We start from the raw sequence: 72,089 nt of genomic DNA on the forward strand, positions 1-72,089 counted from the left end.
TGGGTACCATATTACTACATATTCTTTAGGATCCCACCTTTGGGTACCATATTACTACATATTCTTTAGGATCCCACCTTTGGGTACCATATTACTACATATTCTTTAGGATCCCACCTTTGGGTACCATATTACTACATATTCTTTAGGATCCCACCTTTGGGTACCATATTACTACATATTCTTTAGGATCCCACCTTTGGGTACCATATTACTACATATTCTTTAGGATCCCACCTTTGGGTACCATATTACTACATATTCTTTAGGATCCCACCTTTGGGTACCATATTACTACATATTCTTTAGGATCCCACCTTTGGGTACCATATTACTACATATTCTTTAGGATCCCACCTTTGGGTACCATATTACTACATATTCTTTAGGATCCCACCTTTGGGTACCATATTACTACCTATTCTTTAGGATCCCACCTTTGGGTACCATATTACTACATATTCTTTAGGATCCCACCTTTGGGTACCATATTACTACATATTCTTTAGGATCCCACCTTTGGGTACCATACCCGTCGGCGACGCCCTCTAGTTTTTGCAGTTTTCTGCAGGTTCGTTTCATCGTCCGTACGTACTAAAACGCACGTAACTTTTGAACCGTTTACCCGTTTGACCTCCCGTTTCTTCCTACATGCTTGTAAATTCACATTATATCATATGAACTTAAAATCTTACCTCCGGATTACGGAAATCCTTAACTTACATACATTCGACTTAACTATTTTCTAACTATTTGACCCGTTAAGGGTATTCGCGCATTAATTGGTCTATGACTGACCAAACCATCATCCCCACTTCCATACTTGTCCAAAACATTACTCTAATCGAATAACTTGCTTCTAAACCACTTTTAAGTTCGTTTACCCCAAAATACCCATCATGGGCATTTTGGTCAACCTTAAACCCATCATTTACGACGAAAGACTTTAACACATATTTGACCTCAAACATCATATTTAATTCATTACAACGCTTTATTACTTACTTGTACTACGAAGTGATTACGGAAATCACTTACCTTGTGCATCCGTGTTCATAACCGCTTCCTTGCCTCATCTTGACCCGTTGGCCTTCCATGCTTGGTCCATGCTAGTGTGGTTCCTATTCTTTCATGCCGTCATGCCATAATAATGTTAGTATTTATACTTATTCATATTAACATACATTTTTCCAACTCTTATCTACATTGACTTCCACTAACACGCATACGACATGATTTGTCAACCACTTAGATCATATTAATGACATCATATTAATTTCATACATAATGTCGTATAACACATACAACTATATGATCGCCTAGTCGCTTACACAATATACACATACTTATGCTTTCTTAACTCTACATTCGACAACCGCATTGTTTGACATTCGCACAATCAAATTATCATCTTACATATGTACACGACATAATTCCAACATTATCACTTATCAATAAACTACGCATCACATATTCGTACACATTTGCTCTCAATCACCATGAATCAAATGCATAAAGTATATGGCGAGCATTACATCATTGGGACATAAGGTACAAGTCCCTAATGCATAATTTTACCAAACCATACCTTCAAATCCGAATTCTCATAATGACTCCACCTTAAGCATACTTAACTTATTATTTTGCTAACGGCTACACCATAAGCACCTTCTATACATAATTACCCATAACTTTCATACAATTTCACAATTTTGCTCTCTTAGGCATTTTATCGAACACTTGGCGGGTGTATTACTAGCAAAACATTATGTACAAGCATTCTTTGCAAATTCTTACTAACTCATATCAAGATCATCAAATTCCACTAGAATCATGTAATTTTCATACTATACCCAAATTAAGTGACCATTACTCATTACATACAACATCATACATCAATCTTACACAACTAATGAACATGCATGATTATCCATATCATCATCTTCACTACCACAAGTGGGTTTCATCCAAAATCATCAAATTACTTAGAATCTTGCATAGTTCATGTTCTATAATGTGATTCTAACACATCTACATGATCAATTTCATACAATTTCATGGATTGACCATAACCCACTTCATAGCAAGATCATCAAATCATAAAATACAACTTACCACATGTTTGTTAGGGCTAGATCATCAAGAAAACGAGTTCATGCATCGGATTTGAGCCTAATTTCCTTGTCAATTTAAAGCTTTCTTGGGAACTAGGGTTTTCACCCTTTCCTTCTTCCTTCTGCTCGATCTCACGCACACCCCCCTTGTGTGTGAGATTTTTTTGTTTTAATTAAATTCAGATTCCAATTTGACAATCTTGGTCCCTCATGTTCTTTCTTATTTATTTAACCCCCATTATTTTCCATTCTCAATTGATAGCCAACATTATCTAACCAAGTTAGATAGCTTGGTTATTTGTGAAATATCCCACTTAACTAATAAATCCTACTTACTTATGCCAACGAAATAAAATGTCCAAATAAAATATTTAGACCCGAGTTTTGGGGCGTTACAAACCAAAACTCTCTCAACTCACACACCCATACCGGCCACCACCGCCTGCCGGACAGGCCGTCGCCGCCCCGCCGCCTGCTGCCGCCTACTGCCGCGGCTGCCGCTGTTGACTCCCGCCGACTGCCGCCGCTTGGCGCCGCCCCTTCGTCGTGCCTTGTTGGTTCGTTAACTAGCCCTTGTTCGTTGAACCTCGGTGTCTCGACCGGTTAGTCTTTAACCAAAGGTATATCTAAACCCCCTATGATTGATGTTCTATTTCGTGTTTGCATGTTGGTGACCTTGTTCCATTACAGGTATTCCTTGGTATAAAAGTGTTCATGTTAATTTTGTTACACACGCTTCCGTTGCTTTGAAAATGTATATATAGTTTTAACTAGTTAAAGTTTATTTTGAATGACACATATATACATGTATTTTATTTGTCAAAAGTGTTTTGACTAATTCTTGTAACGAAATAAACACATAAATAATATGAACCGGATTCATGAAATAAAAGTAAAAATTATACCACGGAGATCCATCAATAATTTCTCATGCTACCTCAACCATAATCTAACTTATAATAAAAGACTACAAATAATGCCACATGACATTCTCTCCTTCAATCCTCATAATTCTTTTATTTATAAATTTTTTAAATTTAATAAACTATATATTGATATTATTTATTCTTATCGTTATCTGTATTCTAATAATATTTTATTAACTTACCAATAATATTATTCTGTAGAGACTAAACATATTATATTTTTGAAGTTTTTTAAAATTCTAATTTTGATGTTAATCAACTATTACGTAATTTTTTTTAACTTAATAATATTGGCTTAGAAATAAGACTATGAGTATATGTAATATATTAAGGTGTTAGAAATAAGACTATGATTATATGTGATATATTAAGGTGTAAAGAATGTTTTCGTTATGTAGTATATTTTCCTAAGTATTACATGTTAGATTTTAGATTTTAGAATGTTGTATAATATTAGCTAATTATGTAGGCAAATTGGATTTAAAAAATCCCAACTCACTGTTATTGGGCAATAATAATCCAACTCATTTAATCACCAATAATAATCCGAACTATTCACTTTTGTTTGTAAAATACTCCCAGTTAAAAAAACACTAACTAGGTTAAAAAAATTGTTGACGTGGCAGGTGACGTGGCATGCCACATCAGCAATTTTTTAACCTAGTTAGTGTTTTTTTAACTGTGAGTATTTTACAAACAAAAGTGAATAGTGCGGATTATTATTGGTGATTAAATGAGTTGGGATTATTATTGGCCAATAACAGTGAGTTGAGATTATTTAAATCCAATTTGCCAATTATGTATTATTAATTTTTACTATAGTAAATTAATATTAACTATAAGGTTAATTCTAATATAATAAATTTAATATTTTATTATTTTGTTTTTTAAATATTAATATTTTGATTCACCGACAAGTATCGGTATATTCTTATTAATAGTTGTTATACGAATTTAATTAATGATCGTTATCTAATATCGGTATATTCAAGAGATAAAGTAATTCTTATATTCATATCTCTGTATCGTATAGTATAATTTATTAACCCAAGTATCATGGTATATCGATTTATTTTGAGGGAGAGGAAGTTTATTTAGAATTTTTTTAAGGTGAATAATGATACTTATATTAATTTACTTAATCAAAATATTAATATTTAAAAAAGAAAATAATAAAATATTAAATTTATTATATTAGAATTAACCTTATAGTTAATATTAATTTACTATAGTAAAAATTAATAATACATAATTAGCTAATATTATACGACATTCTAAAATCTAAATCTAACATGTAATACTTAGGAAAATATACTACATAACGAAATACATTCTTTACACCTTAATATATCACATATAATCATAGTCTTATTTTTAACACCTTAATATATTACATATACTCATAGTCTTATTTCTAAGCCAATATTATTAAGTTTAAAAAAATTACGTAATAGTTGATTAACATCAAAGTTAGAATTTTAAAAAACTTTAAAAATTAAATATGTTTAGTCTCTACAGAATAATATTATTGGTAAGTTAATAAAATATTATTAGAATACAGATAACAATAAGAATAAATAATATCAATATATAGTTTATTAAAGTTAAAAAATTTATAAATAAAGAATTATGAGGATTAAAGGAGAGAATCCCATGTGACATTATTTGTATTCTTTTATTATAAGTTAGATATGAAAATCTAAATTCTAAAAAATAAACGTAAAAGATACGAATAATATGAAAAATATAATAACAACAACAATGACCTCAGAATGAATAAATTGCTTTAAAAATTCTTAGATTAAAGATAGACTTGATACTAATATGTCAGATTGCCCGATTCAATGGCCGACCCTCTGGTGCATTGGCAACCCCATGATCTTTTAGTGTGTAGGTCATGGGTTCTAGTTTCACTTAAAGCAAAATTGTTCTGCGTTGAGCCAAGGGTTTTATCACAGCAGACTTCTTTAGAATGGTGAGGCCGGGTCACCAACACCATCCGCATACACGAGCTTTGATGACCTTTTATCATTAGATTTACTAAGATGATGTGTAAGTCCTTTAAAAAACAAATATGTCAGATTAATTAAACACGTTATTAAAGCACCTTTTTAGTGTATATTAAAACTTACACCTACTTCATATCGGATCCTATCCGAATCCAACTTTTGGTATAAATAAAAATCAATACATGATTCACATTTACACCCGCGTAACTATTGAAACAACTACCTCCTGAGAGATTTTAAATTATTTGTCAAGGACACTGTCCATCTTTGTTCACCACGTTTACAAAATAGCTTTTAAACATGCATAATAATTATTTTATAATATTATTAATTTCTGAGTAACCAATTACTATCGAGATATTGACTAGTTGATCTCGGACAAAACATATGTCAAACTTGAACAACCGACAATTCACTAATGCAATGACAACCACAGCCTTTTAATAATAATAAATATAATAGTAAATTGTCAAAATCGTCCATGAGGTTTGGGTATGTTTGTCATTTTCATTCAAAACATTTTTTTTTGTACAATATAGTCCTTTACGTTTGAGATTTTTTGCCATTTTCACCTAAACATCTAATTTGCTTTATTTTTTCTATCAAACATTTGGGTGAAAATTGCAAAAAATCCCAAATCTCAGGGACGATTTTGGCAAAAAAGTCAGACGTTTGGCTGAAAATGGCAAAAAGTCCCAAAAGTGAAGAACTATATGGTAACAAAAAAAAATTTTTGGATGAAAATTTCAAACATACCGAAACATCAGCGACGATTTTTGAATTCTACTCTAATGGTGATGGTGATGGTGTTTTTCTAATATTCGGTCTATTTAACGTAACTTATTATATAAGACAAAAATATTTAAAGATGTATCATGTTTTCATTTTAATCAATATCTATACGAATCCTTCATAGTTCATTCAAAGCATTGATATCATATATGAATTGAAGTAAAAGGGGCTTTTTTCTGGGAACGGCAATTGGAGAGCCCCCTTAATCGGGTCCATGCTGGTTTTCGAGTTTGGTTGAGGCGTTCTTCCGAGAAACCATACCGTCAGCTGTCACTTGACAGTCGTTGTGTCATCATAAGAGCAGAACTCTCTAGCGTAACACATGGTGGGACGAAAACCGGGTGGGCTTGGGAATCGAATTGACAACCTCGCACAATGCCTAACACAAATCTTTCATCGCCTTAATCCACCAAAAGTGACACAAGTGAGGATCGAACTTGGGTCTCCACTAAGGCTATGGGGTATGGGGCTTGGGTTGGGGGAAACGCCCAAGGCACCACCCCGGGTGGGCTTGGGTTGGGGCATGGCCCTTGGGGCTTGGGTTTCAAGCCGGGCGTGGGGCGGGGAAGCGAGCTGACATGGCGGGCTGTGTATGGCCAAAACAAAATAGCCGTTGGCCAACGGCTATGTTAAAAAAAATTAATTTTTCACTATAAAACTCACATTTTCTTCCATTTTTTACCACATTCAACCACATCTTCTATCCATCTTCAATTCTCCTTCTACAAAACGAAAAAATGCATCCTTACAACCGTCCTTTTGACCCGAACAACCCCTATGCATTTCAAGAAAATAATCATAGCCAACCACCCACTCGTCCAATGGCTCGTCCATTTTTCATACACTCTTCTATGCCCATTGAAGCGAGTTATGCATCGTATATCGGGAATCGTGTGTTTACTAACTTCCCACACACCGACAATTCGATACCTACCCCGTTTACACAATCGCCCATCGACCTTTCACCAACCTCCATCGACCTTTCACAAAACGAAACCGTTCCTGAAACTCAACCACCCAATGATGGTCCTTCCGCATCGAAACCCATCAAAAAGAGAAGTCATAAGAAAAAAACTGAGGCGGATAAAGTAGTTGAAACCGTCAAACGAAAACAACAAAAATGGGTCGTTGCTGAAGAAGTTGCATTGGCGAGGGCTTGGTGTCAACAATCTCAACATTCAACTTTAGGTATTCTTAACGTTTGTTTTTATTAATAGTTATTTTTTATATAACTTTGTAATATATTAAATTTTGTTTTTATTAAAATAGGAAATTCGCAACATCGAACCGCCCTGTGGGAATCGGTTAGTAGAGTACTCCATGAAGAAATGGGAAGGGAGGCTTATCGTGAAAACGATAGCTTATCCTCAAAGTGGAGCGAGATAAGCACCCAACTTACAAAATTTAGTGGTTTTTTAAATAAAGCAAAGCAAAACTCAAAAAGTGGTGAAACCGAAGCCGACATTTTGACAAATGCAGTGGTCACATTCAAATCAAATGTGGGGACCGACTTCCGTTTCATGCATTGTTGGGAGATTTGTAAGTTCCATCCAAAGTGGGCGAATATCCCCATTGGTAGCGAAACTAACTCGTCTTCCAAAAGGTCAAGGGCCTCGTCCCAAGCCCAATCTGATGCACGAGATCAAGAGTTTGAGGCCCTTTTGGATGATTCGCCAAGCCCAAACCGGCCTGAGTATGGAAGAAATGCCTCAAGAAGGCGTGCTCAAAAATCAAGATCTGGTACGGCATCGCCTTCAGCTGGGAGTTCGGGCTCGCGTAGGGGAATATACAACGAGCAGTTGGATGACATTTCATGCAAGTTGGATACATTCAACGTATTCCAACAACAACGGGCCGAAATACGAAGGAGCAAAGAAGCTAGAGATGCCGCTAGAGATGCCCAGAAACAAAAACGGGATGATTTGAAATTTCTATCCCAGCCCATTGATCACCTAGAGGGTGAAGAGTTACAACTAATCTTGGCGATGAGAGAAGAGATAAAAAACAAATATAAAAGTTAGGATTTTTTTTTTGTAATTTTCTTTATTTAAAAATATTAAAAAAATTATTTTTTTTGTTTTAAATAATATTCAAATAGCCCAGCGGGTCAGCCCGGCGAAGCCCGCCAAACCCACGCCCCAAACCCTCACCCCACCATACCATGTTGAATGTGGATTAGCCCATGTCTGCCCCCCCAACGTGGTTGTCAACTAATGCCCCAACCCAAACCCAACCCCCGCCCCACCATACCCCACAAATGGTGAACAATGTTTAAACTAACTTTTGGATGACGTTAGTTAAAAATACTAAGAATAGTTTCAATAAGACAATAAACAGTTGATAGTTGATACCATTATGTGGTAAATTTATATGCTAAACCAGGCGTTACATTTGTGTGGTATTTTTAGAGTTTTGGTCCACCAACTATTGTATTCAAAACATTGCATTTGGGCTTTTATTTGCCGACACTAATTGGGGCCGCGGGCCTGTGGGGGGTTTGCCTTGGAATTCTTTAATTGTTAAATAAAACTAGTAATTTGACTTGCGCACATTGCGGCGCGGATACATTACATAATGGATTAGTCGAAGCGTTATATGATGCGTTAGCGATATGAAAACACACGTTTTGTCGTATCCGATTTAACTCAATAGTATTACGGATGAATCAAAACCTAAAGTAAAAAAAAAAAACGTGTGTAAAGGGAAAACTGATACGGGTTGAAATTTTACCTATAGCGCGTTGTGACGAGGTCGAAATGTAGAGTAACTATAACTCATACCGTGGAACGAAAACATATTATATTTGACCCAACTCGGACACATAAACCAACTTGAATCTATACAGACACATACATAAAAACACGAATGTTAAGAAATAGTTTTAGGGTAAATACGCAAATGGAAAGTTTGAAACTTGAGAGGCGTAAAGTGAATTAATAGTTAAAGGGCCAAAAGAAATTGTCATATGATGAAAATTTGAGATGGTGCCAAAAAAAAATGCACCGACGTAGCATTTTAAGATAGATAGTAATAGTAATATCTCATTTGCATATTTGATTATCAGGCAAATACTTTTTAAGTGTAATATTAATATAGGTGACTTCTAAGTATATATCCGTGTGGATTTTATTAGCAAAATTTTTCTACAAGTTTTTAAAAAACACATGACTATGTAAACCACATTTGCATAGTTGTGTAATCCTCTATAATATCATAAGTTTTCAAGTACAAGAAAGCATACACCTATGTATTCCGTGTTTACATAACCATAACCATGTAACTCTCTATGTCTATGTTTAATCGATGCATATAGTTGTAGGTGTACCATGTTTGGTCCATTTCCAACCTTGGTTTTGTTTATAGTTTCAATACACTTTTTCCCCTTTGCCTTTAACATCACAATTTAACCACTTGGGGTGTCCCAGTGGCCACCAGCACCCGTTACAAACTGGTGTGGGCAGGTTCGAGCCCTGATTCAACCAAAATGCCCACCTGGTAGGGTATTAACCGCCAGGCAGCGTTGCTGGGTCGCTAGCTTGAGAAGGGGGATCCCTTCCGCGGTCAGGGGTACCGTGCATCTACCCCTTTTTTTTAACATCACAATTTGAATTTATAATTTAGCGTGTTTCATATGTGTATGAGATATATGAACATTAAACCCCAAAGTCACATAATTACCCTTATGACCCAAGTTTAACCTTTTATCACTTTTTAGTCCAAAATTCATAACACTTGAAATAAACATATGCCAACATGTTATAATATATGAAATAAAATATTTCCAAAAATGGCTCCTAAATTTGGGATGATACATCAAATGAAGGTGTGTGATTAAATTGACAATGGAGGAGACATGGGTGTTCCATGTTGGCTAATTTGTGTTGAAATGGCTTTTGCTACATCGAATATTGCGAGTTAGTTATTGTTCTCAAGTTAGAGGTGTGTCTAACATTCCCGAGCCAAGAGATACACTGCAAGATGAATATAATCACTATGAAAGGCGTAGCCTCGGGGCTCACCATCTGACGATTAAGTTAGTAAAGTTAGTAAATGGATCTCATTTATCAGTTTTATATCATGTGTGTGAGAGTTTTAAGGAGTGGTAGAAAGTTATTTCGTAAAGAAGAAATACGAGGGAGGAAATCTTCATCAAGTGGTTGTCCCTACTTCATAAAGGAGGGTGGATGTTGGTTGGATCATGCTTAATGTGTTAAATCTACAAAGGCCTGTATCCCAAACGACAACGTTAAGGCTAGTCTCGAGGATAAGGCAGTAGTGAGTAGTGTGATGGTACAAGTAGTGGTGGTGGTGATTGTCTTGTGGCTTGTTCAAGGTTGAAGACAAAGCAAGTCAAGAGTTAAAAACAAGGGTATATTTGTATCGGGTTTGATTAAAAAATGCTAGTTAGTTAGGTTTTATAATATCAACTATTTCTATATCTAAGTAGTCGAGAGTTATTTTTCTCTTGCATACGAGAATGTTAAACAACCGTGTAAAGACCCAAACACGGTTATTTAGTTACTTGGAATCTATGAAAATTTAGTAGTTAGTGTAGCGTTGATAAGAATATGACATGTGTTGTTTCATTGTATCATGGGAAGTGATTCGCCACGAAACCTTATGAAGTGAGTTTGATTACAGAAAATAAAGTAGGGACTACCTGAGTAACAGTTTATCAAACCACAGGGAACATACATGCTATTTTGAAAAGATAGGGACTAAAGGTGAAAAAATAGAAAACCACATGGACCATTCGGGCAATTAACTCTTATGATTTTTAAAAAGTTGAGAGTTGGATACATTTAATCGGTGTTTTGTAAATGACCGCATAAACTAGAAATTGTAGTTGCTAGCTAATGGACTTGAAACAAATAACAAATAAATATTAAGGATTTTAGATTCGATTCATAATAGACTTAATTTTAGTTTAGTTTCAATATTTCATTTAATATGTGATGAAACAATGGTTAACCGGGCAGGGTTAATGCACTGGTCTCGTCAAGAAGGGTTAATCCCTTCCTCTCGAGAATCGCTGGCTGGATCACCGGTGGTTGATCTCCTGCACAAGGAAACAAGCCGTGACTCGTAACAAGGAGGATGGGGTGGGGGGTGCTCCTTGTTACCACTCTCCGGCGTGAGAATCAGTAGTTTGCTTGGGAAGCAAAGTAAGATAGTAGTAGTAGTGAGAGAGTTGTGAAGAGATACCTCAAACCTGGTTTGGGGTTGGTATTTATAGCCGAGGAGTGAAGGAGGAGGATGATGGATGGACTGACGACGTGCTGCACCTTTGCAGGTGTGTCAGGCTTGTCGGTTGTGGAGGTTACGCCACGTCAGTCCATTGCTTACGTAGCTCTGACAGGTAACTGCCATTGGTGCCACTTGCACTATGGTGTCAGTCCCACTTGTTGAGTGCATAGGATGCGGTGCAAGCCGCATCGCTGCATGCGGTAACGTCTGAGGTTACCGTGTCTCCTGCTTGTGATCAAGAAATACGCGAGATGCGGTGCTAGCCGCATCGTCGTCCGCGGAGACTGTTTGCCTGCATCCCTTATCGTGACGAAAATGCCCATATGATGCGGTGCCAGCCGCATCGTTACGTTCATCTTCTTCTACGCCTAAGGTAAGGCTTCCTTGTATTGATAGAAGTGTTCACTGGACGCGGTGCGAGGCCGCATCGCTGTGAATACTTCCGTTTTCATACACCAGATGTGATGCTATGTCGCATCACTCTACCGTTCTCATGTTCCATGTAAGTCCTCCTTCGTTACTAGATAGATTGGATTCAACCCTTGTGTCGACGCGTTCTTGCATGGGCACAAGTAGGTTGTTAGCTGGTGGGGGTTTTGATAAGGGTAATGGTCACTCGCGGTCGATGCTGACGCGAGATCTGGGACCATACCCCTTCAAGTCCCCCTAGTCTAGTGTTGCTGCCACATACAAGTTGTATGTGGGAGGAGTACTAGACTATGGTGTTTAGAAGGTAGTTTGGAGTCTGGAGAAGATCCTAGACCATGTGGATGGTCTTTTCTGTATGTAAATCAAGCTGGAGGTCTGGAAGGGTCATCTGACGCCTCTTCCGTACCGGTGAAGGAGTTTCGTCTGATGCGAAATTCTCAGCCGTTTTATGTCACCAGGTGGGTTGCCACCTGTTGTTGTGTCGAAGGTCTCTTGGAGACCTTGTTAGTAATGTTGCACAAACTTCGAACCAACCTCTGAGATGGTGGTTTGAAGGTATGCACAAACTTTCAACCTCTGATAGGTGGTCCTGTCTTCAAACCAATTGTTGAAGTGGTGCATGAAGAAGAAAAGAAACTTTGGATCAATCTCTGAGATCGAGATCAAAAGTAGTTGATGCTTGTAAGTGCTTTGCTCAAGCTCTATGTTCAGCATCTAGTCATGAGACGACGATCCTTTTTTTTGTTGGGTTTTCGTGTTCATCGTCATAGCTCTCTAGTAACCGCACGTCCTTTGCGGTTACCTCGTTGCGTCATTGTTGGCCATGTTTGGTCGAACAATGTAGATTTTTTTACTATGGGTAAATAAACATGGTCATAGGCAAGGGTATGCCCACCATTGTTTATTCTATGCGGCCCATAGGCGGGCAAACAAAGTCATAAGCAGACTTGTTACCGCTGTTCGGACGCTTGCTGTTCGACAAGGGCTTGTTTAGAGCGCTTATCTGCGTTCTTTCTGGAGCCACTTACCTTCACGCTCCAATACCGAGTTTGTCTTGAAGTAGCTTCGCTCGGTGATGTGGAGTTAGCTTGGCTCTTCCGTAGCAACCAGTCTGCGGAAGCTATGGTTATGTCCGCAGCTACTCATGAGTGTCTGCGGTTTTGCATTCCCATATTCGCTCGAAGCGGGTGTGTTGCTCGGATGTAGCTCTTGAAGGTTCAGGAGTCAGGGTTGCTGATGTGTGGTCGCGTACATTCCCTTCCTTCTTCGCGCTGAAGAAGTTGTTTATGCACCCTCTGTGGTTGTGAACCGGACAGGAGGGATTTGAAGCTTGAAGAGAATGAAGGTAATGCGGTTTACCTGTTCCTGAGATGCGGTTCAGTCCAAAGAACAACGCTGGTTCTGAGCATCTGACACACCTGAACGGGCTCGTGTGTGTCATGTCCGCATATTCCACGTGTGCTCGTGGATAGTGCGGATAGGTATTATACCCCCTTATAGTATAGAGATATATATTTTTACCTATTTTTAGGGGTATGTAAAAAACGACATGCGGTATGGGTTATGGTGCGGTATACCAGAGAAACCGCATGCCGCTTATAATTGGATAATGTAGTCGCTTTTTGTTGCATACGTGGCTGATCTCACGTGTGAGTTGGTGGAAGTTGGTGAGATCTTTCTGGCATGTGCTGAAATTAAAGGACATTTGCACTGCCCGAGGCATTAAATGCACTGTAGCAAGGAGTGTAAACGTCTCCTATGTCAGGCGCGTGGGCGGCCACGCGCGCGTGATAACCGTCAGCGAAAACGGCGCTTGACACGTGGTGTCGCGCAATTCGTTCTTTTTGAACATGATGATTCGTTTTCTCCCTCCGCATTAATTGCGATGGGTATATAAGGGGAAACCGTTCGTGGTTTCCCCTCACTTGTTCGAAAATTTCAAAAATTTGCCGGTGAGAGAAAAGAAGTTACTTGTCTTCTCCGATCATTTGTTTGAAGTTTCCGGTGAGGTTTTCTGAGTTTAGTGTTTCTACTCACTTTCTTTCATTTCTTCGCCATTTTCTGATGGCTGAACCATCAAGTCCACACAATGTGGAGGGTGAAAACCCTTAACAGCCGGTGGTGGCGGAGGAAGAAGAGGGGGGAGCCGCCGGTGGTGGTTTACCGGTGTTAAGGTGGACCAAGAAGAGCTTTGATCGTCCGATTCTTGATATCCAAATGCCCCCTGAATATGGGGCCTGTTACCCATCGGAGGGTGACACTGGTGCCGATGCTCCGGCCGGTTACGTGACCATGTGGGCAGACTTTTTTGGTGACTGTAATCTCCGGTTACCTTTGACTGTTTTTGTTGTCGAGGTTTTGGAGTGGTACAAGGTCCACATTTCTCAACTGAGTCCGTTTGGTATGATCCGGATTCGAAATTTTGAATTCACCTTTCGTGCTCTTGGCATAGAGCCTACCGTTGGAGATTTCCGACGGTTTTATCAAATGACGGTGTCCTTGGGGTTCTTTTCTTTCCGTCAGCGAGAGGGTAGTCCCAAGCTGATGACTTCTCCCAAGGGAATGACGATGTGGAAAAAGAAGTTCTTTTACATCAAGGCTGCTGCCATTGTTGCAAAGATGACGTTTCGGAATGTGACCGAGACGATCATAGCAGAGACCATTGCGGTCCCAAGTTTGAAAACGGTGGAGTGGTTTCCGCAGTTGCAGACCATTGAGTCGGTGAAGCTGAGCAACACACAGTTGTGGGTGTTGCGCATGATGCTTACAAGGAGGAACAAGAAGTCAAAGCCCGTGGTGCGGGAGAAAAGTGGTGGTACGTACTTTTCATTTGTTTTAACTTTCTAATCCCCGTATTCGTTACTGAGTTGTGCGCTTGCTATCAGAGGATGCTCCCGTATGGAGGATGTTTGCCCCGGATTTCCAGGGTCAGGTGGAAATAGTTGTTTGTGCGGATGGCGAGGAGGAGTTTAATGTTATCATTCGAGATAACTTCCGGGTGCCTACTGAGGCCGCATTAGCAGTTGAGTTGCCGCGTGGCAAAGGTATGTTTAGGAATCCTTTATTCTTGTGATAACAATAATGGTTGCACTGACTCACCTCTTGGATGGTTTTCATGCAGGTGATCTTGGGGCCTTAGGGGACCCGGATGCGAAGGGTGTGCCTAAGAGGCAAACGGTGAAAGGCGTGCGCTTTCGCCAAAAGAAAATATCGGAGGTCACTGTTGTGCCTCATCTGGTACCGCAGGCGACAGGTATCTCTCACTCTTCTTTCCGTAGATACTTGGATTATGTGATAGTATCTGATACCCTTGAGGGTTTGGGTACAGCTGCGGGCTCGCGGTCTGGTGCTAGGAAGAGGCAAGTAGAAGAGACGGCTGCTGGTGCCGGTGGACCGAAACGTCGGAGGTTGCAGTCTAAGAGGACTGGTCCGACATCGAATAAACCTGCGGTTACTGTTAGTAAGTGTTGTTTAGTTTGTCTCAAGTGTTATGTACAACCTGTGTTTTGATAGCTATTTGACTTTGTTTTGCAGAGCTTCAAGATAAAGATTTCTCTATCTTTCATGCTCCGGAGTCACCCCCGCATGATGCGGGTGCGGGTGTGACTGAGGAACCTTCGACACCTCCTGTCAAGGTGGTGCCTGAGTCAACTGTGCGGAAGGAGGGTACCGCAGAGAAGGTTACGACCCAGATATTTGATACCGTTGACTCGTCCAACAATCTGATATCTCCCAATGAGGGAGATAATTTGAGTGTGCGGTTTTCTGATTCTGGGAAGTAACAGTCTGATGCAGAACCGCAAAAAACTGATGCTGAGGTGCGGCAGCATGATGCTGAGCCGCAGAAGTCTTCTGCTGGTGAGAAGGGTACCGGTTCGTCTGCTGGTGGTGCGGGTTATGATGGGCCTCCAATTCAGCCTGGGGAGTCTGAATTGGAGTATTATTATCGCACGTATACCCAGGGTCGAAGTACTGTTTATCACCGACCCCCCTGGACTGTTATGCAGGGGGGATGATATTTCCAACGACCCCTCTGCGTGCAAGGAGATTCTGGGTGGTTTGGGCACCCCCTTTGAAGTAGAACGTGCCCGTGCCGCCCCCCGTGAGTTGCGCATCAATCAACTCTCCACCTTGCTAGTAGGAAGTTCCATAGTGGCTAACGCCATATTGGAAGACTACAAGGTGCTAGGCCGCAGAGAGGATGAAGCTGCTCGTATGCGGGCCGAAGCGGAAGAGTTGATCAAGGCTGCTCGTGCGGGTGCGGAGCAGCTTGAGAAGGATAGGGCTGCTTTTGAGAAACAGAAGCAGACCTCGGAGTGGGCTGCCACTGCTCAGCTGAAACAGTTTCGTACTCTTGCCAAACTTCTTTCTGATGAACGCAAGAGTTGGAATGAAAAGTATTCCAATGAGCGTAAGAAGTGGAATGAATCTTGGGCGAAGCAGAATGACAATCTGTTTCGTGCTCGTCAGGAGTTGACGAATGCCAAGGCAGCGAACGTTACCTTGGGCAAGGAGAAAACTGCAGCTGAGGCAATTGCGGTTAAGGCGCAGCAGGCAGAGGCCCTGGCTGTTAAAGCGCTGGAAGAGGCCAAGGAAACGGGGGCCCGTACTGCGAAGGCTCTGGAGGAGGCCGAAGAGAGGGAGAGCCGTTCTTCCAAGGCTGTTGAAGAGGCGAATGCTGAGCGCATTCGTTTAGACAAAGTTGTTGCCAGCCTTCAGGTATGACTTGTTACCTTTGTTGTATATTTCTCTGCCTTTTTAGAGTGTTTGCTGATGTTTGAGAACTGTTTTTTGCTCTTTGGAAGGCCGAGGTTTAGACCCGGGAGGTCGCGGTTACAGACCTCACAGCCCGCGTGACTGTAGCGGAAGAGCGGGTCAATGTTGCCGTTGAGGCCAGAGATGCTCTGACCTCTTCGTTTAACCAACTGGAGGCTGACCGTGAGTGGATGCGGAGTCACGGTATCGCGCGTGTAAGTATCCCTTGCCTTTATATTTGCTTGGATTAGTATCCGAGACTTATCATCCTTTTACTGCAGATTGTTCAGGCTATCATGGATGCACCTGAGACCGCAGTTGGTTTAGACTTGGTCAAGGAACGTGCCCGCGATGCCGGTTTTAAAGCTGGTTATAACCGCTGCATTGGTCATATGAATATAATGTCAACGGGCGGTTATACTGATGAGCGATCTGGGTTCCATGGTGTGGACACCGAGTCGCTTCTTAAAGCGGCCGAAGCCTCCTTTTACGATACGTCCCTTGCTTGTGTAGAGGAACTGGACAATTGTTTAGAGGCTGCGGATTATGTTGATCGCCTGCGGATGCTTTATCCTGATGCGGAAGAGGAAGATCCCGCTGGTGGTGCCGGAGATGGTGCGGGAACCAGCGGTACAAAATAGGGTTTAGGTTGGCTAGTGTGCCCCCTTTTTGTTTTCCCCTTGTATATATTAGGAACTTCATGTAAATCCATTAAGCACCGCGTGGGTGCTTGAATTTTTTGAATATAAAGTTTTTTGTTCAATTTGTACAAGTGTTTTTAATTCTTGCATGTTTGAACGTATGTATGCGGAACTTTACCCCTTTGTGAATGGGGTCCAGTATACTCCATACTTTTGTCGTATGGGTACGCGTCAATTCTGTTATTTACCCCGTTAAGGTTTTAGAATTGTGTAAGCTTTGTAAAAGCTTATATATCCGGAACTTTACCCATTTGTGAATGGGGTCAAGTATACTTCATACCTTTGTCGTATGAGTACACGTCAATTCCATTGTTTGCCTTTTTGGGCTCAGGAATTGTGTTAAGTGTTGACAACTTATTTATCCGGCCGGATAAATATGCAAGTCTTTTTGCCTTTTGCTGGCCTATTACAATATTTATGTGTGGTTACCACTTTGTATGGGTATCGCGAATGAAGATTTTGCCAATCTGTTTTTGGGATACCGCAAAGTGGAACACGCATTTGTAATAGTAGTAACAAACAATAATGTATAAAATTGCTTATTTATTTATTTGCCAATGGCCTGCGGCCCGATGTGTTACATAGAAAATGTAGGAACATGGCTTACATATAACAGCGTCGAAGCTGTTGTGCGTTCCATGTTCGTGCGATAGGTTCGCCTTCTAACGTTTGTAATTTGTATGCGCCTTTCCCTAAGACCTCTTTGATAAGGTAGAGTCCTTCCCACGTGGGGGCAAGTTTGCCTGGGCGCTCAGCATTAGATGCTTCGTTGTCGCGTAGGACGTAGTCTCCTGGATTGAAAGTACAAACGCGGACTCGCGTGTTGTAGTACTTTTCAAGTTTGGATTTATATTTGGCCTCGTTGATGGCAGTGTTTTCGCGTCTTTCTTCCAAGAGGTCCAAATCGATCCTGCGTTCTGTGATGTTGTCTAGTTTTTCAATAGCCAACATTCTAGGAGAGGGGAGACCTACTTCCGCGGGAATCACCGCTTCTGAACCGTAGACTAGGCTGAAGGGTGTTTCCCCATTGCTTGTTTTTGGGCTTGTACGGTGAGCTCATAAGATACTTGGGAGTTCATCGACCCAGCCACGCCTGGCCGTTCCCAACCGTGCCTTGATCCCTTCGACTAGACTTTTATTGATACTTTCAACTTGGCCGTTCCCTTGCGGTTGTGCGACTGATGAGAATATGTGCTCAATATGTAGTTCTTCTAGCCATTTTTGGAATTCGTCGGCTGCGAAGTTGGTGCCGTTATCGGTGACAATGCACATTGGTAAACCGAAACGGCAGATGATGTGCTCCCAAATGAAATTTCTTGTTATCATAGCAGTGGTTGAGGCGAGCGGTTTTGCTTCTACCCATTTTGTGAAGTAATCAACCGCTACTATAATGAATTTGACTGCACCCGGAGCGTCAGGGAAAGGTCCCACAACGTCAATTGCCCATTTCTGAAAGGGACATGCGGTTGTGACGGGGACTAAGTTGTTCTTTGGCCGCAAAGTTTTTGGAGCATGACGTTGACAGTCAATGCATTTGCGCAACTCTTTGACGGCGTCCAGATGCATGCCGGGCCAGTAGTACCCAGCATTCATGATTTTGGCCACTACCATGTGCGGTCCGGCATGTATGCCACATATGCCCTCGTGTATCTATCGGATGAGGTATGTGGCATCCTGGGGGTTGACGCATCGCAGGAGTGGTCCTAGGTATGATTTTCGGTATAAGATACCGTCTCCCATTTGATAGTGGCACGCTTTATGTTGTAACTTGCGTGCCTCGGACTTGCTTTCGGGAGTCACACCTGATTGCAGATATGCGATAATAGGTGTCATCCATGATGTTGTACCGTATTGAATGACGTTGACTTGGCGCAGGGGTACCGAAGGATTTTGCAGAACTTCGATGCGTATCTCCTTTGCCAAGTGTTGGAAGCTGGTAGATGCAAGTTTTGAGAGTGCATCTGCGGACTTGTTTTCACTTCGATTAATATGTCGGATATTAAACGAAGCGAATTTAGATGTTAGTTGAAGGGCTTGTTCAAGATAGAGGATCATGATGTCCCCTTTTGCGGCATAGTCACCGCGTATTTGCCCCGCAACCAACAAAGAATCGACGTGCGCTTCCAGGTGTTGCACGCCGAGTTTGACTGCTAAACGTAGTCCCGCTAACAGGGCCTCATATTCTGCCTCGTTGTTTGTGCTTTTGAAATCGAGGCGGATTGCATATGTAAGCTCTTGGCCGTCAGGGCTGACGAGTCGCAGACCTGCGCCCGCACCTTCCTCGTTGGAGGCACCATCGGTAAATAGTGCCCATGTTTCTGAGGAGGATGGCGTTGGTGCAGGAGTTTGTGCTTCTTCGCATTCTTGGATGCGATTAACCGGTACTTCGGCGGCGAAATCAGCTAAGATCTGGCCTTTAATCGCGGGGCGCGGTTTGTAGTGTATCGTGTGCGCGCCCAGCTCGATTGCCCATTTTGCTAATCTCTCAGAGATGTCAGGTTTGGATAGGATCGGGCCGATCCTGTAATTGGTTAGCACTGTGATGACGTGGTTTACGAAGTAGCGTCGCAATCGTCTTGAAGCGTGCACTAATGCTAGCACCAACTTCTCCATTATTGAGGATCTCGTCTCTAGGTCATTGAGCATCTTGCTGATGTAATAGATGGGTGTTTGAACCCCCTCTCGCTCCACTATCAATACCGCACCCACCGCGTTGTCCGCGGCGGATAGGTATAATATCAGTGGCTCATCCTTGCGTGGTGCGGTTAGAGTTGGGAGTTGTATCAAACACTCCTTCATTTCCCGGAAGGCCTGTTCAGCCTCTGCGGTCCACTGGAATTGTTCTCTCTTTGAACAGCTCCGCAGGGTCTTGATGAAAGGATAAGACTTAGCTGCATGGTTGGCTAAGAATCTGTTGAGTGCCGCTAGCCTGCCGGCTAGCCGTTGCATATCTTTCATCGATGAAGGCGATGGCATGCGCTCGATCGCCTGGACTTTCTCCGGGTTTACCTTGAATCCATCTTTAGTCACGATAAACCCAAGGAATTTGCCTTCTTCCATTCCAAATGAGCATTTCCCTGGATTGAGCTTTATGTTAACGCTTCGCAGAGTTTGGAATGTTCTTTCAATATCTGTGAGCATGGTATCCTCTTCCATGCTCATGACGACCAGGTCGTCCATGTAGATTTCGACACTTTTGCTTATTTGCCCGCGGAAAGTGTCGTTCATCAACTTTTGATAGGTTGAGCCCGCGTTGCGCAACCCAAACGGCATCTTTGTATAACAGTAATTTCCGGTGGGAGTCTGGAATGCCGTTTTGTCTTCATCCTCGATTGCCATTTGTACCTGATGGTACCCTTTGTAGCAATCGAGGAAACACTTCCACCTGAATGGTGCGAGATTATCGACTTTTTCGTCGATTTCTGGAAGCGCGTAACAATCCTTGGGGCAGGCTTTGTTAAGGTCTTTGTAATCGACGCACATGCGCCAGCCCCCGGACGGTTTTTCTACCATGACTGGGTTGGATAACCAAGTCTGGTATTTAACTTCCCGCAGGATGCCTGCGGAGAGCAGTTCTTCGATCTGCTCTTGCATCGCCTGATTTTTAGCGGACCCAAGGTGGCGTTGGCCTTGGATCACTGGCTTAATACCTGGCAAGGTATTCAAGTGATGTTGCGCGATATCACGTGGGACCCCGGTCATGTCCGCGGGTGTCCATGCGAAGACGTCTTGGTTCCTGAAGAGAAGCTGCTTCAGGTGCGCTTTGGTGGTCGGGGACAAGGCGTGACCCAGTGTGACCTTTTGTTCTGCGTATCTCGCGTTGAGAACCCATTTTTCTGGTTGGTCGTTGGGAGTGGGCCTTGCGACCTTGGTCGGACGTACTTCGTCCGACATCATGACGTCCCTGCGGGAATAGATTATCGCGACCCCCGATTCAGTTGGGAAACCGACCGCAGAGTGGGGGATGGATGTGAACATATTGAAATCTCCTTGGGATTCTCTCCCGAGGAGCACGTCATATCTGGAGGTGTGAGGTAAAACCATGAAGTTTACCTATTCTGTCCTTGTGTGTCTTCCGTTGGAAAGACGCACAGGAAAAGTAATCTGGCCCAGGGGAAAGACAGTTTCCCCTGCGAACCCGGCCAACGGGTAATCTACTGCTTGCAACCGATCTTTGTCCTCCTGGTCGAACTGGTTGAAGCATTGTTCGTAGATTATATCAGAAGTATTGCCCGGGTCGATGAATAGACGCTCGGTGCAGTAGTGTGCCAGTTGGCCTGAAATGACGACGGCGCGCCTATCGCGTGGTCCGCCTCGGACTTTTGGAAAGACGACTTGCTCGTCTTTCCAGTCATTGTCCGGCCTTCTCGCCGCTTTGCGCGGCCTACCTTTGCCTCCGTGGATCATGTGGGTGGAAGCCACGTACATGGTCCTCTTCCCGGAGGAGGTACCTTCGCCATGAGGGGTGATGCGCTTGGTGGGTTTTTGCCCACCTGGCAAAAGGTGTTGCAGTTTCCCCTCCTTTAAGGCCCGCTCAATCTCCAACCGGAGACTGATGCAGTTGTTGGTGGTGTGGCCCGAGTCCTTGTGGTACTCACAGTAGAGTGTGAGGTCCTGATTTTTCTTGGACTTCATTGGTTGGGCCGGTCGCAAGAACTGTGGGTCCGCAAGAAGGACCTCACTTGGCGACATGGTGATCTCGGTCCAGTTGCGATCCCGAGAATCTTTTTTTGACGCCCGATTGTCTCAGGCGGGATTATGGTTCCTTGGGTCAAACGTGTTGGTTCGCGGGAAATATGGTTTGGAAATGTTGTCACGATTTCCCGCGTCCCTGTTGCGTTTATTATTACGCTTGTACCCTTGGTGGGAGGTTTCGGCTTGGGGCTGTGCCTTCGCCAGATGCGGTTCAAGAGAACGCTGCGTCTGGGCGTATGTCTTGACCGCGGTCATGACATCTTCCCATTTTTTAGCCAAGCCTTCCTTGCCTGAGATGGTCATGACCATCTGCTTGTCCCTGACGGCCTTGATGAAGTGGTTCCGTGCCATTTGGTCTGCCACGTCGCCTATCTCTAGGCACTCTTTGTTGTAACGGACAACGAATGCTTCGATAGATTCGTCGTCCCTTCGCCAGATATTCATGACGTCCATCGAATCACGTTCGTGGCGTCGTTATTGGCTGAAATGGGCGAGGAACTTGGTACGCAAGTCCTCGAATGACTCTAGTGATCCCACTGGCAAAGAATCGAACCATGCCCTGGCCAGGCCCGTGAGGGTCTGGGGGAAAAAATTACACCACGTGGGTTCATCCCGCTGGCCGTTGCACCCTGCGCCCATGAAGACGTTCATGTGGTCGTCGGGGTCGGTCGAACCACTGTATTTCCCGATGCCGAATGGGAATTTTGTAGTTGTGACCCGGGCGTGGGCAATCCGCGGGGCGAATTTGAAATTTTCGGCCGCAGCTTTGGGCCTGTATGGTTGGTTCTCAGGGCGTTTTGCAGCCCTGAGGTATGTACTGCGGGGGTGAGTGGGAGGAACATAGTTGCGTCCTCCCGGTCTGCTGCAGGTGTCATGCGAATCCCCACAGTACGTACGGTCGTCCGGGTCGGTACGACCATACCCTTCGGTGTATGGCTGTGGGCCCAACCGGCTATGAATTCCAGAGCCGTGTCGGGATGCGGATCGTCGTCTGTCCTCAACATAAGGACCTAGGCGGGTATGCACTGGTCCCCTAGTGTGGGACCCGTATGCGGAATCATCCTCGTTGATTGTGTGGACCGAACAGTAAGAGGATCCGCGGTCTTCACGTCTGCTTCTTGAAGCTGGACGTGAATGCGCCCTGCCTTCGTATTGTAAAATACGATCGGCAGGGGTGTGCGGTGCTGGGGTTGGCCCAGCTTGTATGTGCGCTTCCGCACAAGCGCGGTTGTATGTTGCGGCCAGCAGGGTGGCCTGTTGGTCATACCAGATGTGGGGGTCCATGTTCGGGGGGATCACAGATGCGTACTGTGATAAGTCGTGTCCGAACGTTAGGGATGGACCCCTTTGTGTTGATGAGCCGATATGGCCCGGATTCGGTTCCGGTGGGGTACTCCCCAGATTTCCTGTGTTGGTGGGGAGTAGATTATCCCCTGTAGTATTGTTTTGGTGATCAGTCATGATTTTGAGAGAGGACAAAGGATGATCGAAAAAATGCTAAGAGTAGCGGTGGGCGCCAATGATGAAACAATGGTTAACCGGGCAGGGTTAACGCACTGGTCTCGTCAAGAAGGGTTAATCCCTTCCTCTCGAGGATCGCTGGCTGGATCACCGGTGGTTGATCTCCTGCACAAGGAAACAAGCCGTGACTCGTAACAAGGAGGATGGGGTGGGGGGTGCTCCTTGTTACCACTCTCCGGCGTGAGAATCAGTAGTTTGCTTGGGAAGCAAAGTAAGATAGTAGTAGTAGTGAGAGAGTTGTGAAGAGATACCTCAAACCTGGTTTGGGGTTGGTATTTATAGCCGATGAGTGAAGGAGGAGGATGATGGATGGACTGACGACGTGTTGCACCTTTGCAGGTGTGTCAGGCTTGTCGGTTATGGAGGTTACGCCACGTCAGTCCATTGCTTACGTAGCTCTGACAGGTAACTGCCATTGGTGCCACTTGCACTATGGTGTCAGTCCCACTTGTTGAGTGCATAGGATGCGGTGCAAGCCGCATCGCTGCATGCGGTAACGTCTGAGGTTACCGTGTCTCCTGCTTGTGATCAAGAAATACGCGAGATGCGGTGCTAGCCGCATCGTCGTCCGCGGAGACTGTTTGCCTGCATCCCTTATCGTGACGAAAATGGCCATATGATGCGGTGCCAGCCGTATCGTTACGTTCATCTTCTTCTACGCCTAAGGTAAGGCTTCCTTGTATTGATAGAAGTGTTCACTGGACGCGGTGCGAGGCCGCATCGCTGTGAATACTTCCGTTTTCATACACCAGATGTGATGCTATGTCGCATCACTCTACCGTTCTCATGTTCCATGTAAGTCCTCCTTCGTTACTAGATAGATTGGATTCAACCCTTGTGTCGACGCGTTCTTGCATGGGCACAAGTAGGTTGTTAGCTGGTGGGGGTTTTGATAAGGGTAATGGTCACTCGCGGTCGATGCTGACACGAGATCTGGGACCATACCCCTTCAATATGATAGGGATATACGTGTGATAGTTTTGGAGATGAGTGTAACCCTTTCTCTAGCATAAGCAGGCATGCGCAGGATGCAGATGCGCAGGTTAGTTAGAAGCAGTTGAAGTAGCTGGATTTTGGAGTACTAAATAAATTTCATTAGAAAAAATTAAAATAAAGGGTAAATTACTTTTTGAGTCCCTGTGTTTTATGGGTTTTAACTAGTTGAGTTCAAAAGCAAAAAGTTTAACGACTTGAGTCCCCATAAGCATTTTCTTTAACCATTTGAGTCCAAATTTCTAACATTGTTAGAATTTTTTGGTTAACTATTGTTAAATTACCAAAATACCCTTATAATTAAAAAAATAAAAAGAAAATTATATTAGATTTTCTCTCTCTTTTATATCCCCACTAGGTTAGTTCCCCGTGTGTTACACGTGTTGAACAATTTAAACTATATAGTATAGATATTTCCTGTAAATGCAAAACAAAGACAGAGACATTTACATACCATATTGACATAAATGAGTTAATATAAATGTAACCCATCAACTCGTACATATTAATTAATGCCGTAGAGTTCAATAAGGCGGCTCTAATGTCGATTGAATGAGGTCAATCAGAGTCTATTTGATACCCTTTGTACGACTTCTTATTTTTTGAATCCTTGTATTTGATTCTAAACCTATTATTAATATTATTGATAATAATTTTAGTTATATATATCAATAATATATTTTATATATATATCAATAATATACTTAGTCTAACATATTAATATTATTATGAATTTCGAAACTTGTTTAGCTAGGATTTAAGATTCTATTGAAGTTTTAGTTTAACGCTAGGTTATTGAATTAATAATAAGAATTTGTATTAGATTAGATTAAATATTATTATTATTATTAATATTATTAATAATTTTAATCAATTAAATGAGAGAATGACAAGTGTCCCAAAACAGGTTTCTTTTATTATATAGTATAGATTTGTCTCTTTCTCTCTCTCAAAATCCTGCATCTTGATCTCTCACTCATCTTTCTCTCTCTACACCACCACCACACCGCCACCGTCACCACCACAACCACCTCCATCACCAACCACCAGCTCAACCAGAAACCTCCGGCAACTTAATCCTCATTGACCGGTTTAACAAAATTTTATGGAAATCTTTTGATCATCCAATGGACACAATCGTCACAGGTCAAAGACTTCCGGTCGATGGAATGTTAATCTCGACCAACTCTGCGGTGGCTTTTTCCGACGAAGATTACACGTTTACGGTCACCTCCGACGACGGGATATTACAATGGAAAAACTTAACGTATTACAGTTTATTACTCGATTCAAAATCGGTAATAAACTCAAACGGACCCATTATCTCTTTGATGGTAATAAACTCAGCGATTGACGGAGTGTTGAAATCGACGGTGGAGATCATCTCGCAAGGTACAGATGTTGTTCTAGAACCTTCGATGGTGGAGATCATCTCGCAAGGTACAGATGTTGAGAAATTGATTGGAAGTGGTGGATATGGTAATGATTTGTAGGTAGATGAAGATCTAGAGTGGGATGAAATTGGGGATATTGGGGAGGATAACGAAAAACATGTCGTTCAGTGGGTCATTATAGCTTAGTTTCTTTATGTTGGGGGTAGGAGAATTGTGTTGTGAAGATCACATGGAGTTGAAGCTGGAGGGTTGAGAGGAAGATGAAGAAAGGAATTTGTTACAGAGTGGTCTTCAAGTTGCCGTCATTGGGAGATGCTCTTATTTGAGAGAGATAGTGATAAGGAAGAGAAATCTAAATAATTTACAGTAGTTTTTTATTTTTTAATTACAGGGGTAATTTGGTCATTTATCAAAACTTAACTACAGAATTCTAACTGTGTTAGAAAATTGGATTCAAATGGTTAAGAAAAATGCTTATAGGGACTCAGGGCGTTAAACATTTTGATTTTGGACTCAAGTAGTTAAAACCCACAAAACACAGGGACTCAAAAAGTAATTTACCCTAAAATAAATGTGACACAAGTAAGCAACCGATAATTTGTCCATTTCTAAAATCTTTTATCCACTTTTACCATTTAAAAAATAATTAGTGTTCCAACAAAAATCCTATTTTTTTACAAAATATTTTTAGTAATTATGACAATTCGCCTATTCTTCTAATAAAATAAGAAAATTAAGAACTATAGTACATATAATTGCAAATTACCCAAGATAAAACTTTAATTACAATAATATATTATCATTACATATTTGTTTTGTGTACATTTTCAAATAATACAAAGTTTCACAAAAAATGGTGTTTACTCCATATTTATATTTGAAATAATAGTTATTTTATAAGTTGAACTAGTATTTAAAAATTATACGTTAACCTTTCTAATTTTTGTGTTTACAAAAAAAGAAAAAGACAGTTGCGTAAGTAATTGTTTTCATTATTTTCTACAATATACAACCAAATATAGTCACAAGTAAGTAATTGTTTTCATTATTTTCTACAATATATAACCAAATATAGTCACAAGATGTAATTATTTATACGTTACGACCAATAAAACGGTTGAAAATACGAGAATTTAGAACATTGAGCAAATCATTGTGTTTGAAAAAGGTTTTGATAAAAATAGAAAGTCTGCCTATTTGTGGCTTCATTACAATGTAAACGCTATCCACAAACATCTATATAGAATTTAATGGTTGACCGAAAATGGGAAAGTGGTATATATGTATGTGAAACCTCCCAAATGCAAATCTTACACCCCTTATTTCTTCATTCCAATCCTGCATTTTGGGTAACAACTAAATACATTGGAAAAAGAAGGGTCGGGTTTGTCGTTAAAAGATTCAAATTTAGGGCTTCTGACTTGAAACGACGCCAAACCCAAGATAACTCTTATTATCTTGGACTAGGCTTCATTCCAAGCCAGAGAGCTCGACTCAGCTGGCTGCATTCTCAAAATAGGTATATTTTTCTAAACTTTATATATGATGAAAGCATTGAATTTTGGTGGATAACAAGATTATGAGTAGTTTGGAACAAAAATATGTAAACAAACCCTTATAATATATCAAAAGACAATTACAATATAATCATATGACCATTAACGTGTACTAATCGTAACATCAACCAATTTTTTGTTTAGTGTCTGAATTTATGACACGATAAAAACATTAGATCGAATGAACGCGTGAACGAGTTCTGCCTAATTTCAAAATTAAACTTGTGAACCCATTTGCTGGTTTAGCTTTCACACTTTGGGTTTGGTTGACCAAACGCGTTGACCCCTTCATTTTTTGATGTGTTTTTATGTAATAATTTCAAATGGTAGGATATTTATGCCAAACTTTAAACTCATAACAGAAATTAACATCATATTTTTCTTCAATTAACATGATTATATATATATATATATGTGTGTGTATTCGTTATAAATTTGTAATCTTTAATTATTGCTACGCAAAAGTAAAAAAAAAAGGCTCAAATAGATACAACCTGTAACTGCCAGAGCCGTCTATAAGAATTTGGGAGGCTATGGAAAAGTGAAAAAAATGGACCCCTAAAATATAATTGCACCCCACCCTACTTCGCAGAATCGCTCATCCGGCTTCAAGCCTTCAATTCTACAATCATACCCATTTTTTCCAATTGTCAATTTATCAGCCATAGCCCTTCGTCCCGCTTCAAAACTTTAATCGGTGGGTCTATATGGCCCCAGGGGTGAGCGAGTGAGGCTAGACGGTAGCCCAATTTACCGCTTGTGTTCGGGTTTCCAAAAAAAGGGTTATAATGTGAACTAGAATAATAATAAATTTAGAAACTTAAAACCGTTATCCTTTACAAGTAGATGATCACATGTTACAAAACAGAGTACTCTGTTTTCCCTTTACACATTCTTTCAAATATCACCTGCATTAATTATAATTATTACTAACACATCATAACAGTCTTCTTTTCAGTTTCTCTGTTTCAGCTCAACTTTTGATAAGTGATAAAAATGACAGACATTATCTTCGAAAACAATCCGCTACCGGATACTGAATTCGGGATGTTATGGGAGGTTATAAAGGCGCCTTTGATAGTCCCATTGCTGCAATTTGCAGTTTACATTTGTTTAACAATGACTGTAATGCTTTTTGTTGAAAGACTTTACATGGGTGTTGTTATTATTCTCATAAAACTGTTCTGGAAGAAGCCCGAACAGCGGTATAGATGGCAACCAATTTATAAAGATGCCGAAATTGGGAACATGTCTTTTCCTAAAGTTCTTATTCAAATTCCTATGTTTAATGAGAAAGAGGTTGGTCTTGGTTTGAAATGTTGTGTATGGTTTGGTTTGGTTTCTGGTTCTAAGGTTGATTGATTTATGGTTTAGGTGTACAAGATCTCAATTGGTGCGGCGTGTAGCTTGTCATGGCCGGTCGATCGCCTTGTTATTCAAGTTCTTGATGATTCTACTGATCACAACATCAAGGTACAACTCCGTCAGTTTAACCAGTTTACCTGTTTACCTACCATTCTTATGTAATTCCTGACGATTATTCGTGCCCATGTTTTTTTTAAAGTACAACAATAAACAATTTTAGTTATTTAACCAGTGATACTTCTGACTTTCATTTTCGTTAGTAATATTGGATTTTAATAATACCAACTATTCGCTGTTGGCCGTCAACAGTCTTAACTTCAAAAATAACCACTAACAGTATCAACTATTAACATATTGGCTTCCAATGGACCCTGACTAACAGAATTCTAACGCCTTTCGTCTCCGGTTACCAAAAATACATTTTTGGCCAGAAAAAAAGTTCCTAAAGGTCCGATCAAAGGTTACAAAGAGGTTTGAGATGAAAATATTGAGTTTTTCCGCCCAAAAAGTTGAGTTTGAGCCAAAAAGAAGTTTTCCGGCGACCTCAACAATTGGAGCTTTTACTAGAAAGAGGTTCTTAAAGGTCCGTATTAAGGTTACAAAGAGGTTTTGGATGAAAAGGTTGAGTTCCGGCCAAAAAGGAGTTTTCCGGGCAAAAAGATTTTTTCAGAGACTAACGGCGTTAGAGTTCTGTTAGTCAGGGTCCATTGGAGGCCAATATGTTAATAGTTGGGACTGCCATTGGTTATTTTTGAAGTTAGGACTGTTGATGGCCAACGACAAATAGTTGGGATTATTAAAATCCAATATTCATTTTCGTTACCAAAGGCAATCCCAGTTGCATAAACAACATAGATTTATACTTGATTTCCATTGGATTTCGTTCACAAGGAAGGTAGTTTTTCTCATAGTAATCCCTATGAGCGAACTTGACTATTGGAGTGGTAATCAAGTGTAAATCCGTAATGATTATGCAAGTGGGATTTAACAACAAAAGATAAAAGTTAGAAGTGTTACAGGTTAAAGTGGCGGTCTGGATTATTATCGACCAATAAATAATAGTTTAAATTATTAAAATCCAATTTTCCTTTTGGTTTTTTTTATAAGTTATGGAACATATGATTTTATAGGATTTAATTGAGAACGAATGTCGACGTTGGGCAAGCAAAGGAGTGAACATATGGTACCAAATAAGGCAAAACCGGGGCGGGTACAAAGCAGGCGCACTTAGAGACGGATTGACTCATGATTATGTCAAAGATTGTAAATATGTCACCATTTTCGACGCGGATTTCAGGCCTGAACCGGATTTTCTCCAGCGAGCCATCCCGTTTCTTGAGTTTAACCCTAAAATCGCCCTTGTTCAAGCTCGATGGCGGTTCGGTAATTAAGTTCTGATTAAGTTTTAAAAAATTTCACGGGTATTTAAAACTTATGTTGGGGTTATGTTTATAGTGAACTCAAATGAATGTTTGTTAACAAGAATGCAAGAAATGTCACTAGATTACCATTTCACAGTGGAGCAAGAAGTGGGATCTGCCACTCATGCATTTTTTGGCTTTAATGGTAACCAAATCATTTCACATGAACCCTTTAACTAACCACCACATACCCATAAAAACCTAAGGGCAATATTGTAATTTATCATAGGGACCGGTGGCGTATGGAGGATTGCCGCCATCAATGAGGCCGGCGGGTGGAAGGACCGTACAACTGTGGAGGACATGGATCTTGCGGTTCGAGCTGGTCTCCAAGGATGGAAATTCGTCTATCTAGGTGACCTTCAGGTATTCACTTTTCAAAACATAATCGTGTTTAAGTCGTCACATCTGTAATATACTTTTCTCTTTAGTTTTCACTTTAAAAGACAAAAAAAGGGTCTCTCGATGGATATTATGAAAATTTAGCGGTGTACGTTTAGCCAACCCTTTATGTACATGATAAAATTTAATGACGTTTAGTGAGTTTACGCAGGTTAAAAGCGAACTTCCTAGCACATTCAAAGCATTTCGTTACCAACAACATAGGTGGTCTTGTGGACCGGCTAACTTGTTTAGAAAGATGGTGCTTGAAATCATTAGAACAAAGGTTAGCTACCTAAGATCATTAATCTCGTATGGCTTTTCTTTATTTCAGCGCAACATGGTTACTAACGCGAGTGTGGGGTGGCGATTGTTACAGAAAGTGACGGTATGGAAGAAGTTGTACGTGATCTATAATTTTTTCATTGTGAGAAAAATAATCGCGCACATGGTCACATTTTTCTTCTTTTGTGTCGTTCTCCCGCTCACCATCTTGGTCCCGGAAGTTGAAGTCCCGGCATGGGGAGCCATCTACATTCCTTGCATCATTACCACATTGAACTCGGTCGGGACACCAAGGTTTAAAATATGCATCTTTTATATACTATGAGATTCATATTATGAAATGAACACCACTCTTTATATATAAATATAATGCGTACATGGTCTTTGGTGATTCAGATCAATCCACTTATTGTTTTACTGGATTCTTTTCGAGAACGTCATGTCATTTCATCGAACAAAGGCAACAATCATTGGTCTTCTCGACGCAAAGAGATCTAACGAATGGGTTGTCACCGAAAAGCTTGGAGATTCAATCAAGACCAGAAAATCAACACGCAAAACGTTCAAATTTAACTTTAGTGATAGGTAAAGACTAAAGCATATGCATATGCTTAATTTCTTATGGTGTTTATTAACACATAATTCAAATCTAAAAAAATCTTATTATTATTTTTTTGGGGTTTTTAATGATTCAGGATTCATGTTATTGAACTGGGATTCGCGGTATACTTGTTTTTCATCGGATGCTACGATTTCATGTATGGAAAGCACCGCTATTTCATATACATTTTCCTCCAAGTGATAACATTCTTGATCGTCGGAGTAGGTTATGTGGGCACAGTTGTCCCGAGGACTTAGAGAGCATTAGATTTATGCAAGATTGTCGTTTCTCATATGTGATATCTTTCGATCCAAAATAGTTACGACATTTGTTTCTTCATGTGGCAACAAGTTGAAAAAGAAGCAGAGAAACACACCCAAACTTAAATGCCTATGACAACAAGCAGAGTGTATGTAGTATACAGTTCATAGAATTTTGCATTAGATTTCTTCAAGGGGATATAACTTATGAGAAAATTGTTTAATTCATGAGTCTTCATTGTATCTATGTGATGTAATTTTGTTAGAAGTATATTATACCATTAAATGAATGGAAATTTTGCCATCTTTTTTTGAAAAAACTAGAGAAAATATTTATTTGATAACACAATTAGGGCTCATAAAGGGGTATTCTTTTCCTTGAAAAGAAACGATTTGGGCGTGATCTTTTATGGAACTAAAGCGGATTTTAAAATTGGACCCTTTTCAACTAGTCGTTCTCGAGCATCATATCCTGCCACCTAAATATACGTATTGACAGTGTATAATGAAGAATAATTCATTAACATAGGCTCTTAAATCGTAAGTGGTGTTTTTTATGTCAAAGAAAAGTTAAAATTGAGATAACGAGAAGGAATTAGAACAACTGGCCGAACGAACAATGATGGTTGCAAATTTCCGAGCCCATAAATACATAGATTGAAGAAGTGAATCCATCATTGCCAGCTTGTCGCTAGATCCATTATTAAAAATCCAACTCTTATAATATAATTTGAAAAAAATATATATGTATAGTCAATGAAAAATATACAAGTTCTGAATTATATACCATCAAATTAATAAAAATATAGCAATCTTTCTAGTACTAAACTACTTATCTTTGAAAAAAAAACTAATCTATACTATATAATAAAAGAAACCACTTTAGGGACACTTGTCATCGTATTAGCCAATCTCTTATGGATAATTATAATTTTAGTTTAATCTATTCAAATTAATTATAAAATAACCCTCCTACTAAATATTATTTATTTTAATATTTTATATTATAGATAATCCTTTTACTAAATATTATTAAAATAAATAATATTTAGTAGAAGGGTTATCATATAATTAATTTGAATAAATTAAACTAAACGTAAAATAAAATTAATTTGAATAAATCTTCCTATACTAATAAACGAAAATCTTTTTGTACACGTGTCACTCTCTGGTGTCTTCTCCCTTTTAATAATAGTATTATTAAAATAAATAATATTTAGTAGGAGGGTTATTTTATAATTAATTTGAATAGATTAAACTAAAATTATAATTATCCATAAGAGATTGGCTAATACGATGACAAGTGTCCCTAAAGTGGTTTCTTTTATTATATAGTATAGATACACAAAATATAATATAATATTAATTAATATAGTTAGAGATAAACGTCTAAATTCAAATTTAAATAATAATTATCTATAACAAATATAAATGTATCAAATAATATAATAAGTATAATATTATTTAATATAGTTAGAGATCAAACGTATAATTTTAAATTTAATTAATAGTAAATTACTTTTTGAGTCCCTATGTTTTAGTGGTTTTAACCACTTGAATCCAAAGTCAAAAAGTTTAACACTTTGAGTCTCTAAACGCTCATTCACATCCTCTGTGAAAAATTCAAAAAAATTTTTGTAAGGTTGAGTTCTCTAAGTTCTCACAACTTGTAGAAGTTTTCATTTTACCCTAACCATATATATTTGTTAAGATAAAATATATTATTTGGATATAAACTATAATTACTAATAAAGCATCAAATCACATGTACAAGTAATGAAAATATAACTGTTCTTTATTTTTACCAATTTATCTAAATAAGTCATTTCATTAATAAGGATTATATACAAGTCTATAATTTACATTTTTCGTTACGCAACCCGTGTAATACACGGGGTTGTAAGCTAGTATCTTATAACGCAAAATCTCTTGCATTCATTATTCGTTCAAAGATAAAAAAATATATTTTTTAAAAAAAAATGGTGGCTGTGGGGTTCGAACCCACGCGCACTTATGTGCAGAAGATCTTAAGTCTTCCCCCTTAACCACTCGGGCAAACCACCTTTTGTGTTATTTTTACTTAGAAAAATATTAAAATAGGCGAATTCAGAACAAACGCAACCTCTTTTCTTTTTGCATACGAAAATAAATCTTTTAGAGTGAGTGAGTACAAGTGAAAAATATTCTGTCCTTGATTTGGTCTTCAGTGAATTCAATCTTTGAGATGAAAGTCAATTGCCCATTTTACTTCAAGATTGGAGCTTGTAGGTAGGGTGCAAACGAACCAAACGTTTGACGAACAACTCGCGAACTGTTCGGCAGGAATTTCGTTTGTGTTTGTTCATTTATTAAACAAATGAACACGAACAAGAAATTTCGTTCGTTTAGTTAAAGGAACGAACATGAACAGAGGCCGTTCGTTTATATATGTTCGTGAACATTCGGTAACGTGTTCGATTGTGTTTGAAAGTTTATTAGTGTTTTTAGTTTTTATATTTAAATGCTTCAAAATTCCAACAAACAAAATATTTAATAAGTGTCAGTGTATTATATATCTATATATATAATAAAAGAAACCATTTTAGGGACACTTGTCATCATATTAGGCCATGTTCTACAGATAAGTATTATTTTAGTTTAATCTTTTCTAATTAATTATAGATAATCTTTCTACTAAATATTATTTAGTATAATTTCTTATGGATAATTATTATTTAGTTTAATCTTCTTCTCATTTATAATATTATTTATTTAACTAATAGAGTAAACTACAATTTTGGCCCCTGTGATTATATCACTTTTACTCTTTTAGCCCAAAAAGAATTTTTAACATTTGAGCCACCGTCTTTTTCTAATTTTTTTGGCACCTAACGTCTTTTTTTTTTAACCCTTTTGGCCCCTAACATTTAATGGATGGGGTTAGTGTTATGGGGTTAGAAACGAAAACCAAACTTTGTATTAATATATTAAATATTTTTATTTTCACTATACAAAATTACATTTACTAACTTTTTTATTATTTGGTATATAAAATTACATTTATTTAACTCGTGTAATAAATGAGGTTTTTTTAAAGATGTATTATTTTATTATTTGAAGACAATATTTATTCAACCCGTGTAATACATGTGGTTTTAAAGATATAATTTTTTTTATTTCGTATATAAAATTACATTAATTCAACCCATACAATATGGTTTTTATATATATAAATTTTTATTATTTAATATATAAAATTATATTTATTCAACCCGTACAATAAAGGAAGTTTTTAAAGATATAATGTTTTATTATTTAGTATATAAATTTATTTACTCAACCCGTGTAATACACGGGGTTATAACCTAGTTATGTTCATAAACATTAGTTTGTGCTTATTAACGTTCGTTGCTTAAAATTAACAAACAAACACAGACGATACGAACAATTTCATTTTCTTAACAAACGGACACGAACATAAAATCTCGTTTCTGTAAGTGTTCATGAACACATATATTTCTTAATAAACGAACATGAACAAGTTCGTGTTCGTTCGGTTCGTTTGCAACCCCACTTGTAGGTAACCGACACAATAAACTTGTTATGAACCAACACCATTGGAAGTGAACTGGTGTGACTTTTGAACTAAACTCATTGCCCATGAATTGGACCAATGTGAACAACCCTTGAACGGATCGACGCTCTCCCAATCGAACCATCTCTGGTTCCAATGAATGCTCAAGAATCAAGAGATGAACTAAAGTACTAAACAATGCAACTTTAGAAACAGGTGAAATCTAGTAAGTATCTGAAGTACATTTCAAACCGTGGAGTTTTTATTAGACCACACGGTGTGGGCATGGTTTGGTGGCGTTTATGCCTTTCCACGCCGCACACACCACCCCGGAAACGACGTTTATGTGGGCGGACTGTTTTCCACCGGCGTTGAGGTAATGTTAGGTCATCATGGCGTTTTCTATTGGCGTGGCTAATAGCTGTTGGACCCCCCTATATAAAAAACCCAACATTTTCCACCATTTTCACTTTATTCTCTTCTAACCAACTCTATATTGTATAAAATCTCTCTACTTTTTATAAAAAATCATGCATCACACAACCGCAACTTTGATCCGAACAACCCCTATGGCGTGGACGAAGTACCGAACACCACTTCGCCTCAAGCGTCTCAACCGAACCAACGCCAATATCCCGATCCGAACATATTTATGAAAGAAAGGAAGTCGGATATGAAATTTCTCAGCTATGAAGGTCGATTACCTTGGACCGGAAGAACCAGCGATGTACGAGAAAGCGAAGCAAGAAATAATGGATAAATATCGTACTTAGTTTCGTTTTTTTATTAGTTTTGGTTATTTTTTTCTTAACTATCGGGTTTTTTTAAATTATTTATTTTTTAGTTGTGTAATCTTTTTTTATTAATGATATTTATTATATTAGTATTAGTGATTTCTTTTAAAATTAAATAGATTTTTAACAGTTAATAAAAATAAAATAATAATAAAAAGTGTGTCACGTGTCGAATAACGCCACTCTTCCAAGGTCCGTCCCACACCTCCTTTTTGCACCACGCCAACTTTTCTGATGCGTGCTTACGTGTCGTTCACATGTCGCATAACGCCCTATTTTCAAGCCCCTCCACACCGTATAGTCTTACGTATGCAATCGTGATCACCAATAAAAAACAAGTATTTTAGCACAAACATAGATTGACGGATGATACATAAAAAATAGTACGGTTGATGAGAATATATGAAGATGCTTCAAATCCTTAACTCTAAACATTCGTTAGGTTTAACCTCAACACAACACCTAAAAAATATAGCAAACTTAAAAGAGTGTTTGTGATATTTGAAATGGGTTTGGGCCATATTAAATGTGACTTTTCTGTATTGGGCCTTCACCGGGGTAACCAAATTGTGTGTGTACTTCATTACTTTTTAAATTATTTAAGAAAAATATAATATTCAAGTTGTCGTGTAACTAAACAAAAATGTTACATTCAAGTCGAATATTTTAGTTTTCATGTAAACATTGTATTGAGTACCTTGTTATAATCTAGCTTTTCAATTAACACGTTTGGAAGATTATAAAGTTTATATTTACCCCCAATCTAAGGTTGATCTTTTACTATTATATTTTGTTTGAACCGTTAGTAACTTTAAAAATGTTAGGATCGAGCCTACACACGAACACGAACACGATACCAAAAGCAATTAACGAACACGGGGATTTACGTGGTTCGGTCTAAACTGACCTACGTCCACGGGTGGCAACTAAGATATTTTTTATTAAGGTGTTAAACATTACAAGTACAAGAGATCAATTTATAGACTGCACAATTAGGGTTAAAACCCATAATTAAAGAATAAACCCAATGGGCTGCGACTTGGGCCGACTGCCCTAACTGTCGTGTCACACCCATAGGTGTCGAGAAGTCTACAACCCAACAAAAAACACCAAATTTTGTTAAAGCTCTGAATCATTAGGAAAGTAAATTATACTAAACATATAATTGTATAAAGCTCACTTATTAAATGGCCCAAAATTTGATTTTGAGTTTGTTTAAGCTTGGACCGATTCAAGCTTTTAACAAGCCGTTAATTAGCAACTGTCGGGGGTCCTAATATCGTAGCCTCAAAACCACCATTGGACAATCAAGTCATCAATAATCATTTATGGATGTAATTTATAAGCATGTATACATGTAACATGTGTAGTGCGTATGTGTTAGAGATGAGTAAAGTGATACAAGATTGTTTACGAATTAAATATACAGAATTCAGCTATCAAAATATATAACATGAAAAATTATAAAATTTATTCATTAAAGTATGTACAAAGTTTTATCAGTATAAAAATATTGTGTGCACACATATAAAGAAAGAGATTTCTTTGTAACGAGATACCTTTTATCCTCTGGCAAACCAATTGGGCTGGGAATTCTAGTGAAGATGATAAAGATTTTGCATCGAAAAATGCTTATTTTTTGGTTGGGTTCTTCCACCCACAAGCAACGGATAATATTTATACTTTATAGAATCTAACAGTTGTATGGGGAAGAACATTGGGTTGATATTATTATCTTGTAACTTGTCTTGAGGTGATTTTATTTATTCTTTAAAATGAAGAAAAATATTACACTTATATATTTAGAACCTGTAAAATTTCATATTTATCAATCTCGATAAGGCTACTAGGAGTGCTCATCGAGGAAGACACCGTCACCCACCGCCACGTCAACTACCCAAGAACGCCCTATCGAAACAAGGGGGTGGAACCCGTCTGAGTACCATTCACACAGCACTAACATGTCTCTCTCTTTCTCTCTCCTCTGCAACACACACACAATCCTACTCACTAATTCGATAAACAACACCCGAATACCCTTATTCGATACGACGGTGGCGGTTTTACCAGCCAGATAGGGGGAACCCGATCACCTCACCCAATGGTCCCCTCCCCCCCCCCCCCAAAAAAAAAAAAATATAACAAAAAATGGGTTACAAAATTTTCTTTCTCCATTTCAGAAAATGGAATAATGGATTTTAATAATCTCAACTATTGCCCGTTGACCGGCAACGGTTCCAACTTCAAAAATTCCCGCTGGCGGTCCCATATTTTCACATATTGTCCTTCAATGGACCCTGACTAATAAAAGCCTAACGTCGTTAGTCTTTGGTCGGAAAACTCAACCATTTAATCTCAAACCTCTTTGTAACCTTATTACGGACCTTTAGGAACCTTTTCTAGTAAAAGGCCCAATTATTAAGGTCGTCGGAAAAAAACTCTTTTTTTTTGCCGGAAAACTTTTTTTGGCTGGAAAACTCAAATTTTTGGCCGGAAAACTAAAAGTTTTCATTCCAAACCTGTTTGTAACCATAGATCAGACCTTTAAGAAACTTTTTTCGACCAAAAACATTTTTCCGGCTATCGGAGACTAACGGTGTCAAGGTTCTGTTAGTCAGGGTCCACTGAAGGCCAATATGTGAAAAGATGGGACCGCCAGTGAGAATTTTTAAAGTTAAAACCGTTATCGGTCAACAGACAATAGTTGGAATTTTTAAACTCCATTATTCCTCAGAAAATTCAACTTTAGATACAAAAGCAACTACAATGCAAAGAAACAAACGGTCAAGTGGCGTTCTCTCCCACACACATATATAATCGTGTGTGTATAATATTATTTTAAAAAGCGTTTGAAAATGTACATAGCAAAGGAGATTGAAATAAGTGTATTTGAAAGCAGATACATGGTGTTTTGAAATCTAGATCTCAAACCTTAAATCATAAACACATATCTCATAACCCAAAAAGATATGGATTTAAAACCTTAAATCATAAACACATATCTCATAACCCAAAAAGATATGGATTTAATAAGTAGAGGTGTTTAAAAATCTCGTGACTTGTTCGAAAATACTCGGCTCGGTTGTAAATGAGCTAGCATGGTTAGGCTCGATTTGTATACGAGTCGAGCCCGAACTAAGCCTGGCTCGACTCGTGAGCTCGTTAGCCAGTTCAAATTATTTTATTTTATATAGGGGAATTGGCCTGTAATAATCTCACCTAGGCCTTATTGGCCATTAATAATCCCACCTCAGAATATTCCCCCCACCAGTCCCACCTTTCACCTATTTTTCCTACAATGGTCCCCCGTTAAAAAAACTTAACGGAGCTAAGGTTTTTTCAAATTACAAAAAGATTTTTTAGGGCTTTTGATCAGAACGATGATACGAGTCCATTGATGTAAAACTTACTTCGAAATGGTGATCCAAGTGACTTGATTTTGGTTAATTGGAAATTTAAACACCCGAATTGAAGCGCCGATTTCATCGTTTGGAGCACCGTTTCGAGGCAAGTTTTACATCAATGGACTCGTATCGTCGTTCTAATCAAAAGCGCTAAAAATCTGTTTGTAATATGGAAAAAAGTTTAACTCCGTTAAGTTTTTTAACGGGGGACCATTGTAAGAAAAATATGTGAAAGGTGGGACTGATGGGGGAAATATTCTAAGATGGGATTATTAATGGCCAATAAGGTCTAGGTGAGATTATTACAGACCAATTTCCCTTTTATATATATTAGTTTTAATTTTAAATGTATAGAGTTTAATAATATGTGCGAGCGGGCAAACCGTTAATATTTTGAGTTTAATTAATCAACAATATATAAAAATATAGAAAAAAAAACAAAAGTAATACATTTACTAATTTTAATATGTCTTTAGGTCGTTAAAATATCAGAAAAAAAAAACAATACATGTAATTTAAAAACATTTAATTAAAAAAAAAAAGAAAATAACGAGCCACGGTTCGAGCTAGCTTGAACTTTTTACGAGCCAAACTTTCAGCTCGATAAAATAATGAGCCGAGCCAAACTGATTTGTTAAAGTTCGAGCTCAAGCCCGAGTCCAACGTGCCTCGCCTCGGGTTACCCCAAATCCGTCTTCAGCGAGTCTTGAACCCTTATCTTTGAAAGAGAAAAAATTAAATATGTGCATATAATAATTTTTAGAATGAATATATTTTATATTATGTAATTTTAAGAATGTTTGAGGTTATCTCAATTGTCGAGTCAGAAATCAATCGCTAACATAGAGAAAAACATATTCACGTTTGGTTGTTTGGAATATATCACCAATTGCCATGTTCTATTATTGCCGGCCTTTTCAATAATTTTCAGTCGGACCAAATGAAAACCACGTTGGTTAAATAATTTATAACTCGGTTAATGCCGATATAAAATGTTATTGAAAGTTGTTAATCATCTACTTATTGAAGAAAGAAATACATGAACGAGTACGTTCTTCTTTCCGTTAACTCACAGCAAAACAAACTGCCGTTAGACTTCTCATAGGAATGAGGTTACCCATGTAACAACCTCCGACATAAGAATACGTATTGGTTTCTTGAAGTAAAGGGAAAAGTATACGAGTTTAGAGAATAGTTGAATGAATGACTACAATACCGGAGTATTTATAGTTATTGACGCTTAAGGCTTTATCCCTTTAGGTTAATTCTAAGTCTTGTTTGAGATATCTCCAACTTATTCTGAGATTCTGTCGATAGTGATAAATATGCCATATCGACTTGTTTATTTAATGAGTCCTGGTTCAGGCGGGTTCTATAAGGAATATCCGGTCCAATGAGATTAATCGAGATCATACCTCATCACTTATAAAAATCAATATCATATAAGGGTAAACGGGGCGGGTGCGGGGTGATGGGAGGTGAACCCCTTCACCGCGTGGGGAACATCACCACCGTTCCCCTTCACCGCGTGGGGGACTTGAATTGCGGGAACTCTTCACCGCGTGGAATATGATCGTTGTTGGCTTGACCGTTTGAATGTAACGGCTATATAGCCGTTTATATAAAAAAAATGTTTTTTATATATATTTAAACTATATAAACCCAACCCATTTTAAACAAATCCACACCAACCTATGTTCTTATTTCTCCAAAACTACTCAACCCTTACTTTATTTAAAAATGGTGGAAGAAATACCATTGTTTTTCCCACCCGATAGCAGTGACGACGAGTTAGTTTCAACCGATAGTAGCATAATTTTTTTACAAAATCTCATCAAGGAAGCCGAACTACAAGACACGGGCACATATAGTAAGAAACATTGTGTTCATCGTGATCGTGAGAGTGGCCACGAAACCCTTATGGCGGATTATTTTGTCGAGGACCCGAAATACCACGAAGATATTTTTCGTCTTCCGTATGTCAAAACGTTTGTTTCTAAAAATTGTAAGCGACGTGGAAGCGAATAACCCATGGTTTGAAGAGGGCGTAGATGCAAGAATGAAGAAGGGTTTTACACCTTTGCAAAAAGTTACATCGACTATTAAACAACTTGCAACCGGTAACCCTCTAGACGAGAACGACGAGTATTTACATATGGCCGGAAGGACTTCCTGCGAGTGTGTAGAATATTTATGCAAAACGGTATGTAATTACGCTCTCGAGTTCTTACATAGGCCAACAAGCCACGACATGACACTTTTGTACCAAGCTCATGAGGATAAACATCACTTTCCTGGTATGGTATGGTGGGTAGCCTTGATTGCACCCATTTCGTATAGAGAATGTGTCTCACAGAGTTTTGGGGCCAATATATGAGAGGAGATCACCATTACTCTATAGTTATGTTCGAAGTGGTGGCCTCTTAAGATTTCTGGATTTGGCATTCTTTTTGCGGTCCTTTAGGTTCACAAAACGAAATCAATATGTCTTTACCAAATTGGCTAACCCATAGTTAAATACACGACAAACCAGACAAGTTGGATGATTAGTCATAGTGAATTTATAAGGAAAATGAAACGGAGACACAAAGTACAGCGGTCCTCTAGGTTTACAAAACGACATCAATATGTCTCTACTAATTTGGTTAACCCATAGTTAAATACACGACAAACCAGACAAGTTGGATGATTAGTCATAGTGAATTTATAAGGAAAATGAAACGGAGACACAAAGTACATGTTGATTAAAATGGTTAGGTTCACGTTAACTCGCCAACTATAGATTTGTTAAATTGGATGACAATGTTATAATAAAATTATTTTTTGATGTAGAATGATTTTCCAAGATTAAAAGCATTTATTTTTATGGGAATTGGCACGTTCAACTTGTCTTACTAAGCATATTTCAGATCTAGCTATATTTTATGTTATATTGGTATCACTTGATTGTAATATACAACATAAACTCATTTCATAAATAAACGTCTAAAGTCACACACATTTTACCTCTTTTTTACTTTAACTTTCCTTCCATCTTATGTTGCATCTAATTAATTCATAGTTTTTTTTTGCATATATGAGTATGAGCAGGGGCGGTAGGGCAGGAGGGAGCGGCCGATCCCCCGAACTTTTGGCTTAGTAGTGAAGAGTATGTAGTTTTCGTATAGAACTTTTTGGGTAAATACGTTTTCGACCCCCCGGTTCTATAGAATTTTTTTGGTATATAAGTTTTCGACCCCCGTCGGAAATCTCAAGCTTCGCCACTGAGTATGAGTATATGTGTATATATATACTTTTGTCACAAAAGTTGAAATTATTTAGTGTATGTTGCACTTTGTTATATTATTTATGATGACTAATACCTTTTCTCATTTCTTAACTATTTTATATTTAAGTCTTAAGGGTGTAGGGAGTGGTTAGACACTTGAAAGTGGCAAACTTGAAAATCAACCAATGAGAGTGTGCCACGTGGTTCAGTCATAAGTGTTTAAACTATGTTGAAAAGTGTTGGCAATGGTTAGACACTTGGTGAAGTGGTAAACTTAAAAAAAAAAAAAAAAAGGTGTGATTGGTTAAAGATGGCATGGACCCCACTCCCCACACACACTTCTCCCTTTACCGAACGGTGATCCATCACCGATTTGGCAACTTTGCCGCACGTCAAACAAGTGAGGGGTGGTGGTTACCGAGCGGCAACCATGTTTGCCGATGGTTTGCCGCACCCACTCCGTATCCCCTAAGAGTCGATTCGTCTTTAGTAGGATCAGTTTTGCAATTAAAAAGAGGGGTTACGACGCAACTTGTTGCTTGTTTACCTGCCGTCTATTTGTAATTTGTTGTTTTAACATTTTATAAAGTATTGATATTTATATACTTATGTGTGTTAATTTTATGTTGAATGAAATAAAAGGAAAAGAAACTAAACAATTAAAACTAAGAGAAATGATATATATCAATGCACAAAAGTCCTTAGAGAATCCCATTGGATTTTTAAGTGTTGTCTATTCTCTTCTTCATGTCGGCTAAAAAATCCACGTTCACATATCACTCATCCATCTGCAAGGGCATTTCCTCCCTCATCCACATTCTCATATTTTCTCTCATCCTTGCTGGACTGTCTGCGCATACATGAAAATCAGTGCCATTCATAGCGTTTTGTGTCACGAGGAACAAAGTCAGCTATGGACCTCACTCGCTAACCCGTTGTAGATGGTATAGATGTTAACCTATATATATTTTGTATGTAGTTTTATATTTTATAATTTTTATACTAGTGTGGTGCTCATTTTTATCGTAATCATGTAACATGTTAATTTTTTTAAATGAAAAAAAAACTATAACAATATATACTCAAATTAAAGACAATAAAATAATATTTTGTGTAATTAAATAAAAAAACATATGAAAATGTTACAAAGCAAGCCCAATCAGCAACCCTTAGGCCCAACATCATCAATAGACCCATCTACCCAAGCCCACTACACCAAATTTGATGCTATAGAACCAACTCAACTTGCTGAGGCTTTTCAAGCCATAACGATGCACCCTGGATACTCACCGTGGTACATGGATACCGGGGCATTCGCCCACTTATCTTCGACCAAGGTCAACTTAACTTATCCTGCAAACTCTTGTTTAGTTGCTTTGGTTTTAGTTGGTAATGAAAACCATGTTTCGATACTTAGATCAGGACACACCCTCTAAACACACACCACAAATCATTAAAAATCTTATATTTGTTCGTCAATTTATTATTGACATGTTTCTATCGAGTTTAACCCCTTTGGTTTTTATGTGAAGGTTTACAAGACTATGAAGACTTTGAGCCGCCATAATAGCTCGGATCAACTCTACAACCTCAGCACAACTTTCGCTTTTCTTACCACCTCATCTCAGTTTTGGAATGACCAACTCAGTCACCCAGGATAATATTTATCTATTGTATGTTTTATATTTTGTATATCTCCCATTTTAGGACATGGATTAGATTTCTTGATTATTCTCCCTGCTAGATGTAATTAATTGTATATAGTTGGTATTGTAAATCAATAGCATTCAAGAGAGAGTTTAGAGAGTTTATCGTGTTGATCAGTTCTGTATAAACATAATGGAAAACGTATAGAAATACATGTAACCGCATACAGGCCAGTAGAGTCAGAGACGCAACCATTGAGTTCAATATAGTTGTGAGGATGATCTGGTTACTCCTTATGGTGTAAGTTCTTGATGGTGAAACCGAATTCTAGGGTTGGAATTCGGATGGAGAGAGAGATGTAGAGGGGACGATTTCTTGATGTTATGATAAGTTTCTAACCCTTAACCTCTCTAATTACCTCTTTTTATATACAACCAAGAGGAAAACCCAATTAGTTAATAATGGTAATATGGTCCATCAACAACTACCAACTAATTATATAATAGGTTTAATATATTCTGATCTAGATATTATATGAATGATTATATGGCTACAAGTATCACAATAATAATATATTTAATCTTACATTTATTAGTTATTCAACTGTTTGCAATAAAACCTTGTCTATATGCAAGTGAGTTAAAGTATATTTGCTTAACAAGAAGGATTATGCTGGAAATTCAACCCCTTATTTGAACACAACAAATAAGATTGGATGAATAATGCTCGACTCTTTTAAAACAAACCGGAAAAACGAAAACCACACATTAGGGTGGTCAGTATCATCTCGGGGACTTTGATCGGGGAGGGGGGTTGTCGAGCGGTGATGGGATGCCAGCTTCAAATCGGTGAGTGGGGAGCGGTGTTTGCGGTGGGAAGGAGGAGAGAGAGGGGGGGGGGGGGGGTTTAATGGTGGGTCCCAACCCCTTTCAACTAATCACATTTTTTTTTAAATTCTTTACCACTCTCCATGTGGGCGGGGGGGGGGGGGGGATAGAGCACGGTCCTCCTAACCGCCGGAGCGATCCCACTCCGGGAGCCGCTACCCGACCAAGCTAGCTCCACTGTGAATTCCCCTTGCCAAGTTCTTACCCTGGGCGACTGAAGAAGCATTGACCTGTGCGGGTCGGTACTTCTACGGTGATGCATACGGATATTGCCACATCTCGTCTTCTTCGCCCGAATCCTAGACCTGCAAATAAGAAGAAAAGAACGTGGGCAATGTAGAGACGGCCGGTAGGGAAAGAATCCCCTATTTCCAGCTACAAAAGTGTTTGCCCCATATTGCATACCCTAATAAGGAGGTGGAGACCTCCTTATATAGGAGATATGGGAAACCCTAACCTCAATGGGCCAGGCCCAGTTAGGGGTTGTCTCTACAAGCCCACAGCCTAGTGTAGTATGTAAACTACAATGCGCTGGGCTTCGCAGGTTAGTACGTAATAATAATAATAATAATAATAATAATAATAATAATAATAATAATAATAATAATAATAATAATAATAATATTTAACATAAAAGTGATAAATAGCAGGAAAGTCCGACCGCTCGGGTCGGATCCAATACCATACCTCGTCATGTCCCCCAGTCTAGTGTTGCTCCCGCGTGCAAGCGTGGGAGGATCACTTGGACTTATTAGGAGCTCGGGAGTGAAGATCACTAATTTTAGGCTTACATGTCATCCGGGTGCTAGAAAGTCGCCGGCCACGTCGGTTGTGGTTAGCTGTGAGTGGAGATAATGGAGCAATGAATATCCTACGATTGTTCATCATGGAAATTGGTTGGGCAAACATGGCGCACACTGATCGGTTGTAGGTGGTTGCCCTTTGTACTGGCGCATTACCATGAGTTTGTCCAGGTTGTACGTAAGTGGTTAGGTCTCATGCATGAGTCTTGGAACAGGCTGAGTTTTGGCGGTTAAGTGCCTCGCCTTTGGATGATTTTTTCAGGTGTGGCCCTGCTTTAGCGATGCGCACGGTCGTGTGGGCTACTTTAAAATATTCACCCTTTGATGTGACTTTTGTTGTTAGCATATGGTGCGCTAACGGCGTCCAACCCATTGAAAGAGTTGATGCTGATGTGACGACAATCCCTACCACGCGTCCGTGTCATCGGGATCTCCGTTGTGGTAATGTGCAGCCATTGGTGGTCATAGATGCACATGCAGACGCTATGCCACCTTAGGCGAATGTAGAACTGCTGGCGGTTGTACCATCTGTCGTTATTAATGATCCGACTATAGCAATCATCGTTGCAGTCGGGAAGAATGTTATACAATGCACCCCTGCAGAAGTGCTTGCTATGCTCACAGAGCGTTATTTATGTTCCCCACAATGTTTTTATAAATGTGGGACAAGTACTTGGTTTTTCATCAGTGGTTGTGCATCTATTACCAAGATACCCACTGGAGTAGTAGTGGTTGAATATATCTATTGCCAAGATGCCCACTCTTAGCGCTGTATAATTTGATCATCTGACTTTGTTATTATGAAAAATATTTCGTGTCAGAGTTGTTTTTTACCGTGATATGCAGTTCAAATGCGGTGGTATGCTATATTTACAAATGTATATATGAACACTTGTAGATATCAGAAAGTGCTTTATAACCCATGCGACGTTAATGAATACTTGAACAACAAAGTGCTTTCTACGCGCTTGGCGTGAGTGAACATTCATTGAGATAATAAAATGCTTTATACACGTTATGTAAGCTACTACGTGCTTTTCCTGGACGCGCATTGGCGTGTGGGATGCTTATAGTAGGTGGCGTGTCTGTTTAAATTACCTCGCCGACTATGGCGTGAGGGTTTTCTGTTATCCACATGGCATATTGGCGTGGAGAATACACATCCGAATAAGTATTTTTCCTATCACATAGCGTATGGAATACTTATAAGTATATTGGTTTTGTCGTGCATTTGTCCTCACTACCAAATTGCATATGTTGCGTCAAGTGGTATAGTCGTGCGCCAAATGATGTGAGAAGTATAAATGTCATTTCGATATGGCTCATAGCCAGCTGAAGATGTGACATTTAGCCAAATAAAAGGTGGCGTACACAATCAAATAGAATATGACGTGTGTTGCCAAATGTTGAATATCCAGACAACGAATAAAGTAGTAGTACGCGGAGCACGACAGAATACTAATGTGCCACGTAGCCAAAGGACCGTATGGTACACAATTATGGAAAGATCGGGTCCATAGCCAAATAAATATGTGGTCTACAACCAGACATTGGGGTCGTGAATATCAGGATAATGATGCATCGTGTGGCCGAATAATAATGACATATATAGATAGATATATATCCTTATGAATATGCAATGCATAACGATATATTATGCAACATGCTTATGACTCGACCCTTAAACATGGATGGTTTGTTTATCATCTGGTGCATCTAAACATCCACATTATATAAGAACCGATACGAGATAATGTGCAGTGGATATCACTTTAATGGCCAACCTGAGAGAAGATGCCCACTTTTAAGGCGTAGTGGCGCTATACCCTGCTAGTCCCCCAGTTCAGTGCTGCTAAATTATGTTAGTAGTATTGAACTTAAATAATATAAGAGATGTTCAAAAGCAATAATGCAAGCACATATAAGTGAATCGTGTGTGATGGGATATACCATGTTTATCGAGCAAAATACCCACACATGGTTTAGGTGATACCTCATTAAGTCATATGAGGATCGCATGCAGATTAAGATACCTGGGACCTGAATTGTAATATTGTGACAACTCGAGTGTTTGACTTTCACTTTCGCATTTATTGCGCGTTGACTTTGACTTTGACTGTTTAGTTGTTGGATTGTGGACTTGAATTATACGAGTTGTTTGCCTATATGTTACTATTTGTGGTGATAGAAAATAATATTAGAATTGTTATTATTATAATATTAACTTTAACCTAGCCCTCGAAGGATGACATGTAGTTCGAAGGATTCGAAGGACCACGAAGGATAACCTTCGACCCCGAAACATATCCTTCGAGCACGAAACATATCCTTCGATATGTTTCGGCCCAGTCTTTCCAATGGGCTTGGCCCATTACTGTGATACGTATATATGGGAATGCATGAAATCAGTAGTTATTTTTCTAAAAACCCTAGAGCATCTTTACTTGTGACGGCAACCACAAACTTACGGAGACTTCTTGCTGATCAATTCCCTGTTTTCAATATCGGTTAGTGTTTAATGTATATGCTTTCATGATTTATCGATCGCCTTACAATATGTTGTTGATCGGACTTGTATGCTAATCGATTATGTATGTTAATGGGATATGAATGTTATAATTGCCTAATCGTTTTGCAATATGTGTTTTTATGATCGGTTAGTATGGATGTTTTGAAAGATACTAGGGTTGTATGTTAATCGGTTGTGCATATTGGTAGGATTTGGATGTTCATCGGATTTGTATGCAAATTGGATCTGTTGTGATTAGGGTTAATGATAAGGCTTGTGGATTGGTTGTGATGTATACACTACGGATTGTTATTGTTCACTGTTCTTGAAAACGGAATCGTATAGGATAAAGTGTTATGCTTGTTAATCAAATTAGGGTTCTTGAGTGAAACCTTGTGATTATGCTTGTTTGATCCTGTTGACAATAACTGATTAGTGAAATTGTGTTAATGGATAAAACGTAACTGCCATGACCGAAAGATATCAATGGCCCGAACCATGGTAGTTTGACCGAACCATAATCTGATCGAACCATAGTTGACCGAAGGATACTGGTTGACCGACAGATAGTTGGACCGAAGGATAGTTAGGACCGAAAGATGTCATGGTCCGAAACATGACATTCGGTCCGAAGGATCATTGTGACACTTGTTTTCGAAAGATGATAGTATGAGTCGAAGGATACTAGGGTTTTGAATAATGTTTGAACAGTGGAACATACGTTGATTTAATTGACATGCCATGCTTAGTGATGAACGTGCAATACTACGTGCCGTGCTGATATGCAAACTGACTGCAATGTGAACAATTAATTGCATGCGTATCATTTTGAACATGAACTGATTTGTTATACGTGCATACACTAGGACGTGATTAATTACTTGTGAGTGCATAACTTAGCATACCGAGCAAACCAAGGTGAGTTCACACAGCCAAGGCATGGGTTCCCAGGGTGGGAATGGGTTGGATGATTACTTGTGCATACTTTGATACTGTAACGAACGACTAAACTGTTGATGCTTACGAACTACTCAACTGCCTTCGCACCCACCCTGGTCGGTAAAGACTATGGTCGCGAACGAACTGATAAATTGCCTTCGCACACACCCTGGTCGGTAAAGACTATGGTCGCGAACTAACGAACATAATCTTCGCACACATGCCGGTGAGGCCGCGATGGAACTGATACGATACGAAACTTAATTGAACAAACGCACTATTACTCAAACTAAACTATAAACTGTGAACTCGCTCAACTAGTTTGTTGATTATCTGCTGCATGCCTTGCAGGACCTTAGGTACTTATGGAGCTTGCACTGGAGGAGCGGGACGTTGTGGGCAGTGGGTTAAGAACGCTATGTTTAAACATTTCGAATAATTGAACTTATGGTTTACTTGGGTTATTTACTTATGCTTCCGCTACTGATACTATGATTGTTTTGAAACGTCAATTGTATTGAACGGGGTTTTACGAATTACTTTATTTATATTATGCTATGTTCAATATGATTGATGGCTTGATCCTGGTCAGTCACGCTCCCAAGCGGTGATACTCCGCAGGTGGATTTTGGGGGTGTGACAGATTGGTATCAGAGCCATTGGTTATAGAGAACTTGGTTTTAATATGGGAAAACGTTTTATTAAAACCAGACTATAACCAGAACAGTGCTCTCAACGATCCACAACGACGCTTCGCTCCACGTGCAAGACTCAACTTCCTAGGTAATAAGGTTTATGTTTATTGCCTACATGCTAGAATTTGCATAGAACTTTGCTCGTAGTATGCTTACATTACCTTGCTCACAACTTGACATTGCATGAGAATACTTATGTGCTTACACTCTTCTGTCATCGCACTACTCGCGAACCTTTCTCACTTATGTTGCCTTTGATGTGAAGATCAATGGCCGCACGAATTACCATGACTCAAGCCCAGCTAGAGGCTCTCGTTGCTGCGGCAGTTGCAGCCGCCCAAGCAGGTAGTGTACCCTGCAGTATAAACACTAGGATCTTTAGATCCTACATTAATTCTCGTACTTAACTTTGCCCTATTCGTACACAATAGGTCAACCCGCTCAGCAACAACCTGGGTGCACATTCAAGAATTTCATGGATTGTCGTCCTAGCTCGTTCAGTGGCACGGAGGGAGCAGTTGGACTCCTCCACTGGTTTGAAAAGCTCGAGTCGGTTTTCGAAATGTGTGAATGCCCTGAGGCTCGCAGGGTGAAGTTCGCCACTGGCACACTTGAAGGGATTGCGCTCACTTGGTGGAACGCACAAGTGCAGATTTTAGGGTTGGCAGCTGCTAACGCCACACCCTGGAATGAATTCAAAGAACTGATCAAGAGGGAATACTGCACTAGAGAAGACATTCACAAGTTGGAGGACGAGTTGTATAACTTGAAAATGGTTGGTTCGGAAATCGAAGCTTACACCAAAAGATCGAATGAGTTGGCTGTGCTGTGCCCAACTATGGTAGATCCTCCATACAAGCGAATTGAGTTGTATCTCAAAGGTTTGGCACCAGAAATACAGAGCCACGTTACGTCGGCTAACCTCAACAACATCCAAGAAATTCAGCGCCTCGCTCATCGCATCACAGATCAGGCAGTAGACCAGGGCAAACTGCCAAAGCGTGTCGGCGCTACTGCTACAGCTGTTACTTCAGTCACTCCAACAGCTGCTACTTCTGCCACACCCAGCGAGAATAAAAGAAAGTGGGACGGGGATTCCAGCAGGGGATCAGCGTCTGTTCAATCCCAAACTCAGCAACGTCGCACCAACGATTACCAGAGTCCGAGTCAGCAGTCATCGGGCAGTCAGGGACATAGTGGTTATAAGGGAAATCACCCGTGGTGTAACAGGTGCAACAAACACCACAGTGGAAGATGTCGCAGGAGTCAATGTCAAAGGTGCCACAAGATGGGCCATGAGGCCAAAGATTGTAGAAGCGCGCGACCAGTGAATCAGAACCAGCAACTTCCACCGCCAGCTCCACAGAATCAGCAGCAGCAGCCACAGCGTGGAAACCGGGGGTGTTTCCAGTGTGGGGCTGAAGGTCACTACAAACGCGATTGTCCCCAGTTGAACCAGAATCGCAATAACAACAACCAGGGCAACGGGAATAACAACAATCAGGGTAATGGTAACAACAACAATGGGGGAAACAACAACAACAACGGCAATGAAGCTCGTGGTCGTGCTTTTGTGTTGGGTCGAGGAGATGCAGTGAATGATCCCAATGTGGTTATGGGTAAGTTTCTTCTCGACGATATTTACGTTACTGTCTTATTTGATTCGGGTGCTGATACAAGTTATATGTCATTGAAAATGAGTAAATTATTAAAGCGTACACCAACACCTCTAGACACCAAACACGTCGTAGAACTAGCAAATGGTAAAAGTGTAGAAGCCGCACAGGTAGTCAAGGGTTGTAGTATTGTTCTAGCGGGTCAGACTTTCTCGATTGATCTCATACCCATAGTTTTGGGTAGTTTCGACGTCGTCATCGGTATGGATTGGTTATCCCAACATCATGCGGAGATCTTATGCAAAGAAAAAGTTATTCGTATTCCCCGCTCCAGTCAGGAACCTCTCGAAGTACAAGGTGACAAGAGTGGTGCTGTGGTTGGCATCATCTCTTACTTAAAGGCGCAGAAATGTTTACGAAAGGGACATACTGCCATTCTGGCACTTGTCACTGACGCATCAGCTAAGGAAAAGAAGCTGGAGGATATACCAGTTGTGCGTGATTTTCCTCAAGTGTTTCCTGAAGATTTACCTGGTTTACCTCCTCATCGTCAAGTCGAGTTTCAGATTGAGTTAGCTCCTGGAGCAGCACCAATAGCCCGCGCACCGTATCGTTTAGCTCCAACCGAACTGGAAGAACTGTCGAAGCAGCTACAAGAGCTCTTGGAAAAGGGCTTTATTCGTCCAAGCTCTTCGCCTTGGGGAGCTCCAGTGTTATTTGTGAAGAAGAAAGACGGTACGTTCAGGATGTGTATCGACTACCGTGAACTCAACAAGGTGACGGTGAAGAACCGTTATCCTCTTCCACGCATAGATGACTTATTCGACCAGTTGCAAGGGTCGTGTTACTATTCCAAGATCGATTTGAGGTCAGGGTATCATCAGCTGAGAGTCCGGGATGAGGACGTCTCCAAAACTGCTTTCAGAACTCGCTACGGTCACTACGAGTTTCTGGTCATGCCATTCGGGCTTACAAACGCACCTGCAGTCTTCATGGATCTCATGAACAGGGTGTGCAAACCGTATCTCGACAAGTTCGTCATCGTTTTCATCGACGACATTTTGATTTACTCCAAGAGTCAGGAGGAGCATGAGCAGCATCTACGTATTATCTTGGAACTTCTTCGAAAAGAGCAACTGTACGCAAAGTTTTCAAAATGCGACTTCTGGCTTCGTGAAGTCCACTTCTTAGGCCATGTGGTGAACAAGGATGGGATTCATGTCGATCCATCCAAGGTTGATTCGATCAGAAACTGGCCAGCACCACGTACACCGACGGAAATACGCCAATTCTTGGGTTTGGCGGGTTACTACAGGCGATTTATTAAAGACTTCTCCAAGATCGCGCAACCACTTACTATGCTAACACAGAAAGGTGTCGTTTACAGATGGGGTAATACGCAAGAGACCGCTTTCCAGTACTTAAAGGATAGGCTTTGCAGTGCACCTATTCTTTCATTGCCAGAGGGCACGGATGACTTCGTGGTCTATTGTGACGCATCGATACAGGGGCTTGGTTGTGTATTGATGCAACGTGATAAAGTGATAGCCTACGCTTCTCGGCAACTCAAGGTTCATGAACGGAACTACACGACGCACGATTTAGAGCTGGGAGCTGTTGTTTTCGCGCTTAAGATATGGCGACACTACCTGTACGGTACCAGGTGCACGATTTACACCGATCACAGGAGTCTCGAGCATATCCTTAAGCAAAAAGATTTGAATATGCGTCAACGAAGATGGGTTGAACTACTGAACGACTACGAATGTGCCATCAAGTATCATCCAGGGAAGGCCAATGTTGTGGCTGATGCCCTCAGTCGGAAAGACACTCTACCTAAGCGCGTGCGAGCGCTACAGCTTACCATTCAGTCCAGTCTTCCTGCACAGATACGAGCTGCTCAGATAGAAGCACTAAAACCCGAAAACGTCAAGGCTGAAGCCTTGCGCGGTTCAAGGCAACAAATGGAACAAAAGGAAGACGGCGCCTACTATGTAACGGGGCGTATTTGGGTCCCACTTTATGGCGGTTTACGCGAACTTGTGATGGATGAAGCGCACAAGTCTCGCTACTCGGTACATCCAGGGTCGGATAAGATGTACCACGATATCAGAACAACTTATTGGTGGCCAAACATGAAAGCTCTTATCGCAACTTACGTCGGCAAGTGTTTAACTTGTGCAAGGGTTAAAATCGAGTACCAGAAACCATCAGGCCTACTTCAGCAACCAGAAATACCACAATGGAAATGGGAGCAAATTTCCATGGATTTTGTTACTGGCCTACCTAGATCCCAGCGTGGGAATGACACTATCTGGGTGGTCGTTGATCGGCTCACAAAGTCTGCTCACTTCTTGGCTATCAAAGAAAAGGATAAGTTTTCTACCCTAGCAGACATCTACATGAAAGAAGTTGTTTCGAGGCACGGAGTGCCCATCTCTATTATTTCGGATCGCGATGCACGATTCACGTCAGAACTTTGGCAAGCGATGCACAAATCTTTCGGCTCACGATTAGACATGAGCACAGCATATCATCCTCAGACGGATGGGCAGTCTGAGCGAACTATTCAAACTCTAGAAGACATGCTTCGAGCGTGTGTCATCGATTTCGGCAACGGCTGGGAAAAGCACCTCCCTTTGGTGGAGTTCTCGTATAATAACAGTTACCATACCAGCATTCAAGCCGCTCCATTCGAGGCATTGTACGGACGTAAATGCCGGTCACCTCTCTGTTGGGCAGAGGTGGGGGATAGTCAGATTACGGGTCCAGATATTGTTGTGGACGCCACAGAAAAGATAGCACAGATACGACAACGCATGGCGGCAGCACGCGACCGTCAGAAAGCCTACGCGGACAAGCGTAGAAAGCCATTGGAATTTGAGGTCGGGGACCGGGTTTTATTGAAAGTTTCACCCTGGAAGGGTGTGGTACGTTTTGGTAAACGGGGCAAACTCAATCCGCGGTACGTCGGACCGTTCGAAATCTTAGAAAAGATTGGCAAAGTAGCCTACAGATTAAACCTACCTCCTGAACTCGGTGCAGTTCACAATGTATTTCACGTGTCCAATCTGAAGAAATGCCTATCAGATGAGACCCTTATAGTTCCTTTTAAGGAACTCACTATCGACGAGCGGTTGCAGTTCGTCGAGGAACCAGTTGAAATCACGGACCGGGATGTTAAGGTCCTCAAACACAAGAGAATCCCTCTTGTTCGAGTTCGTTGGAACTCCCAGCGTGGCCCGGAGTATACATGGGAACGCGAAGACCAGATGAAAGAAAAGTACCCCCAGTTATTCGAAACCAATGCATCCACTTCTGAGGCTGAAGCTACTACTACTGAATTTCGGGACGAAATTCCAAACCAACGGGGGGATGATGTGACACCCCAGGAAAACCAGTGAACGATACCTAGCTTCCTCAGTAAGTGCGTACTAAATTTCGGGACGAAATTTCTTTCAAGTTGGGGATAATGTGACAACTCGAGTGTTTGACTTTCACTTTCGCATTTATTGCGCGTTGACTTTGACTTTGACTGTTTAGTTGTTGGATTGTGGACTTGAATTATACGAGTTGTTTGCCTATATGTTACTATTTGTGGTGATAGAAAATAATATTAGAATTGTTATTATTATAATATTAACTTTAACCTAGCCCTCGAAGGATGACATGTAGTTCGAAGGATTCGAAGGACCACGAAGGATAACCTTCGACCCCGAAACATATCCTTCGAGCACGAAACATATCCTTCGATATGTTTCGGCCCAGTCTTTCCAATGGGCTTGGCCCATTACTGTGATACGTATATATGGGAATGCATGAAATCAGTAGTTATTTTTCTAAAAACCCTAGAGCATCTTTACTTGTGACGGCAACCACAAACTTACGGAGACTTCTTGCTGATCAATTCCCTGTTTTCAATATCGGTTAGTGTTTAATGTATATGCTTTCATGATTTATCGATCGCCTTACAATATGTTGTTGATCGGACTTGTATGCTAATCGATTATGTATGTTAATGGGATATGAATGTTATAATTGCCTAATCGTTTTGCAATATGTGTTTTTATGATCGGTTAGTATGGATGTTTTGAAAGATACTAGGGTTGTATGTTAATCGGTTGTGCATATTGGTAGGATTTGGATGTTCATCGGATTTGTATGCAAATTGGATCTGTTGTGATTAGGGTTAATGATAAGGCTTGTGGATTGGTTGTGATGTATACACTACGGATTGTTATTGTTCACTGTTCTTGAAAACGGAATCGTATAGGATAAAGTGTTATGCTTGTTAATCAAATTAGGGTTCTTGAGTGAAACCTTGTGATTATGCTTGTTTGATCCTGTTGACAATAACTGATTAGTGAAATTGTGTTAATGGATAAAACGTAACTGCCATGACCGAAAGATATCAATGGCCCGAACCATGGTAGTTTGACCGAACCATAATCTGATCGAACCATAGTTGACCGAAGGATACTGGTTGACCGACAGATAGTTGGACCGAAGGATAGTTAGGACCGAAAGATGTCATGGTCCGAAACATGACATTCGGTCCGAAGGATCATTGTGACACTTGTTTTCGAAAGATGATAGTATGAGTCGAAGGATACTAGGGTTTTGAATAATGTTTGAACAGTGGAACATACGTTGATTTAATTGACATGCCATGCTTAGTGATGAACGTGCAATACTACGTGCCGTGCTGATATGCAAACTGACTGCAATGTGAACAATTAATTGCATGCGTATCATTTTGAACATGAACTGATTTGTTATACGTGCATACACTAGGACGTGATTAATTACTTGTGAGTGCATAACTTAGCATACCGAGCAAACCAAGGTGAGTTCACACAGCCAAGGCATGGGTTCCCAGGGTGGGAATGGGTTGGATGATTACTTGTGCATACTTTGATACTGTAACGAACGACTAAACTGTTGATGCTTACGAACTACTCAACTGCCTTCGCACCCACCCTGGTCGGTAAAGACTATGGTCGCGAACGAACTGATAAATTGCCTTCGCACACACCCTGGTCGGTAAAGACTATGGTCGCGAACTAACGAACATAATCTTCGCACACATGCCGGTGAGGCCGCGATGGAACTGATACGATACGAAACTTAATTGAACAAACGCACTATTACTCAAACTAAACTATAAACTGTGAACTCGCTCAACTAGTTTGTTGATTATCTGCTGCATGCCTTGCAGGACCTTAGGTACTTATGGAGCTTGCACTGGAGGAGCGGGACGTTGTGGGCAGTGGGTTAAGAACGCTATGTTTAAACATTTCGAATAATTGAACTTATGGTTTACTTGGGTTATTTACTTATGCTTCCGCTACTGATACTATGATTGTTTTGAAACGTCAATTGTATTGAACGGGGTTTTACGAATTACTTTATTTATATTATGCTATGTTCAATATGATTGATGGCTTGATCCTGGTCAGTCACGCTCCCAAGCGGTGATACTCCGCAGGTGGATTTTGGGGGTGTGACAAATATGCTATGTTGTACCAGCTAGACGTAAGTCTGTCTTAAGAACAGGTTTGGTTTTATCCAGAGTAAAGGCCACGGAGAAGCTCATAAGGCATGTTTGCGCTTGTCTCCAGCCAGATTTTCGTGTCATCAGAATATGAATGTTGTAAGATGACCATAAAAAATTCTTAAGTAACATAAACACTGTAGAATATGTCCACGAATTGTTTTGATAACTACACTATTAATTGGCTCAGGCATGTCAACATCCTTCTTGCTAACCGGTTCCACTGGTTGGTTGCAATCATGCGACTTTAAATTGTTTGTCCATGTACTTGATGATAATTATGATAATTTTACTATTAATTGGCTCAGGCTTCGGAGTTACTACTCTGCCGTGTCACACAGTTGGTTTATTTATGATATGACTCCTCGTTCATCACAGCTGATGTGGTGTAAGGGCCCGTGGCGCAAATAGGAGCGATGCAAGGTTAGGCGACACATAGATGGGTGGTGCGAGGTCAAGTTGCATGAAGGATAGTTGGCGTGAGTGCAAGGGTCCCGCATGTAAACGGTTTGACCGCAGATGCGCAGATTCGGTCGGCGTTGGGGCCGATTGCATGATGGCGGGAAAGGTAGGGGCGTGGAAAGACATTGGGCTGTGATTATGCATCTGGGAAGTGTGAGCGAACCGCTGGCATGTTAAATTGTACCTCCCTTTTCAGAATTGAGATATCGGCCTAGCTTTGGCGCTTTGTTTTGATTTCCACGTTCCCTGACTCAATGGTGGCGTATCGATCCCCACCACATGTGATCATAAATAGTTTCTAAATTCCATTCCCTTCTACTACTGTATAAGCAATAAAGTTTTTATGTCTATAACAATACTTCATATCTTTTTCAGCTCCAACCTATTAATGAGTGGCAACTGGTGTGACATAACGGTTTCGATAATAGGGTGGTGCGCGGTGGAAAGTCAATTTGACATGACTTATTTATGGCGCGAATCACCATATAGCGGGTCTCCGCCCAGGAGAACGACGTGTCACAACGGATTTTCGCCACGGGAATGGCGTAGCGCAACAGAGACGTCACGGTGAAGAAACTTGCATTCCGTGCGAAATTCAAGTAAAGAGCTTGGAATTTTTATATAGCTATGAGGCTGCTGGTGGCGCGAGGCGAGCAAATGGCGTGAAGTGTGTTTACGCCGGCAACCTGAACAAGGCAGCGTTGAAGTCGAGGGCAGAAAAGGCGTGCGGTGTGAACAACAACTGCGGTTGTTGAACCTTCAACATCTCCCTTTCTGGTGCAACCCAGAACATAGGTAGCATGAAAAATCGGTTGCAGTAAGGCGAATGGCATTAAAGCAGGCAGTGTGCTAAATCTCCCCAGCTAGCAAGTTTGTATGCTAAGAAAAGAATGAAGCGTTTGCCATTTCGTTAGGCAAAGATGATTGTATGCCATGAATTAAGCAAGCCATAACTTTGCTCGGAAGTTCCCTCATTCTTGTTGTTCAGCATGACTATCAGACAGGGTCATGAGTTGTGTTTACAGTTCATCGCCATACCACTCTTTATGTAATCAGAATGTGATTCGTCACATATCGAGTCTATATAAGTCTTCATTGTAAGAGTGATCTTGCGTGTGCATATTTGAGTCAAGAGTAAATTGTTGAAAACCATCTTACTAGTGCACACTTGGATGCGGCGATGTAGCTCTGGCGTGCATTGTAATGCTAACCCTCTTTAATGAGTGATTCAATCCTGTTTCATATTTAAGAGCCGATGGATCCAATTTGTAGTCCAATTCAAGTTACCAAGATGTATATAAAACCATATGTAAGTGGTAAGAGTATTCTTACGAGAATGCTTGTTTTGATATCTATAGTCGAGAGACTAATATCTATCACATATGTAAGAAAAGACTATGTGATAAAAAGGATAAACATGACACATATCATGTCTTAAAATATTATTTAATGATATCCCATCTTTCATTTAACATGTCCTAGATTTTGCGTGACTTGAGATGATAAATTTTGTAAAGCCAAATGTACAAGTAAGCTTTATTTTTAAACTGAGCTTTTCCATTGGTCATACTAAACAAAGCTCTACCTTTGTGCAAGTCAAAAAGTGGTCTGAGATGAAGTCATCCGAAATAATGTCTTATGAGAACTATCCTACCAGTAAGGTAGCCTGACAGGGCGTCCGAAAATTGAAATTTAGTAGTCCGTCGAAAGCGGCATGGTAATATATATATATATATATATATAGGTAGAGGATCCTGTACAAAGTGGAACTTTTGTGAGAAGTGTGAGAAATAATTTGGGAATGACAAGTGTCCTTTATCCTAATTAATTCAAAAGTGTATATTAGTAATTTGACATTCTTATCATTTAATTGATTTCTAATATAACTGCCAAAAAAAAAAAAAAACTGGCGATGAGTTTTTATAGGGATTGAATCGAATTTTGAATTAGGAGAAATTTTAGGAAACATATTTGTTTTTACGATTTTATACATCTGATTGTTTTATCTTCTTCATCATCTTTTAATCGCAACATCTTTTAATCATACATTGTTCATGGCGTGGTGTTTTAAACATCTGGATGCATTGTTCATGGCGTGGTGTTTTAAACATCTAGAGACATTGACTATGATTCAAGTCATGGTGTTTTATCTGGAGACATTGTTCATGGCGTGGTATTTTAAACATCTGGAGACATTGACTATGATTCAAGTCATGGTGTTTTATCTGACTTGAATTCCAGATAAAACACCATGACTTGAATCATAGTCAATGTTTCCAGATGTTTTAAAACACCACGCCATGAACAATGTCTCCAGATGTTTAAAACACCACGCCATGAATAATGTCTCCAGATAAAACACCATGACTTGAATCATAGTCATGGTGTTTTAAAATCTGGGAATGTTTTGTGTTGATTGTCCAGATAAAACACCATGACTTGAATCATAGTCATGGTGTTTTAAAATCTGGGAATGTTTTGTATTGAATCATAGTAATGTTTTGTATTGAACAATGTCTCCAGATAAAACACTATGATTCAAGTCATGGTGTTTTCTGGATTCCAGATAAAACACCATGACTTGAATCATAGTCAATTTATCCAGATGTTTTAAAACACCACGCCATGAATCTGATTACAGTTCTTCTAAAAATAAAAGACCACGCCTTGAATCTTATATAAAACAAAGATGCTTCCGATTTAGATCTTGGTTATTAATTCTGATATTTAAGGAAAAAGGAGCGAATGTAGGTGTTTTTGGTTGTGTAGGATACGGTTACCATATTTGAAACATTGAAAAAGACACTATTGCCCTTCAATTTTACATAAGGTCCCTCTAATTAAAACATAATTTACATTTTTATACCCTATTGATCTCAACCATTAGATCAAATATCCAATGGTCTAAAACACTTCTTACTCTTCTCACATTTTAAACACTTTTTACCATATCCCTACCCTATATATATATCATAAACCGGCAGCGACTCCATAAGGAGAGGCATGTGCGAGCCATGGCGCGCCGGAGAAGGTTACCCGTCGGGGAAGGCGCGACAAAGGACGTCAAAAAAGATTACCGGGACAAAAGGTGTCGTGGCGCAACAATTATCGTTTCTTTCATCTAAGAGTTTGAAGGTTAAAAAGCAAACTTCATTGTTCCAAAAATGATGAAAAGGTGGTTTCAAAATTTCAACGGCGGGTAAAGCCATGAATGAGTTAATTCTATGGTATAACAGTTTAAAGCTATGAGCCGTGATACACCAAAATATATGGCTTTAGGTCTCTTCCAAATAATAAGTTTCTAGACGTATGTAACTCTTATGTCAAGCATAGCAAAAATAACTTTGATAAAGAAAGTGTAGGATTTGAAACCTGTTAACCGGAGTTTCTAGTATATATTGGGTAAGCAAGTGGTGGAAAATGACTATCCTGCGCAGGTGGCGAGCTCGTCCGTCATGGGCGGGTGGCAGGAGCTTGCCAGCCATGTGAAGGGTTTTCTGAAAGGTGCGAGGGTTACGCCGGATAGTTATTGCACTCCGGCGAACTTTGAGAGAATATATATTTGGTCGTTGTTGATCCATAAGTCGTGTGTAGACTCTCTGTTAGAATCGTGAATAGCCTAGAACTCTCGCCCAAGCGTGAAACCGGTTGCCCTCCGTTGATGGCGGGAAAGATAGAGGGCGTAAAGATAGTCCGCCTTAGATGGCGGAGTGTGATACCTGTCCGCCTGAAGCGGGAAGTGCGTGATACCGGTCCGCCGTAGGTGGCGGAGTGAGATGCTGTCCGCCGTAGGTGGCGGAGTGGGATTTCCGAAGTTATGTGTTTGAATATGTTGTTCGACTCAAACCATTCGAGAAGATCATGAAGGAAAGTCATTAGCATGGAAACCGAAATGTCCGAATTAGAACCCTCGGCTTTGGTGCCTATGTCTGATAATGGTAGTGTCTGTGGTGTTATACCAAGCAAGGGTTTTATATCGTGTAATTTCCTTAGCTTAATGCTACTAGATCATGTTAATGGTTTCGAACTTTAATTATATGTACTAAGAAACAATAACACGGGTACCGTAAAAGGTATACGACGTGTCGGAAAATAGGATATGACTATCAAACGATTAAACAGTTGTAGACAGTATCTATCAACATCACTTTTAATGACGCATGTATGGTCTAGCTATGAGATATACCATCAGGTCAGATGATGGTACATGGTCTGATGATAGAAAAGTGTCCACTGAATAATTAGTGAATATATATACTTTGAATGTAATCAAGAATATACCATTCCTAAATTCGAGTTGGAGAAAAGATTTAGAACCTGTAAACCATGACACGTATGTATGGAGTTGCAATCCGTAAATTTATTACGCCTAGTTCAAGACTGTCCGACGAACATGACGGTTTGATAAATGAGATAGCTTATCGGGAAGACATCTAGGCGGGGTGCGACACGCCCTCATTCAACATGTTGCGTATCTGTACTTCGATCATTGTAAATACTTTACTGTGTACAAATAAAGGGTTAGACCAAACTGTTGTCCTTGAACAAGGATCACATGGTGTACCAGTTTTAAACCGTGTGAGCTTCTTTCACGGGTATCATGCTAAATATGTCATCAATATTGAACTCGTAAAATGAGCTGATTACAATTTCAAGATGAATATAGGGAGTTGTATCAATCCATCACCCCTGGGGGTATTGTTTGTACTTAGACATAATAATTTATGTTTCGACGGACAATACAATGTCTAGCCCCTTTAAACTTAGTCTGTTTCATATACTGGTAGTCCAATCCTTGTAGCCAATATGTTCTTAAAAACCATTTGTGGCGGTGATTGTAGGCTCTTCGAATCATACCTGATGATGTATGGCGATATATAAAAGTTTTGCTAATATGAAATTCTTTTACAAAGATGTAAATATGTTCGTCAAGCCTTGTGCACAACGTTGTTTTATCTAGTGAAGTGATAACCTTTTTAAAGACGCTGTTGTATGAACTAGCGACTCAAGGATGATAATTTTCTACCATGAAAAGCTAATGCATGGGATACGCCGGTATGGTATTACATGTGTATGAGAGAAAGAACTCATAGCATTAATACCCATAATAAAATCATGCTCCTGAGCCTACTATTATTATTGTTTTTGTGATAACCACAAAAACGTGTTTACTTATATAAGACATGATTTGACATGATATATATTTCTCTTTCTTCAGCCAAATGTGAGAATATAATTTAAACTCGCAAGCTATCACAAAGGGTTTATTATAAGGGGGGACGGGGCGCCCCATTGTCGGTTATATTTCACGTGTGGAACAGCGTGGAACACCACCTCCGGTGGATATTATCACGCGTGGAATGAATTAAGCGTGATAGTGAGCACGCGTTGTATATATTTGTGTGATGAGTGACGGGTGCCCCTACCCTCCTAAGTTGAATGAAACTAGGGAATTTATATACAGTCATAAGGACGAATTCATGGGAGCCATTCCATATATCCCTCCTCCCAAAATATGATGGAAATTCAAGGTAGAGGACTTACCCAAATGCGGTGATTTCGTACAAGGAAGGAATGGCACACCACTCACCAGAATCCCTTGGTCGATGCACCTAGGATTGCAAGAAAATTATCCAGTTGACGGTCTAGCTTGATGTGGTTCGACAAATAAGATGGTTCGATCTTAAGTTATCAACGTGATTGTCATGTAGTTGTCCGGCTGGGTCGGATGGCGAGTTCGTGCACATTTCCAGTCAGGTTTCATGCAACCCAAACATAATTAGTTGAAAATGCAATTAAAAAAAATTAAGAGTAAAGAGGGAAAATCTATGGGATAATCGATGTAGTGACGTACCTCGAATCCGATTTTTCAACTTGAACGTTACCATACAATGCCTTTTGTTAATAAGCATGTGAGGATGGGACATGATGTCCCTTGATAAACTACGCGTATACGTTGCATTATCCTTGTATTATTTCAAAACGTAGTTAAGTCATGGTATGGTTAATGACATACCTTTTTGCATAACATATTCAGCACATGGTGATTGCATAGCGGTAGGATGCCTGGTTGGTTGCCATCAGACCGCGCTACTTGGACATCGAAATGATCGTGGCTGGTCATTGTATGAACGACTGTCTCACGCGTTTACTATCAGTTTGTGGGCATTTAATGTAATGCATTGTCTCACTCTAATAATGTGTGGTTCTGTCTTAGGACCACCGTATTTAGAGCACACATGTTTATTAGGAGCGAAGACTAGCTCGATTGGACGTGTGAAGTCTGGTAACAAGGTTGCCATGGTTGTAGGAACTTTTGCGTTATCCCGTATAGTGTATACACTCGACCCTTGTCAAAATAATTTGTAATTGCAGTAATATGTGAAGCTTTAAGGTATACCTCTCTAATTCGAAGCATCTCATGAGCTAAAATAGTCAAACGTTAGCAGCAAAATGTATACAATCAGATTATATTTGTTTCATGAATGAAATATTTTCATGAATCTTAAAATCAATACACCTCTTGTAACACGGTAGTTGGTACGGACAAGAGAGTAGCCCGCTCGAGATGGCATAACATAGGACTTAGCCCGCCTATGGGGGCTTCACACAGAAAGTTACATGTCGAAGATGGCACGGCCTAGGGTGTCGTCCGCCACTATAGCGTGACTAAAAAAAAGTTATGTGCTGGAGATGTCACGACATCCGATAAAGAATTTAACTTTACGTAACCGCCATGAATTACTCGGTATCATTATTTGTAAAGGACATTTGAAAAATACAAAAGATAGAATTTTTTGCATAAATAAGTGGTTTGAACCACAAAAGAGTGTTATTAGGTGGGTTTGAATTATCTTTTCATATTTAGGTAAGTTGTGAAACGAAACTGCGACCTTCAATAAGTTTTCTGCACAAAATCAGACTTTCTGCAAAAAGCTGCAACAAATGTTTAAGATCGCTGATTGATACAGCGACCTTGTGAAGGTCGCTGTTTGAACTACCAACCTTTAAGAAGGTTGCTGTTTGAAGTACCAACCTTTGAGAAGGTCGCAGTTTCATGTACCAAGCTTTATGAAGGTCGTAGTTTGGTGTCACAAGCTTTGTGAAGGTCGCAGTTTCATGTACCAAGCTTTATGAAGGTCGCAGTTTGGTGTCACAATGTTATTAAAGGTCGCAGATTCATGTTACGATGTTATTAAAGGTCGCAGAATCATATAGCAAGCTTATTGAAGATCGCAATATGGTGTCACAATCTTTGTAAATAACGACAAACTTTGCAGAATTTATGCAGCTTTCGTTTGGTAGTGTAATAGGTGCCTGTTTGAGGTTTTTGTCCATTTGCTGCATGAAATTTGAGTGGTAAATGTGAAGGTGATATGATTTGACCCTAGCTCTCACATGACTTGCTAATTTGAATAGTTGTGTGTAAGAGAATCCAACTGTAGTGTAAGAAAAACACTGGCTTTCACCATGAATTCGAAAAATGAGGCACAGATTAAAGTATTTACATATGAACATAAAGCAAAGCAGTTGAGATACATTTTCAATATCAAAGAAAGCTTCAATCCTTTCATTAACGAAAAAAATTCAGTAAAGTTTTATCAACCGAAGATGAATTTTGAATGTCATCCTGGTCCGATGAATGCATCGGTGTTGTTCTTGGGCAACAATCACCGTGCGTTTGAGGTGTTTAAAAATCCAACAGCGTATGATCAGCCATTAGATGTTAGACGATCAGATCGAACGTTCTGGCAATATATGAAAGAAAATCCGGTTAGTGGAAGGGTAGAAGGTTTAATACATGCAGCAGGATTCAGCGGGATACTGCAAGTTGGGTACAAGTATGTTGACCACGCGTTAATAACTGCGTTGGTTGAGAGATGGAGGCCAGAAACTCACACGTTTCACCTTCCTTTTGGAGAAACGACCGTGACATTACAGGATGTCAACGTGTTGTGGGGGCTACCGATAGATGGGTTGCCTATTTCTGGGGCTGACACTGGTATGTCGATGTATACTGTATGAGACAAGTGTCAAACGGTGTTGGGGTTTACCCCTAACGAAGCTCATGTGAAGGGCAAAAGGGTTAGGTCCTCCCGAGTTTTAGCACAAATAACGTCATCCAATTTTTCTGAAAATGAAGCATCAGATGAAGATTGCATTTTTCGTGCACTTTAAATAATATTTTATTTGATAGGGTGCACAATCTTTCCTGATAATGCAAACAACCTGATTGATGTCAAATTTTTAGAATTTCTGGTAGACTTGCCCGCATGTTCGGGATATAGTTGGGGCGGTGCTGTGTTAGCTCACCTTTACAAAAACCTTTGTAATGCTACAGCACCTAATGCTATAGCCATTCCTGGCCCTGTTGCCCTTCTACAAGTGTGGGCTTGGGAGAGGATTCGTTGTTTTGCTCCTGCTGTTGCCCGGTTCCAGTACAATGCCCCGTTAGCTGCTCGGTAGTGTGAATTGGAACTAATTAAATTTATTATTTTGTATATATATTCCTGACTTATGTTATTTTTTTATTTATCCTTTTAGGTGGAAGGGAAGCTTAACGTGTACAGATGTTTCCACACATTGCCTGAGAACATATAGATCTCAGCTGCAATCAATGACCGAGGCAACGGTATGGTTGTTAGTTGTTGACATATAAATTTTAAGTTTGTTTGAACACGTTTATAATGAATGAATTTTTTTTTGTTGCAGTTTAATTGGAGACCATACGACGACATTGTCGGTAGACTCCCCGATATATGTCGTAGTGGTATGGGAATTTGGCGGAGTTGTTGCCCTTTGCTATGCTACTCGGTTGTGGAGCATCACTATCCTCAACGAGTGATGAGACAGTTTGGCATGTTCCAGTACATACCTAACCCAATTGCCATAGATCATAATGAGCATGCCAGACTTCATTCCATGAACCGGAGTGGGAAAACCGGCTGGAACTGGTTAAGTCGTCACGCACCGTATGTTAGTCAGTGGGAGGCACGTCATCAAAACTTGGTGACCGGGGAACTCATGACATCTGTTGGAGTTGCCAATGATTACATGTCGTGGTACATGCAACATACGGTGTTATATGTGTCTAACCCACAGTTGTCAGCTGGCCCTACGAGCGGTTTTCAAGACGAAGGAGCGAGGGTCCAAATGATGGTATATACAAGTTTAAAATTATTGAAAGTTACCTTTTTTATTTTTAGTAAAAAATTAATTATTAATTATTTTTTTGCAGTCGGAGACGATGGGTCTAATTCACCGATCTGAAGATGTGGATGTTATTCATGGTGCGGCGTATCGGGCCCTTGAGATGTCTAATGTTCCACAATACACACAATATCCGACTCATCTGTCACAGGAGCCGGTGGACCTTGTTTCATATCCTCGTACACAGAGGGTAGGCAGGCCCCGACGTCGTGCTCGTGGTGGTAGAAACGTTGAAGAGGCCGGGACCTCAAATTGGGGCCCAAACTTCGAAACAGGGGGGATCAGGATCCGGTGGTAACGAAGATGTAAATTTTGCGGTAAACCTTGGTAATACTGATATGGGTGTATCATGGGAGTCAGCGTTGGCTACGGCATGCTCCGAGGGTTTTGACGTCGGTGAGTTATTGAATCCCCAACATAATGATATGGGTAACAACAATCAGTTTGTAGACCCAAACATAAGTCAGGCGGGGTTTTTAGCCCCTCGTCCCATATGATGGACCCCAACACTAGTCTGGCAGGGTTTGTTACCCCCGCGTCACAGATGATAACATTTATGCCGGATACCCAAACAGACTATCAGTATTGGCCCCCAAACCCTGCAAATGTTGAACGAAAACCAAAGCGTAACTCTGTTCAGCCACAACCGAACCGTAACACTGCTCATCCACAACCCAACGTTAACTCTGTTCAACCACAACCCAACCGTAACTTTCTTGCACCCCAAACCAACAGTAACCATATTGGTCGACAACCAAACCCTAACAGTGTGCTCCCCTCCACTGAACACCTGCATGCCCCTCCCAGACCTTCACCCCTCAACCAACATCCTCGCCCACCACCATATGTTGAACATCCAAATCCTTGGATTGTGCAGAACCCTAACACTGCATCGCCAAGGGTTATAGATCCATACCCGATATGTAGGTTTGGATGCATCTACCATAGCATGTGCTACCACCAATACGACAGTGATCGTGACTCTAATGCGTTATCAGATGATGCCGTCGTTAGTGATGATCCATGGGAACAATATCACAACTTCGACAGCGACTCTGATACATCCTTTTGATTCCAGATGATACCGTCGTTAGTGACTTAGGGGTTCCTGTATTGGTAGATGTATTGTGTGTTCTTGAATTCTCCTAAATTAAAATAAACCACGTAATGTACTTTGATGTTTTTATTTTGTGTTTTGTGTTTGTGAATTTTCTTAAATTAATAGTCGTAAAAACTCATTTTTTTGGAACACATGTCTTAATTGTTAAATTACACCACCAATTGACAATTCAAACAGAAATACCAAACACAAAACATAGGAGGATACACCTAACAGTTAACATTAAAACCACAAAAAGATACTAACTTAACGTCGGCCACATGTCTTCCTGTTGTGCCCGGTTTCTCCGCATCTGCTGCATCGACGTGCCTGGGGTTCATCGTGGTAGTTAACATCCATCTCGTTTTAAATTCTTCTTGAACGAACCCTGCCACGATGTGTTGTGACCCTCGAAGGGTCCCCTTGAATTGTCCAGTCCACTTCTTCCCACTCATCTTTGTGTCCCAGGGTGAAAAAATGACCGCTATACTATTCCTGATAGGTGGTGGTGTGGAATATGGAGTGGGTAACGTCATGTGGTTGCTCACCCCTCCAAGCGCAAACTGCGATAGCATGGGAACAAGGGAATCTAAGCATTTGCCATTTCCCGCATGAGCACCGGCTGCGTCCGTATTCAACGGTGTACTCGTTTCCACCGTCATCATTGGTTTCTTCCCTTGAAACCACCGCGTAACGACCTTCTCTGACATCGTAGACAGACACTTCATGTTGCATGGCTACGGAATGCAACTTGTTAAACCTGGACCAAATTCGAGGGGGTAGAGGGGTATTGCAGCTTTGGGCCATCTGCGCGTGGCGAGCATACTCTGATACGTCCTTGGTGAACGTATAATGAATTAAGGCTTTTACTGGCAGGAGTCTTGCTTCCCGTAAGACATTATTCATAGACTCAGATATGTTCGTCGTAAGGTTACCCCAACGACGGTTTCCGCGGTCATGAACAATAGTCCACTTGCTTTTGTCGATGTCGTTCAGGTAGTTCCAAGCACCCCGATTTAACATCTGCATTTCCCTCACAGCCCAAAGATACTTTCTTCGTTGACTTGTGCTCCCGATCATCCAACACAGCTTCCTAAGAGATTTGGTCTTGAACCTACCACTAAAATTGCTTCTGACATGCCGAAGACAATAACGGTGGTAGGCGTTTGGTTCCCTCCAATCCAGAAGGTTCTCCATCGCATTAATTATCCTGGCATGACGGTCTGATAGAACACAAATTCTACTGTTACAGTCTTTGGTGACGTATTCTCTCAAATTTTGGAAAAACCAACACCAACTATGAACCGTCTCTTCGTCAACTAGCGCGTACGCCACTGGCATTATGTAGTTATTGGCGTTTTTGGTTACCGCAACCAACAACTTACCATGGTACCCTCCTTTCAAGTGTGTGCCGTCCACAGAGATGACAGGTTGGCAAAGATGAAACGTGCGAATAGAAGGACCAAATGCCCAAAAAACATATTTGAATGTTGGATGTCCTGGAGCCGAGTGCGGGTGATGAAACCATGAAACCACCGTACCAGGGTTTCGAGACTGAAGCCGTAACACGTACTTTGGCAGCTCCTGAAAGTTGCTTTCCCAGGTTCCATATATCCTCTCAATTGCCTTTCTTCGTCCACGCCACGCCTTCTTATACGTAACATCGACAGACATCGCTTGCTTTATATGCGTCCTGATGTGTTTCACCTTCAACGCAATGTCTGTACGAATTTGTGGCAGGATGTGTGCAGCGATATCCTTAGATCTAAGGCACCTGTTGTTGTTGCGTTCCACCGTGGAATAACAAGTGTGGGCAGGCGCCCAGTTGGTAATTTGCCAAAGGTGTTGGTGTTTCTGTTTTGATGCCGTTGCACGCCATTCACACAAAGGAGCATGAGGGAAAGGGTTTTTAAAATTTTTGTTTCTCGTGTAGCATTTAACTTTGTATAAAGTTGGTTTGCTATCCATCACAAAAATTTCCCTTCCACGGCGAATGTTCCATTCTCGGATAGCAAGGTCCACCTCCTGTTTTGACTTGAAATACATGCCGAGACGTATATGTTTTACTTTTGGATTCCATACGTCCATCGGATTATCTTCATAATCCGGACACATGTAATCCCTAAGTTCCTCGTCCTCGTCTGGGTCGTCATGTGTCGCTGGAATGATAGGCCGCAGCTGAGCCAGGGTCAACTCAGTGTGTTGGTTTACTCCAGCCTCGTCGTCAGAAGTACCATCGTCGGATGGTGGTGCCTCTTCACTTTCAGAACTCTCTTCGGTGCTGCAACTTTTCGAATCATCAAAACCGTCATTATTGTTGTCACCCACCAGAAACTGGGAGGACGGACCTACTATGTTATCAACAGCAGGCATCAAGTGGTGTTCTTGAGTTGTTTGCCCGTATCCCTCGTCATCTTCATCAGAATCTTGGGTGTTAACAACATTACGTTGTGTAATGTCATGCAGAAGGTTTGTGAAACTCATGTGTTGGACTGGATTGACTGCCTCCCACTGAACATAGATCTCGGCAATGAAGTTGCCATCCGATACTTCGGCTAAATAGTTCATTGTTTCAATACCATCATCGTTGAAAATTTTTGTTGTCTGAGATATGCCCTGAAACGTGTACCCTAGTAACAATGAAAGGCGCACCGATTCTTTCTGTAGTTGAACATGATTACAGATTGAATCCACCAATTGGTCATACGACGATTTATGTCGCATAAGGAAAGAGGTTGTTAGCATGGATTGGTCAAACTGAACAGCCCCGTTAACAAAGGAAAACACACCGCCCCAATATAGTCTTACGAGGTATGGCCGAAAAGAATCCATGAACTAAGAAAGTGAAATGTTAAGAAATGTTAAGGATGAGTGGGTTGTGTAAGCTGGATTTCGTTTGTTAAGAAATGTTAAGGATGAGTGGGTTGTGTAGTGGGTTGAGAACCTAATACAACCAGTATTTATAGTCTTGGAGTAACAAGATAGTTGGTGGAGCCCACCATCTTCTGGATGAATATACATATAATAATATTTTTTAAATATTCAAAAAAGTAAAAATGGTAGTTCTCTTAAAACAACTTTAAATACATTAAATTGGTTATTTGTTTCAACTAATCAGTTAGTCGGATTTTATTATTCGTTTGAAGTGTTGGTTCTAATTTTGTTTTTTCAACCATCATTGAAATTAGGGTTACAACAAGGCATGATACAACACAAAATTTAAAAAGGTTATTTATTTGGTAATTCAACAAGATTACAACATTACAGTAAGATCTATCAAACTCGCAAATTACATAAATGTAGTACTATTTTAATTACATACAGGCAGAAACACAATGTTCATTTCGTAGTATTTTAACAAATCATTTCTAATTGCAAGACTGTTTGTGGGGCAGAAATACAATGTTCACTGCGTACTATTTTAACAAATCATTTCTAATTGCAAGACTGTTTGTCGGGCTTCCAATTAGAGGTAAAATACAGTGAATCCTGTCCCATTTCTTCTTATATCGAGCTTCATGATGCAACTTTTTATGCGAAGGAAATGAGAGGTCGAAGGTTAAGAGTGCTGGAGGATCTACATGGGGCTGATTCCCCCACCAAAACTGGCAGAATAATTTACGGGAGGAGGCGGTAGATGACAAATACCTCAGCGTCTGCTAGGTCTTTCATAAGACTCAATAGCAGACGCTGACGCAACCACACCAGCAAATTTCATTATCTTCGTACACCTTACGGGAGGAGATGGTAGATGAGAATAATCTTTCTCCTCCACACAAGATCTTCCCACTTGATATACGAAAATTAAAACTGAGAAAAACATCATGACGAATGATCCAAGAGAATCATCATACATTGACAAATTTTTCCTATCTTTAGAAATATCAACCAACGAACATTTTTAATAAAATACAGAGACACAAAGACACAATTTAAATTCAACATTAAATTTTTTTTTAACAAACACAGTATTACGAATTTGGTGTGCATCTCTTATGTGTAGTTGGGTTTTAAAACATATAAATTTCAAATTTCAGAACACATATCAACATTGCAATATCATTCTGCGATCTTCATTAACTTTGTAGTATGAAACAACAACCTTTATTAAGCTTGCAATATCATTCTGCGACCTTTATTAACTTTGTAGTTTGAAACTGCGACCTTCAATAAGATTGTGATATGATTCTGTGACTTTAAATAA

At 40.1% G+C, this 72,089-nt stretch overlaps 1 protein-coding gene and 1 non-coding gene across 2 annotated transcripts; one reads left to right on the top strand and one right to left on the bottom strand.

Moving 5' to 3' along the window:
• Window positions 1–25,195: 25,195 nt before the first annotated feature.
• LOC110898073 (glucomannan 4-beta-mannosyltransferase 2) lies at window positions 25,196–31,741 on the top strand. Its single transcript, XM_035981955.1, has 10 exons — window positions 25,196–25,548; window positions 28,170–28,431; window positions 28,507–28,605; window positions 29,628–29,880; window positions 29,953–30,063; window positions 30,148–30,284; window positions 30,472–30,585; window positions 30,679–30,878; window positions 30,981–31,169; window positions 31,280–31,741. The coding sequence occupies exons 1-10, from the start codon at window positions 25,310–25,312 to the stop codon at window positions 31,440–31,442; spliced, it is 1,767 nt and encodes a 588-aa protein (XP_035837848.1). The 5' UTR covers window positions 25,196–25,309; the 3' UTR covers window positions 31,443–31,741.
• Window positions 31,742–33,425: 1,684 nt separating this feature from the next.
• On the bottom strand, window positions 33,426–33,508 carry TRNAL-UAA. The gene has a single exon. It is a non-coding gene; the product is annotated as a tRNA-Leu (tRNA).
• Window positions 33,509–72,089: the final 38,581 nt, after the last annotated feature.

The sequence above is a fragment of the Helianthus annuus genome, chromosome 13, assembly GCF_002127325.2.
Source record: "Helianthus annuus cultivar XRQ/B chromosome 13, HanXRQr2.0-SUNRISE, whole genome shotgun sequence".
NCBI classification, from domain to species: Eukaryota; Viridiplantae; Streptophyta; class Magnoliopsida; order Asterales; family Asteraceae; genus Helianthus; species Helianthus annuus.

Excerpts from the sequence above, each read along its gene's own strand:
- LOC110898073 (XM_035981955.1), top strand. The coding sequence starts at position 25,310 with ATGGACACAATCGTCACAGGTCAAAGACTTCCGGTCGATGGAATGTTA. Across the intron at positions 28,432-28,506 it reads CTATGTTTAATGAGAAAGAG|GTGTACAAGATCTCAATTGG; the intron begins GTTGGTCTTGGT and ends TTTATGGTTTAG. Across the intron at positions 30,586-30,678 it reads TTGAAATCATTAGAACAAAG|AAAGTGACGGTATGGAAGAA; the intron begins GTTAGCTACCTA and ends CGATTGTTACAG.